General features: G+C 50.6%; 1 protein-coding gene across 1 annotated transcript; it reads left to right on the top strand.

Moving 5' to 3' along the window:
* Window positions 1–39,016: 39,016 nt before the first annotated feature.
* LOC139241114 (proteasome subunit beta type-1-B-like) lies at window positions 39,017–39,874 on the top strand. The gene is made up of 2 exons (XM_070869806.1): window positions 39,017–39,329; window positions 39,447–39,874. Exons 1-2 carry the CDS (start codon window positions 39,031–39,033, stop codon window positions 39,853–39,855), a joined length of 708 nt encoding a protein of 235 aa, XP_070725907.1. The 5' UTR covers window positions 39,017–39,030; the 3' UTR covers window positions 39,856–39,874.
* Window positions 39,875–72,089: the final 32,215 nt, after the last annotated feature.

The following is a 72,089-nucleotide window of genomic DNA, read 5'->3' as shown; positions in this document are numbered from 1 at the left end:
CAGGAGGAGGCCCATTCAGCCCCTCGAGCCTGTTATACAGGAACAGGAGGAGGCCATTCAGCCCCTCGAGCCGGTTACACAGGAACAGGTGGAGGTCTATACAGCCCCTCGAACCTGTTACACAGGAACAGGACGATGCCCATTCAGAACCTGGAGCCTGTTACACCGGAACAGGAGGAGGCCCATTCGGCTCCTCGATCCAGTTAGACAGGAACAGGAGGCCAATTTGGCCCCTCGACCCTGTTACACTGGAACAGGAGGCCCGTTCAGCCCCTCGATCCAGTTACACAGGAACAGGAGGCCCATTCGGCCCCTCGAGCCTGTTACACAGGAACAGGAGGCCCATTCAGCCCCTCGAGCCTGTTAGACAGGAACAGGAGGCCCAATCAGCCCCTCGAGCCTGTAACACAGTTACAGGAGGTCCATTCAGCCCCGAGAGCCTGTTATACAGGAACAGGAGGAGGCCCATTCAGCCCCTCGAGCATGTGACACAGGAACAGGACGATGCCCATTTAGGACCTGGAGCCTGTTGCACAGGAACAGACGGTGGCCCATTCAGCCCCATGGGCCTATTACACAGGAACAGGAGAAGGCCCATTCAGCCCCTCAAGCCTGTTATATAGGAACAGGAGGAGGCCCATTCAGCACCTCGAGCCTGTTACACAGGAACAGGAGGAGGCCCATTCAGCCCCTTGAGCCTGTTACACAGGAACAGGAGGCTCATTCAGCAGCTCGAGCCTGTTACATAGGAACAGGAGGAGGCCCATTCAGCCCCTCAACCCTGTTACACAGGAAGAGGAGGCTCATTCAGCCGCTCGAGCCTGTTACACAGCAACAGGGGGAGGCCCATTCAGCCCCTCGAATCTGTTACACAGGAACCTGAGGAGACCCATTCAGCCCCTCGAGCCTGTTACACAGGAACAGCTGGAGGCCCATTCAGCCCCTCGAGCCTGTTACACAGGAACAGGAGGAGACCCATTCAACCCCTCGGGCCAGTTACACAGGAACAGGAGTAGGCCCATTCAGCCCCTCGAGCCTGTTACACAGGAACAGAAGGAGGCCAATTCAGCCCCTCGAGCCTGTTACACAGGAACAGGAGGAGGCCCATTCAGCCCCTCGAGCCTGTAACACAGTTACAGGAGGTCCATTCAGCCCCGAGAGCCTGTTACACAGCCAACAGGAGGAGGCCCATTCAGCCCCTCGAGCCTGTTACACAGGAACAGGAGGCCCATTCAGCCCCTCGAGCCTGTTATACAGTACTAGGAGGAATCCCATTCAGCCCCTCGAGCCTGTTACACAGGAACAGGAGGAGGCCCATTCGGCCCCTCGAGCCTGTTACACAGGAACGAGGCCCATTCAGCCCCTCGAGCCTGTTACACAGCAACAGGAGGCCCATTCAGCTCCTCGAGCCTGTTATACAGGAACAGGAGGTCCATTCAGCCCCTCGAGCCTGTTATACAGGAACAGGAGACGGCCCATTCAGCCCCTCGAGCCTGTTACACAGGAATAGGAGGAAGCCCATTCAGCCCCGAGAGCCTGTTACACAGGAACAGGAGGAGGCCCATTCAGCCCCTCGAGCCTGTTACACAGGAACAGGAGGCCAATTCGGCCCCTCGAGCCTGTTACACTGGAACAGGAGGCCCGTTCAGCCCCTCGATCCAGTTACACAGTTACAGGAGGTCCATTCAGCCCCGAGAGCCTGTTACACAGGAACAGGAGGAGGCCCATTCAACACCTCGAGCATGTGACACAGGAACAGGACGATGCCCATTTAGCACCTGGAGCCTGTTGCACAGGAACAGACGGAGGCCCATTCAGCCCCATGGGCCTATTACACAGGAACAGGAGAAGGCCCATTCAGCCGCTCGAGCCTATAACACAGTTACAGGAGGTCCATTCAGCCCCGAGAGGCTGTCACACAGGAACAGGAGGAGGCCCATTCAGCCCCTCGAGCCTGTTACACAGGAACAGGAGGCCCATTCAGCCCCTCGAGCCTGTTATACAGGAATAGGAGGAAGCCCATTCAGCCCCTCGAGCCTGTTACACAGGAACAGGAGGAGGTCCATTCAGCCCCTCGAGCCTGTTATACAGGAACAGGTGGAGGCCCATTCGGCACCTCGAGCCTGTTACACAGGAACGAGGCCCATTCAGCCCCTCGAGACTGTTATACAGGAACAGGAGACGGTCCATTCAGCCCCTCGAGCCTGTTACACAGGAATAGGAGGAAGCCCATTCAGCCCCTTGAGCCTGTTACACAGGAACAGGAGGAGGCCCATTCAGCCCCTCGAGCCTGTTATACAGGAACAGGAGGAGGTCCATTCAGCCCCTCGAGCCTTTTAAACAGGAACAGGAGGAGGCCCATTCGGCTCCGCGAGCCTGTTACACAGGAACAGGAGATGGCTCATTCAGCCCCTCGAGCCTGTTACAAGGGACAGGAGGAGGCCCATTTTGCCCCTCGAGCCTGTTACACAGGAACAAGACGAAACCCATTCAGCACTTCGGGCCGATTGCACAGGAACAGGAGGAGGCCCATTCAGCCCCTCAAGCCTGGTACACATGAACAGGAGGAAGCCCATTCAGCCCGTCAAGCCTGTTACACAGGAACAGGAGGTGGCCCATTCAGCCACTCGAGCCTGTTACTCATGAACAGGAGGAGGCCCATTCAGCCATTCGAGCCTGTTACTCACGAACAGGAGGAGGCCCATTCAGCCCCTCGAGCCTGTTATACAGGAACAGGAGGAGGCCATTCAGCCCCTCGAGCCTGTTACACAGGAACAGGTGGAGGTCTATACAGCCCCTAGAACCTGTTACACAGGAACAGGACGAGGCCCATTCAGAACCTGGAGCCTGTTACACAGGAACAGGAGGAGGCCCATTCAGCCCCTCGAGCCTGTTACACAGGAACAGGAGGCCAATTCGGCCCCTCGAGCCTGTTACACTGGAACAGGAGGCCCGTTCAGCCCCTCGATCCAGTTACACAGTTACAGGAGGTCCATTCAGCCCCGAGAGCCTGTTACACAGGAACAGGAGGAGGCCCATTCAGCCCCTCGAGCATGTGACACAGGAACAGGACGATGCCCATTTAGCACCTGGAGCCTGTTGCACAGGAACAGACGGAGGCCCATTCAGCCCCATGGGCCTATTACACAGGAACAGGAGAAGGCCCATTCAGCCCCTCAAGCCTGTTATATAGGAACAGGAGGAGGCCCATTTTGCCCCTCGAGCCAATTACACAGGAACAAGGCGAAGTCCATTCAGCCCATCGAGCGTGTTACACAGGAACAGGATGCCCATTCAGCACCTCGAGCCTGTTACACAGGAACAGGAGGAGGCCCATTCAGCCCCTCGAGCCTGTTACACAGGAAGAGGAGGAGTACCATTCAGCCCCACGAGCCTATTACACAGGAACAGGTGAAGGTCCATTCAGCTCCTCTAGGCTGTTACAGAGGAACAGAAGGAGGCCCCGTCAGCCGCTCGAGCCAGTTACACAGGAACAGATGGAGGCCAATTCAGCCCCTTGAGCCTGTTACACAGGAACAGATGGAGGTCCATTCAGCCCCGAGAGCCTGTTACACAGGAACAGGAGGAGGCCCATTCAGCCCCTCGAGCCTGTTACACAGGAACAGGAGGCCCATTCAGCCCCTCGAGACTGTTATACAGGAATAGGAGGAAGCCCATTCAGCCCCTCGAGCCTGTTACACAGGAACAGGAGGAGGTCCATTCAGCCCCTCGAGCCTGTTACACAGGAACAAGACGAAACCCATTCAGCCCTTCGGGCCGATTGCACAGGAACAGGAGGAGACCCATTCAGCCCCTCAAGCCTGTTACACATGAACAGGAGGAAGCCCATTCAGCCCCTCAAGCCTGTTACACAGGAACAGGAGGTGGCTCATTCAGCCACTCGAGCCTGTTACTCACGAACAGGAGGAGGCCCATTCAGCCCCTCGAGCCTGTTACTCACGAACAGGAGGAGGCCCATTCAGCCCCTCGAGCCTGTTACACAGAAACAGGTGGAGGTCTATACAGCCCCTCGAACCTGTTACACAGGAACAGGACGATGCCCATTCAGAACCTGGAGCCTGTTACACAGGAACAGGAGGAGGCCCATTCGGCCCCTCGATCCAGTTAGACAGGAACAGGAGGCCAATTTGGCCCCTCGAGCCTGTTACACTGGAAGAGGAGGCCCGTTCAGCCCCTCGATCCAGTTACACAGGAACAGGAGGCCCATTCGGCCCCTCGAGCCTGTTACACAGGAACAGGAGGCCCATTCAGCCTCTCGAGCCTGTTAGACAGGAACAGGAGGCCCAATCAGCCCCTCGAGCCTGTAACACAGTTACAGGAGGTCCATTCAGCCCCGAGAGCCTGTTACACAGGAACAGGAGGAGGCCCATTCAGCCCCTCGAGCATGTGACACAGGAACAGGACGATGCCCATTTAGCACCTGGAGCCTGTTGCACAGGAACAGTCGGAGGCCCATTCAGCCCCATGGGCCTATTACACAGGAACAGGAGAAGGTCCATTCAGCCCCTCAAGCCTGTTATATAGGAACAGGAGGAGGCCCATTCAGCACCTCGAGCCTGTTACACAGGAACAGGAGGAGGCCCATTCAGCCCCTTGAGCCTGTTACACAGGAACAGGAGGCTCATTCAGCAGCTCGAGCCTGTTACATAGGAACAGGAGGAGGCCCATTCAGCCCCTCAACCCTGTTACACAGGAAGAGGAGGCTCATTCAGCCGCTCGAGCCTGTTACACAGCAACAGGTGGAGGCCCATTCAGCCCCTCGAATCTGTTACACAGGAACCTGAGGAGACCCATTCAGCCCCTCGAGCCTGTTACACAGGAACAGCTGGAGGCCCATTCAGCCCCTCGAGCCTGTTACACAGGAACAGGAGGAGACCCATTCAGCCCCTCGGGCCAGTTACACAGGAACAGGAGTAGGCCCATTCAGCCCCTCGAGCCTATTACACAGGAAAGAAGGAGGCCAATTCAGCCCCTCGAGCCTGTTACACAGGAACAGGAGGAGGCCCATTCAGCCCCTCGAGCCTGTAACACAGTTACAGGAGGTCCATTCAGCCCCTCGAGCCTGTTACACAGGAACAGGAGGAGGTCCATTCAGCCCCTCGAGCCTGTTACACAGGAATAGTAGGAGGCCCATTCGGCCCCTCGAGCCTGTTACACAGGAACGAGGCCCATTCAGCCCCTCGGGCCTGTTACACAGCAACAGGAGGCCCATTCAGCTCCTCGAGCCTGTTATACAGGAACAGGATGTCCATTCAGCCCCTCGAGCCTGTTATACAGGAACAGGAGACGGCCCATTCAGCCCCTCGAGCCTGTTACACAGGAATAGGAGGAAGCCCATTCAGCCCCGAGAGCCTGTTACACAGGAACAGGAGGAGGCCCATTCAGCCCCTCGAGCCTGTTACACAGGAACAGGAGGCCAATTCGGCCCGTCGGGTTAGTTACACTGGAACAGGAGGCCCGTTCAGCCCCTCGATCCAGTTACACAGTTACAGGAGGTCCATTCAGCCCCGAGAGCCTGTTACACAGGAACAGGAGGAGGCCCATTCAGCCCCTCGAGCATGTGACACAGGAACAGGACGATGCCCATTTAGCACCTGGAGCCTGTTGCACAGGAACAGACGGAGGCCCATTCAGCCCCTCGAGCCTGTTACACAGGAACAGCTGGAGGCCCATTCAGCCCCTCGAGCCTGTTACACAGGAACAGGAGGAGTACCATTCAGCCCCACGAGCCTGTTACACAGGAACAGGTGGAGGTCCATTCAGCTCCTCTAGGCTGTTACAGAGGAACAGAAGGAGGCCCCGTCAGCCGCTCGAGCCAGTTACACAGGAACAGATGGAGGCCAATTCAGCCCCTTGAGCCTGTTACACAGGAACAGATGGAGGTCCATTCAGCCCCGAGAGCCTGTTACACAGGAACAGGAGTAGGCCCATTCAGCCCCTCGAGCCTGTTACACAGGAACAGGAGGCCCATTCAGCCCCTCAAGCCTGTTACACAGGAACAGGAGGTGGCTCATTCAGCCACTCGAGCCTGTTACTCACGAACAGGAGGAGGCCCATTCAGCCCCTCGAGCCTGTTACTCACGAACAGGAGGAGGCCCATTCAGCCCCTCGAGCCTGTTATACAGGAACAGGAGGAGGCCATTCAGCCCCTCGAGCCTGTTACACAGGAACAGGTGGAGGTCTATACAGCCCCTCGAACCTGTTACACAGGAACAGGACGATGCCCATTCAGAACCTGGAGCCTGTTACACAGGAGGAGGCCCATTCGGACCCTCGATCCAGTTAGACAGGAACAGGAGGCCAATTTGGCCGCTCGAGCCTGTTACACTGGAAGAGGAGGCCCGTTCAGCCCCTCGATCCAGTTACACAGGAACAGGAGGCCAATTCGGCCCCTCGAGCCTGTTACACAGGAACAGGAGGCCCATTCAGCCCCTCGAGCCTGTTAGACAGGAACAGGAGGAGGCCCATTCAGCCCCTCGAGCATGTGACACAGGAACAGGACGATGCCCATTTAGCACCTGGAGCCTGTTGCACAGGAACAGACGGAGGCCCATTCAGCCCCATGGGCCTATTACACAGGAACAGGAGATGGCCCATTCAGCCCCTCAAGCCTGTTATATAGGAACAGGAGGAGGCCCATTCAGCACCTCGAGCCTGTTACACAGGAACAGGAGGAGGCCCATTCAGCCCCTTGAACCTGTTACACAGGAACAGGAGGCTCATTCAGCAGCTCGAGCCTGTTACATAGGAACAGGAGGAGGCCCATTCAGCCCCTCAACCCTGTTACACAGGAAGAGGAGGAGACCCATTCAGCCCCTCGAGCCTGTTACACAGGAACAGCTGGAGGCCCATTCAGCCCCTCGAGCCTGTTACACAGGAACAGGAGGAGACCCATTCAGCCCCTCGGGCCAGTTACACAGGAACAGGAGTAGGCCCAATCAGCCCCTCGAGCCTATTACACAGGAACAGAAGGAGGCCAATTCAGCCCCTCGAGCCTGTTACACAGGAACAGGAGGAGGCCCATTCAGCCCCTCGAGCCTGTAACACAGTTACAGGAGGTCCATTCAGCCCCGAGAGCCTGTTACACAGGAACAGGAGGAGGCCCATACAGCCCCTCGAGCCTGTTACACAGGAACAGGAGGCCCATTCAGCCCCTCGAGCCTGTTATACAGTAATAGAAGGAATCCCATTCAGCCCCTCGAGCCTGTTACACAGGAACAGCTGGAGGCCCATTCAGCCCCTCGAGCCTGTTACACAGGAACAGGAGGAGACCCATTCAGCCTCTCGGGCCAGTTACACAGGGACAGGAGTAGGCCCATTCAGCCCCTCGAGCCTATTACACAGGAACAGAAGGAGGCCAATTCAGCCCCTCGAGCCTGTTACACAGGAACAGGAGGAGACCCATTCAGCCCCTCGAGCCTGTTACACAGGAACAGGAGGAGGCCCATTCAGCCCCTCGAGCCTGTAACACAGTTACAGGAGGTCCATTCAGCCCCGAGAGCTTGTTACACAGGAACAGGAGGAGGCCTATTCAACCCCTCGAGCCTGTCACACAGGAACAGGAGGCCCATTCAGCCCCTCGAGCCTGTTATACAGTAATAGGAGAAATCCCATTCAGCCCCTCGAGCCTGTTACACAGGAACAGGAGGAGGTCCATTCAGCCCCTCGAGCCTGTTACACAGGAATAGTAGGAGGCCCATTCGGCCCCTCGAGCCTGTTACACAGGAACGAGGCCCATTCAGCCCCTCGAGCCTGTTACACAGCAACAGGAGGCCCATTCAGCTCCTCGAGCCTGTTATACAGGAACAGGATGTCCATTCAGCCCCTCGAGCCTGTTATACAGGAACAGGAGACGGCCCATTCAGCCCCTCGAGCCTGTTACACAGGAACAGGAGGAAGCCCATTCAGCCCCGAGAGCCTGTTACACAGGAACAGGAGGAGGCCCATTCAGCCCCTCGAGCCTGTTACACAGTTACAGGAGGTCCATTCAGCCCCGAGGGCCTGTTACACAGGAACAGGAGGAGGCCCATTCAGTCCCTCGAGCATGTGACACAGGAACAGGACGATGCCCATTTAGCACCTGGAGCCTGTTGCACAGGAACAGACGGAGGCCCATTCAGCCCCATGGGCCTATTACACAGGAACAGGAGAAGGCCAATTCAGCCCCTCAAGCCTGTTATATAGGAACAGGAGGAGGCCCATTTTGCCCCTCGAGCCAGTTACACAGGAACAAGGCGAAGTCCATTCAGCCCATCGAGCGTGTTACACAGGAACAGGATGCCCATTCAGCACCTCGAGCCTGTTACACAGGAACAGGAGGCTCATTCAGCAGCTCGAGCCTGTTACATAGGAACAGGAGGCCCAGTCGGCCCCTCGAGCCTGTTACACAGCAACAGGTGGAGGCCCATTCAGCTCCTCGAATCTGTTACACAGGAACCTGAGGAGACCCATTCAGCCCCTCGAGCCTGTTACACAGGAACAGCTGGAGGCCCATTCAGCCCCTCGAGCCTGTTACACAGGAACAGGAGGAGTACCATTCAGCCCCACGAGCCTGTTACACAGGAACAGGTGGAGGTCCATTCAGCCCCTCTAGGCTGTTACAGAGGAACAGAAGGAGGCCCCGTCAGCCGCTCGAGCCAGTTACACAGGAACAGATGGAGGCCAATTCAGCCCCTTGAGCCTGTTACACAGGAACAGATGGAGGTCCATTCAGCCCCGAGAGCCTGTTACACAGGAACAGGAGTAGGCCCATTCAGCCCCTCGAGCCTGTTACACAGGAACAGGAGGCCCATTCAGCCCCTCGAGACTGTTATACAGGAATAGGAGGAATCCCATTCAGCCCCTCGAGCCTGTTACACAGGAACAGGAGGAGGTCCATTCAGCCCCTCGAGCCTGTTACACAGGAACAAGACGAAACCCATTCAGCCCTTCGGGCCGATTGCACAGGAACAGGAGGAGGCCCATTCAGCCCCTCAAGCCTGTTACACATGAACAGGAGGAAGCCCATTCAGCCCCTCAAGCCTGTTACACAGGAACAGGAGGTGGCTCATTCAGCCACTCGAGCCTGTTACTCACGAACAGGAGGAGGCCCATTCAGCCCCTCGAGCCTGTTACTCACGAACAGGAGGAGGCCCATTCAGCCCCTCGAGCCTGTTATACAGGAACAGGAGGAGGCCATTCAGCCCCTCGAGCCTGTTACACAGGAACAGGTGGAGGTCTATACAGCCCCTCGAACCTGTTACACAGGAACAGGACGATGCCCATTCAGAACCTGGAGCCTGTTACACAGGAGGAGGCCCATTCGGACCCTCGATCCAGTTAGACATGAACAGGAGGCCAATTTGGCCGCTCGAGCCTGTTACACTGGAAGAGGAGGCCCGTTCAGCCCCTCGATCCAGTTACACAGGAACAGGAGGCCAATTTGGCCCCTCGAGCCTGTTACACTGGAACAGGAGGCCCGTTCAGCCCCTCGATCCAGTTACACAGGAACAGGAGGCCCATTCGGCCCCTCGAGCCTGTTACACAGGAACAGGAGGCCCATTCAGCCCCTCGAGCCTGTTAGACAGGAACAGGAGGAGGCCCATTCAGCCCCTCGAGCATGTGACACAGGAACAGGACGATGCCCATTTAGCACCTGGAGCCTGTTGCACAGGAACAGACGGAGGCCCATTCAGCCCCATGGGCCTATTACACAGGAACAGGAGATGGCCCATTCAGCCCCTCAAGCCTGTTATATAGGAACAGGAGGAGGCCCATTCAGCACCTCGAGCCTGTTACACAGGAACAGGAGGAGGCCCATTCAGCCCCTTGAGCCTGTTACACAGGAACAGGAGGCTCATTCAGCAGCTCGAGCCTGTTACATAGGAACAGGAGGAGGCCCATTCAGCCCCTCAACCCTGTTACACAGGAAGAGGAGGAGGCCCATTCAGCCCCTCGAGCCTGTTACACAGGAACAGCTGGAGGCCCATTCAGCCCCTCGAGCCTGTTACACAGGAACAGGAGGAGACCCATTCAGCCCCTCGGGCCAGTTACACAGGAACAGGAGTAGGCCCAATCAGCCCCTCGAGCCTATTACACAGGAACAGAAGGAGGCCAATTCAGCCCCTCGAGCCTGTTACACAGGAACAGGAGGAGGCCCATTCAGCCCCTCGAGCCTGTAACACAGTTACAGGAGGTCCATTCAGCCCCGAGAGCCTGTTACACAGGAACAGGAGGAGGCCCATACAGCCCCTCGAGCCTGTTACACAGGAACAGGAGGCCCATTCAGCCCCTCGAGCCTGTTATACAGTAATAGGAGGAATCCCATTCAGCCCCTCGAGCCTGTTACACAGGAACAGCTGGAGGCCCATTCAGCCCCTCGAGCCTGTTACACAGGAACAGGAGGAGACCCATTCAGCCTCTCGGGCCAGTTACACAGGAACAGGAGTAGGCCCATTCAGCCCCTCGAGCCTATTACACAGGAACAGAAGGAGGCCAATTCAGCCCCTCGAGCCTGTTACACAGGAAAAGGAGGAGACCCATTCAGCCCCTCGAGCCTGTTACACAGGAACAGGAGGAGGCCCATTCAGCCCCTCGAGCCTGTAACACAGTTACAGGAGGTCCATTCAGCCCCGAGAGCTTGTTACACAGGAACAGGAGGAGGCCTATTCAGCCCCTCGAGCCTGTTACACAGGAACAGGAGGCCCATTCAGCCCCTCGAGCCTGTTATACAATAATAGGAGGAATCCCATTCAGCCCCTCGAGCCTGTTACACAGGAACAGGAGGAGGTCCATTCAGCCCCTCGAGCCTGTTACACAGGAACAGTAGGAGGCCCATTCGGCCCCTCGAGCCTGTTACACAGGAACGAGGCCCATTCAGCCCCTCGAGCCTGTTACACAGCAACAGGAGGCCCATTCAGCTCCTCGAGCCTGTTATACAGGAACAGGATGTCCATTCAGCCCCTCGAGCCTGTTATACAGGAACAGGAGACGGCCCATTCAGCCCCTCGAGCCTGTTACACAGGAACAGGAGGAAGCCCATTCAGCCCCGAGAGCCTGTTACACAGGAACAGGAGGAGGCCCATTCAGCCCCTCGAGCCTGTTACACAGGAACAGGAGGCCAATTCGGCCCCTCGAGCCTGTTACACTGGAACAGGAGGCCCGTTCAGCCCCTCGATCCAGTTACACAGTTACAGGAGGTCCATTCAGCCCCGAGGGCCTGTTACACAGGAACAGGAGGAGGCCCATTCAGTCCCTCGAGCATGTGACACAGGAACAGGACGATGCCCATTTAGCACCTGGAGCCTGTTGCACAGGAACAGACGGAGGCCCATTCAGCCCCATGGGCCTATTACACAGGAACAGGAGAAGGCCAATTCAGCCCCTCAAGCCTGTTATATAGGAACAGGAGGAGGCCCATTTTGCCCCTCGAGCCAGTTACACAGGAACAAGGCGAAGTCCATTCAGCCCATCGAGCGTGTTACACAGGAACAGGATGCCCATTCAGCACCTCGAGCCTGTTACACAGGAACAGGAGGAGGCCCATTCAGCCCCTTGAGCTTGTTACACAGGAACAGGAGGCTCATTCAGCAGCTCGAGCCTGTTACATAGGAACAGGAGGCCCAGTCGGCCCCTCGAGCCTGTTACACAGCAACAGGTGGAGGCCCATTCAGCTCCTCGAATCTGTTACACAGGAACCTGAGGAGACCCATTCAGCCCCTCAAGCCTGTTACACAGGAACAGCTGGAGGCCCATTCAGCCTCTCGAGCCTGTCACACAGGAACAGGAGGAGTACCATTCAGCCCCTCGGGCCAGTTACACAGGAACAGGAGTAGGCCCATTCAGCCCCTCGAGACTGTTACACAGGAACAGGAGGAGGTCCATTCAGCCCCTCGAGCCTGTTACACAGCAACAGGAGGCCCATTCAGCCCCTCGAGCCTGATATACAGGAACAGGAGATGGCCCATTCAGCCCCCCGAACAAGTTACACAGGAACAGGAGGTGGCCCATTCAGCCCCTCGAGCCTGTTAAAAGATAGAAAGAAGAAAAGTAAAGGTGGAGTGCAGAGAAACACAAGGCAAAAAGAGCCACATTACAGCAAAATTCTAAAGGGGAAAAGGATGTTAAAAAGACAAGCCTGAATGCGAGGACTATTTGGAATAAGGTGGACGAATTAACTGCACAGATAGCAATTAATGAATATGATATAATTGGCATCACGGACACATGGCTCCAGGGTGACCAAGGCTGGGAATTCAACATCCAGGGGTATTCATCATTTAGGAAGGATAGACAGAAAGGAAAAGTAGGTGGGTTGGCGTTACTGGTTAAAGAGGAAATTAACGCAATACTAAGGAAGGATATTAGCTTGGATGATGTGGAATCTGAATGGGTGGAGCTACGGAATACCAAAAGGCAGAAAACGCCAGTGGGAGTTGTGTGCAGACCACCAAACAGTAGTAGTGAGGTTGGGGACAGCATCAAACAAGTAATTAGGGATGCGTGCAATAAAGGTACAGCAGTTGTCATGGGCGACTTTAATCTACATAATGATTGGGTTAAACAAACTGCAGCAATTCGGTGAAGGAAGATTTCCTGGAGTGTACTAGGGATGGTTTTCTCGACCAATATGTCGAGGAACCATCCAGAGTGCTGGTCATTCGAGATTGGGTGACGTGTAATGAGAAAGGACTAATTGACAATCTTGTTGTGCGAGGCTCCTTGAGGAAGAGTGACCATAACATGGTAGAATTCTTTATTAAGGTGGAGAGTGACACAGTTAATTCAGAGACTAGGGTCCTGAATTAAAGGAAAGGTAACTTCGATGGTATGAGATGTTAATTGGCTAGAATAGACTGGCGAGTGACACTGAAAGGGTTGGCAATTGCAAACATTTAAAGATCAATTGGGTGAACTTCAACAATTGTACATCATTGTCTGGAGTAAAAATAAAACGGGGAAGGTGGCTGAACCGTGGCTAACAAGGGAAATTAAGGATAGTGTTAAATCCAAGGAAGAGGCATATAAATTGGCCAGAAAAAGCAGTAAACCTGAGTACTGGGAGAATTTTGTAATACAGTAAAGGAGTACAAAGGGTTTAATTAGGAGGGGGAAAATAGAGTATTAGAGGAAGCTTGCTGGGAATATAAAAACTGACTGCAAAAACTTCTATCGATATGTGAAGTGAAAAAGATTAGTGAAAACAAACCTAGGTCCCTTGCAATCAGATTCAGTTGAATTCTTAATGGGGAACAAATAAATGGTGGTTCAGTTCAACAATACTTTGGTTCTGTTTTCATGAAGGAAGACACAAATAACTTTCCGCAAATAATGGGGAAGGAGGAACTGAAGGAAATTCTTATTATGCGGGAAATTGTGTTCGGGAAATTGATGGGATTGAAGGCTGATAAATCCCTGGGGCCTGATCGTCTGCATCGCAGTGTACTTAAGGAAGTGGCCCTAGAAATAGTGGATGCATTGGTGATCATTTTCCAACAGTCTATCGACTCGGGATCAGTACCTGTGGACTGGAGGGTAGCTAATGTAACAGCAGTTTTAAAAAGGGAGGGAGAGAGAAAGCGGGTAATTATAGACCGGTTCGCCTGACATCAGTAGTGGGGAAAATGTTGCAATCAATTATTAAAGATGAAATAGCAGCACATTTGGAAAGCAGTGACAGGATCAGTCCAAGTCAGCATGGATTTATGAAAGGAAAATCCTGCTTGACAAATCTTCTAAAATTTTTTGAGGATGTAACTAGTAGATTGAACAAGGGAGAACCAGTGGATGTGGTGTATTTGGACTTTCAAAAGGCTTTTGACAAGGTCCCACACAAGAGATTGGTGTGCAAAATTAAAGCACATGGTATTGGGGGTAATGTACTGAAGTGGATAGAGAACTGGTTGGCAGACAGGAAGTAGAGAGTCAGGATAAATGGGTCCTTTTCAGAATGGCAGGCAGTGACTAGTGGGGTGCCGCAGGGCTCAGTGCTGAGACCCCAGCTATTTACAATATACAGTAATGATTTGGATGAGGGAATTGAGTGTAATATCTCCAGGTTTGCAGATTACACTAAGCTGGGTGGTGGTGTGAGCTGTGAGGAGGATGTTAAAAGGCTACAGGTTGATTTGGACAGGTTAGGTGAGTGGGCAAACGCGTCGCAGATGCAGTATAATGTGGATATATGTGAGGTTATCAACTTTGGTGGCAGAAACACGAAAGCAGAATATTATCTGAATAGTGGCAGATTAGGAAAAGGGGAGGTGCAACAAGACCTGGGTGTCATGTGCTTAAATTTTGCAAACCGATCTCTTGTGTGTAAACTTGTCAAATGCCTTATGAAAGTCCAAATACACCACATCCACTGGTTCTCCCTTGTCCACTCTACTAGTTACATCCTCAAAAAATTCGAGAAGATTTGTTAAGCTTGATTTCCCCTTCATAAATCCATGCTGACTTGGACCTATCCTGTCACTGCTTTCCAAATGCGCTGCTATTTAATTTTAATAATTGATTCCAACATTTTCCCCACGACTGATGTCAGGCTAGCCGGTCTATAATTACCCGTTTTCTCTCTCCCTTTTTTTTAAACAGTGGTGTTACATTAGCTACCCTCCAGTCCATAGGAACTGTTCCAGACTCGATCGACTGTTGGAAAATGATCATCATCCATTCTTTCTAGCGATATTAAGAAAGCTAAGTGAGAGCGAGAATGTTTCTAGGCTAGTACAATTAAGGAAAATCCTAAGATTATCTTTAAATATATTATGAGTAAGAGGGTGACAAAAATAAAGGGTAGGGCCTATTAGATACCATGAAGTTAATATTTGTGTGGAGGCAGAAGATTTTGGTAAGGTTTGTAACGGATACTTTCCATTTGTTTTCAGAAAGGAAAGGGCATTTTAAATAATGCTATCGAGGAGAAGTGTGATATTCTGGATGAAATACATATAGTGAGAGAGGAAGTATTGAGCAGCTTAGCAGCTTTGAAAGTAGAAAAGTCCCCAGGCCCTGATGAAATGCACACTAGGCTGTTGAGTGAAATAAATGACGAAATAGCAGAGGCCATGAGCATAATTTTCGAGTACTCTTTGTATTTGTTTATGGTGCCGGAGGATTGGAGGAATGCTAATGCCGTACTCTTGTTTAAGAAGGGAGAATGGGATAGGACCGAGTATTACAGGCCTGTCAGCTTAACATCAGTGGTGGGACCATTATTGCAAAAAATCCTGAAAGGCAGGATAAATATACATTTGGAAAGGAAAGGATTAATTCGGGATATTCGGATTTGTTAAGGGAAGATCGAGTTTTACTAAACTGATTGAATTTTTTGAGGAGGTAACCAATACGATTGATAAGGGTAGTGCATACAACATAGTGTATATGGACTTTAGCAAAGTTTTTGATGAGGTTCCACATGGTAGACGGATCATGAAGGTGATATCCCATTGGATCCAATTAAAGTGGCAAATTGGATCCAAAATTGACATGGAGGGAGGAAGCAAAGTGTAATGGTACATAAAAGTTTTTGTGACTGGAAGGATGTTTCTAGTCGGGTTACGCAGGGCTCAGTACTGTTTCCCTTGCTTGTTGAGGTATATTTGAATTTGAATATAGGGAGTATGATTAAGACGTTTGCAGACGACACTAAAATTGGCTGTCTGATTGATAATGAAGAGGAAAGTCATGGGTTGCAGGAGGATATCAATCTGTGGTTAGGTGGGCAGAGCAGTGGCATATGGAATTTAAATCAGAGATGTGTGAGGTGATGCACATTGGGAGGGTAAATAAGGAACATGTATAAACATTAAGCGGTAGGCCACTTAATAATGTAGATGAACAGAGGGACTTTGGAGAGCTTATCCACAGAACTCTTTTGGGAGAAACGAAAACAATAAATCGTGGCCCCCCGATCTGGGGGACGCACCAAACATTTACAAGACCCTTTTTTTTTGTTTTTTGTATTTTTTTTTGTTTGATTGGTTTTTTTAAAGTTTTTTTTTCCTACAAGTGCCCCCTACAAAAGGGGAGGGGGATACTAAAATCACCGGCAATTAAAACAAATTAAACATTAAAACATAAAATCAAATTAAAATTTGGTTGCCGGGGGTGATGATGCACTCCAGTCCCTCCGGTGCCCACCTCTCGCGGAAGGCCGCGAGCGTACCGGTGGACACCGCGTGCTCCATCTCCAGGGACACCCTGGCCCGGATGTAACCGTGGAAGAGAGGCAGGCAGTCAGGTTGAACGACCCCCTCGACCGCCCACTGCCTGGACCGGCTGATGGCACCCTTGGCCATGCCCAGGAGCAGTCCTACGAGGAGGCCCTCGGACCTACCTGCTCCCCTCCGCACAGGGTGCCCAAAGATCAGGAGTGTGGGACTGAAGTGCAGCCAGAATTTCAGGAGCAGCCCCTTTAAATAATAAAACAGGGGCTGCAAATTCGTGCATTCAATAAAAACATGGAACACGGACTCTTCCAGACCGCAGAAATTGCATGCGGCCTGGGAGCCCGTGAACCGGCTTAAAAATTTATTGCACGGCACTGCTCCGTGCACCACCCTCCAGGCCAAGTCCCCGATAAATACTGGGAGGACTCCCGCATAGAGTGCCCTCCATCGGGGACCCCCGCCTCCTCCGGACGGCAAGATGGTACGCCATGGCGTGTCCGGACGGCAGGCGAGGATGGCAAAGTTGAGAGTGTGCAGGGGCAGCCCGTACAGGAAACCCCTCCGCGTGGAACTGAAAGGCACGGAGGGGATTTCCCCGAGGTGGCTCAAGTTGTGAGGCGCCGGCTCCCGAGGGAGGTTCCGGGGTTTGGCGCCGATGAGGAATTCCGTCCGGACGGGGGTCAGTTCGGACGGGATCTCCCCACGTGCTTGAGCCTCCTCGATGCACCTAACGGAGTCGGGGCCCAGAGCTGTTTTTAGCGACTCGATGGCTTCGGCCGCGTGGCGGACGTTGGCAGAATTTAGGCGCCGAGCCAGCGTGTCTGGCGCCATCCAGCCCGCTCCTCCGCCATCGAGCAGGTCCCTGACCCTGGTCACCTCACCAGCCACAGCCCTCTCGTCCGACCGCCCCCTAAAACCTCGGCCGTGGAGGTACGGATTCCCGAGCAGCGGTTCCTGCAGGACAGCCGCCACTCCAGCCGGTGGAGAGCTGCACTTGGTGGAGACTTTGTTCCAGACCCTGATGAGTTCCCTGTAAAAGACAGGCAGCTCCCGGAGGGCGGTCCTGACGCCTCCCAAGCTCACAAACAGGAGCTGCGTGTCGTAGTTGAGGCCGTGCTGCTCGCGGAAGAAATACGTCGCCAGAGCACACCACCTAGGAGGGCGCTCGACGTAAAGGTATCTCTGCAGGGTCTGAAGACGGAAAGTCGCGAGCTGGGTGCTGACGCACACCAACGACTGACCGCCCTCCCCAAGCGGGAGACTCAAGACCGCCGCAGAGACCCAGTGCTTCCTGTTGTTCCAGAAGAAGTCCACCAGCTTCTTCTGTATCTTGGTGACAAACGCAGGGGGAGGGGTCAAAGTGACCAGCCGGTACCACAACATGGCGGCCACCAGCTGGTTTATGACTAGCGCTCGACCCCTGTAGGACAGCACTCGGAGCAGTCCTGTCCAGCGCCCTAGGCTAGCGGCGACCTTGGCCTCCAGCTCTTGCCAGTTCGCCGGCCAGGCTTCCTCGTCGGGGCTAAGGTAGACTCCCAGATAGAGGAGATGGGTCGTGCTCCAGGCAAAAGGCCTGAGCTCCTCCGGCAGGGAGTCCACCCGCCACTGACCCATCAGGAGTCCGGAACATTTCTCCCAGTTGATCCTGGCGGAGGATGCGGCCGAGTAAATCTCCTGGCACTCACGCATCCTCCGCAGGTCAGCGGGATCCTCTACCGCGAGGAGCACGTCATCGGCGTAAGCCGAGAGGACGACCTCCACGCCCGGCCCTTGCAGAGCCAGTCCCATCAACCTCGTCCGCAGGAGGCGCAGGAAAGGCTCCACGCAGACGGCGTATATCTGGCCGGACATGGGGCATCCCTGGCGCACCCCTCTCCCAAAGTGAAGGGGCGCCGTCAAGGACCCGTTAACCTTAATCAGACACTCCGCGGCGGCGTACAAAAGTCGGATCCGGGCGACGAAATGCGTCCCGAACCCGAAAGCGCGCAGAGTTCCGAGCAGATAGTCGTGATCCACCCTGTCGAACGCCTTCTCTTGGTCGAGAGATAGGAAGGCGACCGACAGACCAGCCTCCTGGGAATGATGGATGAGGTCCCGGACCAGATGGATGTTATCGTGGATTGTCCGGCCCGGGACCGTGTAGGACTGGTCGGAGTGGATCATGTGGTCCAGCACGGCGCCAAGGCGAGCAGACATCGCCCTGACGAAGATTTTGTAGTCCGTGCTGAGGAGGGAGACCGGGCGCCAGTTCTTAAGGAGGCGGAGATCGCCCTTCTTAGGCAGCAGGACGATGACTGCCCTGCGCCAAGAGAGGGGCATCTCTCCGGTCACCAGACTTTCCCCCAGGACCCGCGCGTAGTCGCCCCCCAGGACGTCCCAGAACGCCCTGTGGAACTCCACGGTCAGCCCGTCCAGCCCCGGGGATTTTCCCCTCGAGAGCCGGGCGAGGGCACCGGTCAGCTCCGCCAGGCTTAGCGGAGCTTCCAGATTTTCGGCGCCCATTGGGCCGACCCTCGGCAAGTCCTCCCACAAAACTCTACGCGCTTCCTCGCTGGACAGATCCGGAGAGAACAGAGCCCCGTAATATTCACGGGCCCCGTTGTTGACGCCCGCTGGATCCGAGACGAGAGAGCCGTCGTCGGCCAGCAGCGTCAAGAGCTGCTTACGGACACTCTGCCTTTTTTCCAGCGAGTAGAAGAAGGGGGAGTCGCGGTCCAGATCCCGCAGGAACCGGATCCGCGATCTCACGAACGCGCCTCGGGACCCGACGAGCTGCAGGTCCTTCAGCGCGGCCTTCTTCGCTTCGTACACCGTCCGCAGGGCCGGGTCCCCGACGACTTGACCGAGACGGGACTCCAGGTGGAGCACCTCTTTTTCTAGACGCCCAACCCTGGCCGCCCGCCTCTTGGTCGACGCCCTCGCGTACTCTTGACAGAAGAGACGGACGTGAGCCTTGCCCACGTCCCACCATAGCCTCAAGGAGGGGAAGCCTCCCTGCTTCCTTCTCCAGTCGGCCCAGAAACGACGGAACGAGTCCTGGAACCGCTCGTCCTCCAGCAGCCGGTTGTTAAAGTGCCAGTACGCGGACCCCGTCCTCGCGTGGAGCGAAGCGAGCTCCGCCCACAGCAGATGATGGTCCGAACACGGCACCGGTCGCATGGAGGCCGCCGGGACGCAGGAAACATACGCGCGATACGCGTAAAGGCGGTCGACTCTGGACCATCCTACTCCAGGCCTCACCCAAGTAAAGGCGCTGGAGTCGGGGTGGAGATTTCGCCAGACATCCACCAAGTCGAAGGACCCGACCAGGTCCCTCAACTTCTCCATCGCCGTCATGCACTGCGGGGCACCGGAGCAGTCCCTCGCCTCGAGGGTGCAGTTAAAATCACCCCCGAGGACAATGCAGTCGCCGACGTCGACGGAGCCAAGAAGAGCGGACACTTCTTCGAAGATGCGCATTTGCTGCAGTCCGGGCTGAGAGGCGTACACGTTCACGAGATGGAGCGGCACGTCCCCCAGGCGAACCGTTATGTGCAGCAAGCGGCCTGGCACGGGCTCCTCGACCCCCAAGATCTCCGGCTGAAAATGCGGGGCCAACAAGATGGCCACCCCACAAGAAGTGGTAGTGAGGTGGCTCATGCGGACCTCTCCTTGCCATTCCAGGAGCCACGTGGCTTCGTCTCCCGGAACGGTGTGGGTTTCTTGCAGGAAGCACACCGCATATTTCCCCTCCCGCAGGAGCGAAAAATTGTTAAATCTACGGCGTGCCTCTCTGCCGCCGTTGATGTTGAGGCTGGCTATGGTTATCTTCATGTCAAAAGCATCGTGTAACCTCGACCTAACCTATTGTGGGGGGGGGGAGTGGAGTTATTTGTTGACCTCCACTCCTTCAGCAGCCCAGCGAGGAACCCTTTGAGCCGGCGCAGTTCAAGGCCTTGCGCCTTTGATAAGGGCCCACCCGCGGCCATGGTTTTAACGGCGGCGCGGACGGACGCGACGAGCAGCCCCGGCTCGGACCATCTTTCCAGGGCCAGACGGGCTTGGTCGCGGCGACCCCGGCTCTGGACCAAAAAGTCCCGGAGTTCCTTTGCAGGAATGAGGGGGGACTCAGCGGCGGGCGCGAGGAGATCCACCGCCTCACCGGCGATGGACTCGAGATCTTCACCCGCGTCCTCCACTGAGTCCCCGTCCCCCTCCGGGAGGTCGCCGCCAGCAGCCGGCCCGTCGACCGCACGAGGTACGGCAAATGGCCCGGCCGCTCCATCTGGCCCTGGCTCTGCCCCGATCCCACCCCCAGGATCGTCGGCAGAGGAGTTCCCACTGGGCTCTTTTAAAATTGGTGCTGGGTCGGGAAGTGACAGCGGAAGGGGTTCCTCCTCCACCCCAGGAACCGGGGAACACGGAGAGGCCTGGTCAAAGTAATGTTCCAGGTCCACCAAGTACCCCAGCTCCAAAGTAGGGGGCGAGGGTTGTTGTTCTTCCCCCTCCCCGCCGCCACCCCCCGTCCCAGCGTGTACAGAATCGTTAAAATTGTTAATACTGTGTATTTCTGCCGAGTCGAGCAAGTCCCAGGGGAAGTTGGGTATTGGCTGGGCGGGCTCAGGTGCGGCCTTTTCGGCCCCGCCCGCCTCAGTCCCCGGGACTCTCGACCCGGCGGCAACGCATTCCTCCGCTGGCCCCACGCCCCCCACGACAGGCAGATCCTCCACGCCATCCCCGGGAGGCAGAGGCTGGGCAGCCTCGACTGCCCCTCCCTCCCCGGGGACAGATTCCTCCCGTCTATGGCACAGCTTGGGGGCGCTGGTGGGGGACGCGGGACACGTGGCGGGCACCGACTCCTGCGCGGAGGGATGTTGTTTCCCCTGCGCCTCATTGGAGCGGCACCTCCTTTTGTTCCTGGGGGTGCGCGGAGGCAGGGAACCCTCCATGTCTGCCGAGGCCTCCCGCTCCACCACCCCCCCTTTTCTTGTCCTGCCCGCGCCCGAGCCACTCTGTGATATTGGTCAAGGGCTCGGGCACGGGCTCAGGGCACCCCGCGCTCGCCGATGACTGGGTTGGGCTGTGTGCGGTGATCAGACTGTCAGACGCACTGAGGTTACCCACCTCAAGATGTTTCGCCTTCCTCCGCGCCTTCATTCCGATCGGACGTGAAACAAAGGGCCCCGACGATGCCCGCGAACCTGCGGCTCTCGGCACGCGGTTGCTGCTAGGGGGAGGGGTGGCGGCGGCGCCAGCCTTGGCCGCCCTCGGTGGTTTGGCGGCCTTGGAGGCGGGGTAGTCCTTGCGAACGTGCCCCACCTCCCTGCAGGCATGGCACCGCACGCCGTCCGACGTCCAGAAGACGCGGTAGGCAGTCCCCTCGTGCACCACATTAAAATTCCCCTCCGTCGTGTCCTCCCGCGCCAGCCGGACAAAGAGCTGACGGCGGAAGGAGAACACGTGGCGCAGGCTGTTCTCCCTGAGGCCGAGCGGTATGGGGTTGATCCCTGACCTTACCTCCCCCAGTTGTTGTAGGTGAGGGAGGAGGAGCTCAGCGGGAACAAAGGGCGGGACGTTCGATATGATGACCCTCTGCGCGGTGGCCTCGAGAGGGTCCACCGGCAGGAACGTCCCGCCCACCGTGAGCCCCTTTTCAAGGGCCAGGGACACCGCCCGCTCCGACCCCAGGAAGAACACGGCCTTCCCAGACATCTTGGAGGCTGCGACAATGGCCGAGGGGCCGACTACCCCAGCCATCGCCCGCACGCACTCCTCAATGCTCATTGTGGGGTGAGTGTAGCTCTTGACCCCGTGTTTTTTTGTTATTAGTCTGAACGGTGGCAGGGCAGCGGGTGGCGCAGGAGGCGCCGTGGATGTGGACACCGCCTGCGCATATATCCTAGCTGGCCCTGCCACCGGCGTGGATGGGTTCGCCATCACGGGGTCCCTTTAAGGGCTACACCCACCCCAAAGTCACAGGCCTTAATGGTCTTTAATTGGCCTCGTTGGTTTTTTGAGCAGAGGGATCTCTTAATGGGGCACTCCTCTCCCCTAGTTAACGAATGGTGAGGGGCCTTGCTCCCTCTGCTCAGTTGTCTTAATTGTTTTTACAATTAGGAGGAAAGGGCTCTCAGAGAGAGAGAGAAAGTGCGAGGGGGTGGGAAAGAGAGAAGCTGCGAGGGCAGGTCTCCCCTTGCAGCAATGGGTGGGTGTTTCTTGGGGTGCACTCCCCAGATGGCAAAAAACACAATCTTTGTAGAATGGTCTTCGGGTGGGAGGAGAAGATGGAGCCACACAGGCACACACTCCCAACGATGTTTAATAGGGTGATTAGTAAATCTTCAGCCAGGTAGCTGCAGCTATCCCAGGCTAGGCAATGGGGGAGGGGTGCTTCAGTGGTGTGTGGGGCCTAGCTGTAAGCAACACCCCCACACACTTCCACACACACACCCCCCGCGATGTTCCGGGCCTCGAAGAAAATCTTCTTTTCTCCCCCCACCGATAAAACAATGTCTTTCGGGGAATGCACCAACACCCACCTGTAGAATTTTGTAGAAACTCCCTCCTTCCACACAGGATGTTGCTCTTTTCCCCCTCTCTCCAACTCTTTGCAGAAGTAAGTAAAGTTGTTGAATTTTTCAGCTCTCCTACTCTCCCTCTGGATGTTGAATGTGTCGTAAGCCAGCCCTCTCCTCCTCTTCCTGGGCTGTTCTCAGGGCTCACTCCAGGCCTTCCAGACAGGAGCAAAAGCAGGGAGTTCCTTCTCTCTCAGCAGCAGAGCTCCAACTGAATAGGCCACGCCTCCAAAGCTCCACCATTGGTCCACAGAACTCTTTTTGTGAAAAAAATTAAAACATTAAATCGTTAAATCATATCCCCCCGATCTGGGGGGGCGCACCAAACATTTCCAAGGCCCTTTTCTTTGTGTTTTTGTTTGTGTTTTTGTTTTTTTTAAAGTTTATTTTTTGGGCAGTAAAATCATTTTGTTTTTCTCCAAGTGCCCCCTATAAAAGGGGAGGGGGACACTAAAAAACACCGGCAACTAAAACAAATTAAACCTTAAAACATAAAATCAAATTAAAATTTGGTTGCCGGGGGTAACGATGCACTCCAGTCCCTCCGGTGCCCACCTCTCGCGGAAGGCCGCGAGCGTACCATTGGACACCGCGTGCTCCATCTCCAAGGACACCATGCCGCAGATGTACGCGCGGAAGAGAGGCAGGCAGTCAGGTTGAACGACCCCCTCGACCGCCCGCTGCTGGACCGGCTGATGGCCACCTTGGCCGTGCCCAGGAGCAGTCCTACGAGGAGGCCCTCAGACCTACCCGCTCCCCTCCGCACAGGGTGCCCAAAGATCAGGAGTGTGGGACTGAAGTGCAGCCAGAATTTCAGGAGCAGCCCCTTTAAATAATAAAACAGGGGCTGCAACCTCGTGCACTCAATATAAACATGGAACACGGACTCTTCCAGACCGCAGAAATTGCAGGCGGCCTGGGAGCCCGTGAACCGGCTTAAAAAATTATTGCACGGGACTGCTCCGTGCACCACCCTCCAGGCCAAGTCCCCGATAAATACTGGGAGGACTCCCGCGTAGGGTGCCCTCCATCGGGGACCCCCGCCTCCTCCAGACGACAAGATGGTACGCCATGGCGTGTCCGGACGGCAGGCGAGGATGGCAAAGTTGAGGGTGTGCAGGAGCAGCCCGTACAGGAAACCCCTCCGCGCGGAACTGAAAGGCATGGAGGGGATTTCCCCGAGGCGGCTCAAGTTGTGAGGCGCCGGCCCCCGAGGGAGGTTCCGGGGTTTGGCGCCGATGAGGAATTCCGTCCGGACAGGGGTCAGTTCGGACGGGATCTCCCCACGTGCTTGAGCCTCCTCGATGCACCTAACGGAGTCGGGGCCCAGAGCAGTTTTTAGCAACTCGATGGCATCGGCCGCGCGGCGGACGTTGGCCGAATTTAGGCGCCGCGCCAGCATGTCTGGCGCCATCCAGCCCGCTCCTCCGCCATCGAGCAGGTCCCTGACCCTGGTCACTTCACCAGCCACAGCCCTCTCTTCCGACCGCCACATAAAACCTTGGCCGTGGAGGTACGGATTCCCGAGCAGCGGCTCCTGCAGGACAGCCGCCACTCCAGCCGGCGGAGAGCTGCACTTGGTGGAGACTTTGTTCCAGACCCTGGTGAGTTCCTTGTAAAAGACAGGCAGCTCCTGGAAGGCGGTCCTGACTCCCCCTAAGCTCACAAACAGGAGCTGCGTGTCGTAGTTGAGGCAGTGCTGCTGGCGGAAGAAATACGCACGCCACCTAGGAGGGGGCTCGACGTAAAGGTATCTCTGCAGGGTCTGAAGACGGAAAGTTGCGAGCTGGGTACTTACGCACACCAACGATTGACCGCCCTCCCCAAGCGGGTGACTCAAGACCGCGGCAGAGACCCAGTGCTTCCTGTTGTTCCAGAAGAAGTCCACCAGCTTCTTCTGTATCTTGGTGACAAACGCAGGGGGAGGGGTCAAAGTGACCAGCCGGTACCACAACATTGCGGCCACCAGCTGGTTTATGACTAGCACTCGACCCCTGTAGGACAGCACTCGGAGCAGTCCTGTCCAGCGCCCTAGGCGAGCGGCGACCTTGGCCTCCAGCTCCTGCCAGTTCGCCGGCCAGGCTCCCTCGTCGGGGCTAAGGTCGACTCCCAGATAGAGGAGATGGGTCGTGCTCCAGGCAAAAGGCCTGAGCTCCTCCGGCAGGGAGTCCACCCGCCACTGACCCACCAGGAGTCCGGAACATTTCTCCCAGTTGATTCTGGCGGAGGATGCGGCCGAGTAAATCTCCTGGCACTCACGCATCCTCCGCAGGTCAGCGGGATCCTCTACCGCGAGGAGCACGTCATCGGCGTAAGCCGAGAGGACGACCTCCACGCCCGGCCCTTGCAGAGACAGTCCCGTCAACCTCATCCGCAGGAGGCGCAGGAAAGGCTCCACGCAGACGGCATATAACTGGCCGGACGTGGGGCATCCCTGGCGCACCCCTCTCCCAAAGCGAAGGGGCGCCGTCAAGGACCCGTTAACCTTAATCAGACACTCCGCGGCGGCGTACAAAAGTCGGATCCGGGCGACGAAATGCGTCCCGAACCCGAAAGCGCGCAGAGTTCCGAGCAGATAGTCGTGATCCACCCTGTCGAACGCCTTCTCTTGGTCGAGGGATAGGAAGGCGACCGACAGACCAGCCTCCTGGGAACAATGGATGAGGTCCCGGACCAGATGGATGTTATCGTGGATTGTCCTGCCCGGGACCATGTAGGACTGGTCGGGGTGGATCATGTGGTCCAGCACGGCACCAAGGCGAGCAGACATCGCCCTGGCGAAGATTTTGTAGTCCGTGCTGAGGAGGGAGACCGGGCGCCAGTTCTTAAGGCGGCGGAGATCGCCCTTCTTAGGCAGCAGGACGATGACTGCCCTGCGCCAAGAGAGGGGCATCTCCCCGGTCGCCAGACTTTCCCCCAGGACCCGCGCGTAGTCGCCCCCCAGGATGTCCCAGAACGCCCTGTGGAACTCCACGGTCAGCCCGTCCAGCCCCGGGGATTTTCCCCTCGAGAGCCGGTCGAGGGCACCGGTCAGCTCCGCCAGGCTTAGCGGAGCTTCCAGATTTTCGGCGCCCTCCGGGCTGACCTTCGGCAGGTCCTCCCACAAAACTCTACGCGCTTCCTCGCTGGACGGATCCGGAGAGAACAGAGCCCCGTAATATTCACGGGCCCTGTTGTTGACGCCCTCCGGGTCCGAGACGAGAGAGCCGTCGTCGGCCAGCAGCGTCAAGAGCTGCTTACGGACACTCTGCCTTTTTTCCAGCGAGTAGAAGAAGGGGGAGCCGCGGTCCAGATCCCGCAGGAACCGGATCCGCGACCTCACGAACGCGCCTCGGGGCCCGACGAGCTGCAGGTCCTTCAGCGCGGCCTTCTTCGCTTCGTACACCGTCCGCAGGGCCGGGTCCTGGACGACTTGACCGAGACGGGCTTCCAGGTCGAGCACCTCTTTTTCTAGGCGCCCGACTCTGGCCGCCCGCCTCTTGGTCGACCCCCTCGCGTACTCTTGACAGAAGACGCGGACGTGAGCCTTGCCCACGTCCCACCATAGCCTCAAGGAGGGGAAGCCCCCCTGCTTCCTTCTCCAGTTGGCCCAGAATCGACGGAACGAGTCCTGGAACCGCACGTCCTCCAGCAGCCGGTTGTTAAAGTGCCAGTACGCGGACCCCGTCCTCGCGCGGAGCGAAGCGAGCTCCGCCCACACCAGGTGGTGGTCCGAACACAGCACCGGCCGCATGGAGGCCGCCGGGACGCAGGAAACGTACGCCCGAGACACGTAAAGGCGGTCGACTCTAGACCATCCAACTCCAGGCCTCACCCAAGTAAAGGCGCTGGAGTCGGGGTGGAGATTTCGCCAGACGTCCACCAAGTCGAAGGACCCGACCAGGTCCCTCAACTTCTCCATCGCCGTCATGCACTGCGGGGCACCGGAGCGGTCCCTCGCCTCGAGGGTGCAGTTAAAATCACCCCCGAGGACAATGCAGTCGCCGACGTCGACGGAGCCAAGAAGAGCGGACACTTCTTCGAAGAAGCGCGTTTGCTGCGGGCCGGGATGAGGGGCGTATACGTTCACGAGATGGAGCGGCACGTCCCCCAGGCGAACCGTTACGTGCAGCAAGCGGCCTGGCACGGGCTCCTCGACCCCCAAGATCTCCGGCTGAAAATGCGGGGCCAACAAGATGGCCACCCCACAAGAAGTGGTAGTGAGGTGGCTCATGCGGACCTCTCCTTGCCATTCCAGGAGCCACGTGGCTTCGTCTCCCGGAACGGTGTGGGTTTCTTGCAGGAAGCACACCGCATATTTCCCCTCCCGCAGGAGCGAAAAATTGTTAAATCTACGGCGTGCCTCTCTGCCGCCGTTGATGTTGAGGCTGGCTATGGTTATCTTCATGACAAAAGCATAGTGCAACCTCTACATAACCTATTGTGGGGGAGGGGGAGTGGAGTCGTTTGTTGACCTCCACTCCTTCAGCAGCCCAGCGAGGAACTTTTTGAGCCGGCGCAGTTCAAGGCCTTGTGCCTTTGATAAGGGCCCGCCCGCGGCCATGGTTTTAGCGGCGGCGCGGACGGACGCGACGAGCAGCCCCGGCTCGGACCATCTTTCCAGGGCCAGACGGGCTTGGTCGCGGCGACCCTGGCTCTGGACCAAAAAGTCCCGGAGTTCCTTTGCAGGAATGAGGGGGGACTCAGCGGCGGGCACGAGGAGATCCACCGCCTCACTGGCGATGGACTCGAGATCTTCTCCCTCGTCCCCCACCGAGTCCCCGTCCCCCTCCGGGAGGTCGCCGCCAGCAGCCGGCCCGTCGACCGCACAAGGTACGGCAAACAGCCCGGCCGCTCCAACCGGCCCTGGCTCTGCCCCGATCCCACCCCCAGGATCGTCGGCAGAGGAGTTCCCACTGGGCTCTTTTAAAATTGGTGCTGGGTCAGGAAGCGACAGCGGAAGGGGTTCCCCCTCCGCCCCAGGAACCGGGGAACACGGAGAGACCTGGCCAAAGTAATTCTCCAGGTCCTCCAAGTACCCCAGCTCCAAAGTAGGGGGCGAGGGTTGTTGTTCTTCCCCCTCCCCGCCGCCACCCCTCGGCCCAGCGGGTACAGATTCATTAAAATTGTTAATACGGTGTATTTCTGCCGAGTCGAGCAAGTCCCGGGGGAAGTTGGGTATTGGCTGGGCGGGCTCAGGTTCGGCCTTTTCGGCCCGCCCGCCTCAGTCCCCGGGACGCTCGACCCGGCGGCAACGCATTCCTCCGCTGGCCCCACGCCCCCCACGACAGGCAGATCCTCCACGCCATCCCCGGGAGGCAGAGGCTGGGCAGCCTCGACTGCCCCTCCCTCCCCGGGGACAGATTCCTCTCGCCTACGGCGCAGCTTGGGGGCGCTGGTGGGGGACGCGGGACACGCGGCGGGCACCGACTCCTCCGCGGAGGGATGTTGTTCCCCCTCCGCCTCATTGGAGCGCCGCCTCCTTTTGTGCCTGGGGGTGCGCGGAGGCAGGGAGACCTCCATGTCTGCCGAGGCCTCCCCCTCCACCCCCCCCTTTTTCGTACCTTGCCCTCGCCCGGGCCCCTCCGCGGTATTGGTCAAGGGCTCGGGCACGGGCTCAGGGCACCCCGCGCTCGCCGGTGACGGGGTTGGGCTGAGCGCGGTGGTCAAATTATCCGGCGCACTGAGGGGACCCGCCTCTTGATGTTTCTCCTTGTTCCGCGCCTTCTTTCCGATCGGACGCTCGCCCTCCCCCCCGCCGGAGACCGTGAAAACAAAGGCCCCCGACGATGCCCGCGCACCGACAGCTCCCGGCACGCGGACGCTACTAGGGGGAGGGGTGGCGGCGGCGCCAGCCTTGGCCGCCCTCGGTGGTTTGGCGGCCTTGGAGGCGGGGCAGTTCTTGCGAACATGCCCCACCTCCCTGCAGGCATGGCACCGCACGCCGTCCGATGTCCAGAAGACGTGGTAGGCAGTCCCCTCGTGCACCACATTAAAGTTCCCCTCCGTCGTCTCCTCCCGCGCCAGCCGGACAAAGAGCTGGCGGTGGAAGGAGAACACGTGGCGCTGGCTGTTCTCCCTGAGGCCGAGCGGTATGGGGTTGATCCCCGACCTTACCTCCCCCAGTTGGTGTAGGTGAGGGAGGAGGAGCTCAGCGGGAACAAAGGGCGGGACGTTCGATATGATGACCCTCTGCGCGGTGGCCTCGAGAGGGTCCACCGGCAGGAACGTCCCGCCCACCGTGAGCCCCTTTTCGAGGGCCAGGGACACCGCCCGCTCCGACCCCAGGAAGAACACGGCCTTCCCAGACATCTTGGAGGCTGCGACAATGGCCGAGGGGCCGACTACCCCAGCCATCGCCCGCACGCACTCCTCAATGCTCATTGTGGGGTGAGTGTAGCTCTTGACCCCGTGTTTTTTTGTTATTAGTCTGAACAGTGGCAGGGCAGCAGGAGGCGCAGGAGGCGCCGTGGATGTGGACACCGCCTGCGCATATGTCTTTGCTGGCCCTGCCACCGGCGTGGATGGGGTCGCCATCACGGGGTCCCTTTAACGGCTACACCCACCCCAAAGTCACAGGCCTTAATGGTCTCAAATGGCCTCGCTGGTTTTTTGAGCAGAGGGAGCTCTTAATGGGGCACTCCTCTCCCCTAGTTAACGAATAGGGAGGGGCCTTGCTCCCTCTGCTCAGTTGTCTTAATTGTTTTACAATTAGGAGGAAAGGGCTCTCAGAGAGAGAGGGGAGACACAGAGAGAGAGCGAAAGAGAGTGTTGGGGGTGGGAAAGAGCGAAGCTGCGAGGGCAGGTCGCCCCTCACAGCGATGGGTGGGTGTTTCCTGGGGTGCACTCCCCAGATGGCAAAAAAAACACAGTCTTTGTAGAATGGTCTTCGGGTTGGGGGATAAGATGTCTTCATCTTGGGTAGCTGGAGCCACCCAGGCACACACTCCCAACGATGTTTAATAGGGTGATTATTACTTCTTCAGCCAGGTAGCTCCAGCTATCCCAGGCTAGGCAATGGGGGAGGGGTGCTTCAGTGGTTTGTTTTCGGCCTAGCTGCAAGCAAGACCCCCACACACACTTCCACACACACACACCCGCCGCGATGTTCTGGCCCTCGAAAGGTCTTCTTTCCTCCCCCCACCGATACAACAAAGTCTTTCGGGGAATGCACCAAAACACAGCCACCTGTCGAAGATTGTGGAAATGGTTCTCCCTCCTTCCACACTGGATGGTGTTTCCTCAGGATGTTCTTTTCCCCCTCTCTCCAACTCTCTGTAGTAGTAATAAATGATAACTTTTTCTGCTCTCCTCTTCTCCCTCTGGACGTTGAATGTGTAGTAAGCCAGCTCTCTCCTCCTCTTCCTGGGCTGCTTTCAGGGTTCACTCCAGGCCTTCCAGACAGGAGCAAAAGCAGGGAGTTCCTTCTCTCACTGCAGCTCAGATCCAACTGAATAGGCCACGCCTCCAAAACTCTACCATTGGTCCACAGATCGCTGAATGTTGCAGGCCAGGTGGTTAAGAAGCCATACAGAATACTTGCCTTTATTGGTCGAGGCATAGAATACAAGAGCAGGGAGGTTTTTGATTAAATTACATAATACTTTGGTTAGGTCACAGCTGTAGTACTGTGGGCAGTTCTGATCGCCTTATTATAGGAAGGACGTAATTGCACTAGAGAGCGTGCAGAGAAGATTTACTAGGATGCTGCCTGGAATGGAGAATCTTAGTTATGTAAGGGGTGGTTTTCAGGGGGACAGCTTTCCCTTCTGACCTTATATGAGCGGTTCCGAATCGCTCCCACACCCTTGGTTCTAGACACTGCAATTATGAAGGGACTGTGACAGACTTGGACAGACAATCGGTTTCAAGGTAGGAAGCAGGTATGGCTTTATTGTGTTTAAAAAGAAGTAAAAGGCACACCTTTAATAACACACACAGACCAATACACACTGAGGGGTACAACACATTGAATAAGTTGTCAAATTACAGCCTGTGGGGAAAAGAATACAGCTTAAACTCTAAATGGGGTAAAGAGGAGAATGCAGGTACATTTGCACAAGTTATCCCAGCCTCCGCCCTCTAAATTCCCCCAACTAACTAAGTTATAGCTCTGGGGGTTCAGGGGCTATGCTCACCAATCCCTTTGGACAGTTGCCGATGAATCGCGATTTCGGGGTTTGCTGCACTTGGCCTTCTAGGCGAGCTGCATCCCGGACGGAGGAGAGGACTTCGGACTGCGTAGTCTTCGGTTGGGGTGCGTCCGTTGATGCGTTAAGTTGTGCTTTGGATCTATGGGGTAAGTACCCACTTTCTTTGGTTAGGAATAGTTTTAGTTGGTCCCTTTTGGTAATTTCTCCCCCGTTGGGTTGTTCAGAAGTAGATTGTAGAGTGGTTGTCAATTTGGTTGCTGACAGCCTTCCATTTCGTGGGCCTCGTGCTCGGTTAGTTCTTGATGAGTTCTGGTAGTTTCCTTCACTATTCCATTTCCTCACTCTAGAGGAAGCAGGCTGCTTGTGCCTGTGTCTGTGTTCCCATCTGTATCCTTGTATCGAGTCTGTGCGAGTTCCAGTCTGTGTTCTGTTCGAGTCTGTGCGAGTTCCAGTCTGTGTTCTGTTCGAGTCTGTGCGAGTTCCAGTCTGTGTTCTGTTCGAGTCTGTGCGAGTTCCAGTCTGTGTTTGTTCGAGTCTGTGCGAGTTCCAGTCTGTGTTCTGTTCGTTTTTCCTTGTAAAATTGGGGGTTGGATATATCCCCAAAGAAAGGCTCCGTTATCTCCCATCAAATCTCTTGGGCTCTGGTTAAACTGTTCTGTCCATTGATTTTTAAATGTCTCATTTGTCAGCAGCAACTCGATTAGGGTGTGAGGATGTGCTATCACTGGTTTTGCATTGTTTTAGGATTGTCCAGTTTCCTGACCAAGGTTGGGTAATTCGATTATCTCTTAGCGGGTGAATAGTTCCCCCAAGACAGTCTGGGATCCTTAATACACGAATTAGTTTGAGGTTGGCCCCACCTCCTGTATTTGGTAACTCTTTTTCGCAACCAAAATTTTGTAGAATCTTAAAATTGATGTGCTCCTTCCCATAGATGTTTAGGGGATCGCAAGCTTCTGTAATTTAGGTCCATTTTGAATTCCCTTTCCTCTGAGTCCAAACACTGGGGGGGGGGGGTCTCCATGAATGCATCCCCTTTTATCCCCTGCAGGCTTCGTCTGCCCCTTTAAACTCATTTTAAAAGCCCAGAAAGGGATTATCTCCTCTGCAGGGGAATGGTACCTGGAATCTTCGAGATATTGGTAAATTCTACAGTTATGAGGACTGATTGGATAGGCTGGGTTTGTTCTCATTGGAACAGAGAAGCTTGGGAGGAGACCACATTGAGATGTTCAAAATAATGCGGGGCCTGCACATAATGGGTAGTAAGGGTCGATAGCCATTGGTGGAGTGGTATATTTCGAGAGGCCATAGTTTTAACGTGGTTGGTGGAATGTTTGAGGGGTTTTGAAGGGAGCTTCTTTAAGCAGGCGGTTGTGGGGATCTGGAACTCATTGCCTGGAAGAACGGTAGATGCAGAAACCCTCACCACTCTTAAGAGATGGTTGGATGGGCGCTTATGAGTACTGTTGGGGGGGGATGATTATCAGGGGAGGGCAGCAGCAGCAAAGTTCATGGCACCGTGGCTGGCTCTGCTGCTCAGGAGGGCAAGACAAAGAGTGGGAGCGCGATAGTGATCGGGGATTCAATGGTGAGGGGAATAGATAGGTGTTTCTGCGGCCGCGACCGAGACTCCAGGATGGTATGTTGCCTCCCTGGTGCAAGGGTCAAGGATGTCTCGGAGCGGGTGCAGGACATTCTGAAATGGGAGGGAGAACAGCCAGTTGTCGTGGTTCTCATTGGTAACAACGATATAGGTAAAAAAAGTGATGAGGTCCTACGAAACGAATTTAAGGAGCTTGGAGCTAAATTAAAAAGTAGAACCTCAAAAGTAGTAATCTCGGGATTGCTACCAGTGCCACGTGATAGTCAGAGTAGTAATCGCAGGATAGCGCAGATGAATACGTGGCTTGAGCAGTGGTGCAGCAGGGAGGGATTCAAATTCCTGGGGCATTGGGACCGGTTCTGGGGGAGGTGTGACCAGTACAAACCGGAAGGTCTGCACCTCGGCAGGACGGGAACCAATGTCCTAGTGCTGTTGGGGAGGATTTAAACTAATATGGCAGGGGGATTGGAACCAATGCAGGGAGACAGAGGGAAACAAAACGGAGGCAAAAGCAAAAGACAGAAAGGAGATGAGGAAAAGTGGAGGGCAGAGAAAACCAAGGCAAAGAACAAAAAGGGCCACTGTACAGCAAAATTCTAAAAGGAAAAAGGGTGTTAAAAAAACAAGCCTGAAGGCTTTGTGTCTTAATGCAAGGAGTATCCGCAATAAGGTGGATGAATTAACTGTGCAAATAGATGTTAACAAATATGATGTGATTGGGATTACGGAGACGTGGCTCCAGGATGATCAGGGCTGGAAACTCAACATCCAAGGGTATTCAACATTCAGGAAGGATAGAATAAAAGGAAAAGGAGGTGGGGTAGCATTGCTGGTTAAAGAGGAGATGAATGCAATAGCTGGAAAGACATTAGCTTGGATGATGTGGAATCTATATGGGTAGAGCTGCAGAACACCAAAGGGCAAAAAACGTTAGTAGGAGTTGTGTACAGACCGCCAAACAGTAATAGGGATGTTGGGGAGGGCATCAAACAGGAAATTAGGGGTGCATGCAATAAAGGTGTAGCAGTTATAATGAGTGACTTTAATATGCACATAGATTGGGCTAGCCAAACTGGAAGCAATACGGTGGAGGAGGATCTCCTGGAATGCATAAGGGATGGTTTTCTAGACCAATATGTCGAGGAACCAACTAGGGGGGAGGCCATCTTAGACTGGGTGTTGTGTAATGAGAGAGGATTAATTAGCAATCTCATTGTGCGAGGCCCCTTGGGAAAGAGTGACCATAATATGGTGGAATTCTGCATTAGGATGGAGAATGAAACAGTTAATTCAGAGACCATGGTCCAGAACTTAAAGAAGGGTAACTTTGAAGGTATGAGGCGTGAATTGGCTAAGATAGATTGGCGAATGATACTTAGGGGGTTGACTGTGGATGGGCAATGGCAGACATTTAGAGACCGCATGGATGAATTACAACAATTGTACATTCCTGTCTGGCGTAAAAATAAAAAAGGGAAGGTGGCTCAACCGTGGCTATCTTGGTAAATCAGGGATAGTTTTAAAGCCAAGGAAGTGGCATACAAATTGGCCAGAAATAGCAGCGAACCCGGGGACTGGGAGAAATTTAGAACTCAGCAGAGGAGGACAAAGGGTTTGATTAGGGTAGGGAAAATGGAGTACGAGAAGAAGCTTGCAGGGAACATTAAGGCGGATTGAAAAAGTTTCTATAGGTGTGTAAAGAGAAAAAGGTTAGTAAAGACAAACGTAGGTCCCCTGCAGTCAGAATCAGGGGAAGTCATAACGGGGAACAAAGAAATGGCAGACTAATTGAACAAGTACTTTGGTTCGGTATTCACTAAGGAGGACACAAACAACCTTCCGGATACAAAAGGGGTCAGAGGGTCGAGTAAGGAGGGGGAACTGAGGGAAATCTTTATTCGTCGGGAAATTGTGTTGGGGAAATTGATGGGATTGAAGGCCGATAAATCCCCAGCGTCTGATGGACTGCATCCCAGAGTACTTAAGGAGGTGGCCTTGGAAATAGCGGATGCATTGACAGTCATTTTCCAACATTCCATTGAATCTGGATCAGTTCCTATCGAGTGGAGGGTAGCCAATGTAACCCCACTTTTTAAAAAAGGAGGGAGAGAGAAAACAGGGTATTATAGATCGGTCAGCCTGCCCTCAGCAGTGGGTAAATTGATGGAATCAATTATTAAGGATGTCATAGCAGCGCATTTGGAAAATGGTGACATGATAGGTCCAAGTCAGCATGGATTTGTGAAAGGGAAATCATGCATGACAAACCTTCTGGAATTTTTTGAGGATGTTTCCAGTAAAGTGGACAAAGGAGAACCAGTTGATGTGGTATATTTGGACTTTCAGAAGGCTTTCGACAAGGTCCCACACAAGAGATTAAAGTGCAAAGTTAAAGCACATGGGATTGGGGGTAGTGTGCTGACATGGATTGAGAACTGGTTGTCAGACAGGAAGCAAAGAGTAGGAGTAAACGGGTACTTTTCAGAATGGCAGGCAGTGACTAGTGGGGTGCCGCAAGGTTCTGTGCTGGGACCCCAGCTGTTTACATTGTACATTAATTATTTAGACGAGGAGATTAAATGCAGTATCTCCAAATTTGCGGATGACACTAAGTTGGGTGGCAGTGTGAGCTGCGAGGAGGATGCTATTAGGCTGCAGAGTGACATGGATAGGTTAGGTGAGTGGGCAAATGCATGGCAGATGAAGTATAATGTGGATAAATGTGAGGTTATCCACTTTGGTGGTAAAAACAGAGAGACAGACTATTATCTGAATGGTGACAGATTAGGAAAAGGGAAGGTGCAACGAGACCTGGGTGTCATGGTACATCAGTCATTGAAGGTTGGCATGCAGGTACAGCAGGCGGTTAAGAAAGCAAATGGCATGTTGGCCTTCATAGCGAGGGGATTTGAGTACAGGAGCAGGGAGGTGTTGCCACAGTTGTACAGGGCCTTGGTGAGGCCACACCTGGAGTATTGTGTACAGTTTTGGTCTCCTAACTTGAGGAAGGACATTCTTGCTATTGAGGGAGTGCAGCGAAGATTCACCAGACTGATTCCCGGGATGGTGGGACTGACCTATCAAGAAAGACTGGATCAACTTGGCTTGTATTCACTGGAGTTCAGAAGAATGAGAGGGGACCTCATGGAAACGTTTAAAATTCTGATGGGTTTAGACAGGTTAGATGCAGGAAGAATATTCCCAATGTTGGGGAAGTCCAGAACCAGGGGTCACAGTCTGAGGATAAGGGGTAAGCCATTTAGGACCGAGATGGAGGAGAAACTTCTTCTCCCAGAGAGTGGTGAACCTGTGGAATTCTCTACCACAGAAAGTAGTTGAGGCCAATTCACTAAATATATTCAAAAGGGAGTTAGATGAAGTCCTTACTATTCGGGGGATCAAGGGTTATGGCGAGAAAGCAGAAAGGGGGTACTGAAGTTGCATGTTCAGCCATGAACTCATTGAATGGCGGTGCAGGCTAGAAGGGCTGAATGGCCAGTTCCTGCACCTATTTTCTATGTTTCTATGTTTCTATGTTATAATGCTGAAATCGGAAGGGATAGGGACCTAGAGCTGGTTAATCGGATTAGACTGGGTAACCTCGTGTGGCCGGCACAGATATAAATGTAAGTACTGCAGGGAATCGAATGCAGCCAGGGTGATCTCCTGGATTCATTTCAATCACCTGGATTTGTCAGAGAGGAATTTTCCCAGATTTGTTTCTCCCGACATTGGCCTGGGTTTTTATCTGGTTTTTGCCTCTCCCAGGAGATCACATGGCTCCGGTTGGGGTGGAGTGTAGAATGTTTCAGTATAAGGGGTGTCGCAATTGTGTGAGGCGGATTGACTGGGCTGGGCGTTCTTTGCCTTTCTGCCATTGTTCATTGTTCATAGTTTTATATGTGTTCTTCAGGCCTGCTGACTCAGGAATGTGCAGCTCTTTGTTGGCTGGCACTGACACGATAGACTGAAATGGCCTCCGTCTGCGTTGTAAATTTCTATGTTTCTATCACTTTCCTGCATTGCATCCTTCTCTATTTTTAGCATTCTAGATTTATCTCCACCAGGACCCTCCTCCCTCCCCCCTTATTTAGTTTAAATCCCTAGTTATTTGATTGGCTAGAACTCTCGTCTCAGCATTGTTCAGATGTAGTCCATCTCCAGGGAATAGCTCTCTCTTGCCGCAGTATTGGTGCCAGTGCCCCATGAATGGAAACCCACTTCTTCCACAACGCTCTCTGAGCCATGCAGTTAACTCCCTGATTCTATTGATCCTTTGCCAATTTTGCTCGTCGCTTGGGTAATAATGCGATATTATTAACTTTGGGGTCCTGAATTTCAATTTCGTACCTTGGTGCTCAAACTCTCTCAGCAGAACATCTTTCTGAGACCTATGTCATTGGTACCTACATGTACCAAGACAACTGGATCCTACGCCTCCCACTCTAAGTTGTTCTCCAATCCGGTGGCGATGTCCTTTACCCGGGTACTGGCTAGGCAACACAGCCTTTGGGACCCATGTTCTAGGCTACAGATAAACCGATCTATCCCCTACTACAAACACCTTCCTCTTTACTCCCCCCACTTGAATAGCTTTCTGTTCCACGGTGCCTTGGTCAGTCTGCTCGTCCACCCCACAGTTTGAACTCGTGTCCACAAGGGTTTCGTGAACCTCGAATCTATTGGACAGGTTCAGCGAATGAAGCTTCTGCAATACTAACTCCTGGAACCCCTTCCCTGCTTCACTCGCAGTCATAACCTCCCGTCCCTGACCACGTTTTAATTCTAAAGTATTTAATCTAGAGGGTGTGGCTGCCTCCTGGAGTAAAACATGAGAGAAGATGCGGTTAATGACCCAGCCTCCAGAGCTGTCTGGGGCAAAAAATTCCATATTCCATAAGGAAGGATATACTTCCTTTGGAGCCGATTCAGAGAAGGTTTACTAGGTTGATTCCAGAAATGAGGGGGTTGACTTGTGAAGATAGGTTGAGTTCAGAAGAATGAGAGGTGATCTTATCGACATATATATCGAAACATATAAGATAATGAGATGGCTCGACAAGGTGAATGCAGAAAGGATATTTCCACTCATAGGGGAAATTAAAACGAGGGGACGTATTCTCAGAATAAGGGGCCGCCCATTTAAAACTGAGATGAGGAGGAATTTATTCTCTCAGAGGGGCTGTAAACCTCTGGAATGCTCTGTCTCAAAAAGCTGTAGATGCTGCTCTTTTTATTTTAATATATTTTAAGGCAGAGATAGACAGATTTTTGAGCGATAAATGACTAAATGGTTATGAGCAGCGGGCAGAAAAATGGAACGAAATCCATGATCAGATCATGCATGATCTTGTTCAATGGCGGAGCAGGTTCGATGGGCCGAATGGCTTAATCGTGCTCCTATTTCTTATGTTCTTATGGTCGACCGGAGATCGGATACCTCCAGGAGCAGTCCATCTCTCACAGTTACATTTGCCCACGCAGTTACATCACAGACCCGGAATGCAGCAATTTAGGCATAAAATTGTTTCACGACTCACCAAACAGCAGTAACAATTCGGCTGTATCCATGCTCGAGTGTGAACTACTTTGAGACATGAGAGATGTACGGAACGCCAACTGAGTCACTGTCCCCGAGTCGCGGAAGATCTTACCCTGCATGCTTTGAAACAATGAGAGCAGAAACAGGCTGGGAGAAAGAGAGGTGGTCCGCACAATTAAAGCAACAGCACTGAGTTTTGTGCAAGTTGGAATGGCCACCATGGAAACCATTGAATATTAGTCAACAAACACTGGATGAAGGGACTAAATTGGACCGTCTGCTTAGAGCAACATGGTCAGGAATTCCACCGCTGGGACGTAACCATTTAACACATCTGTTTCAAAATGAAACAATGAAAGGTCATGCGCAGGACAGCAAAATACAGCTGCAAATTAACTCAACTCAAAGCTCAGAACAGCGCCTCCTACAATAGCGATACATTTTTTATACATTTCTCAAATCCACATTCTATTGCGTATTTTGAAGGAGATGCTCTAAGCTCCAGATCCGTTGTCCGTTGCACATTGTAGTCGATTAGAGATAATTCTGGAATATCTCAACTGATAGCGATTATCTTATATTGAGTTCTGGTTATATTACACAGTAAGAGATGTGCACATTACATGAAAGAGAAATCTGGCTGATGTGGGAAAAAGGCCATTAATTCTCTACCACCCCATTACAGCCCGGCGGTTCAACAATTCACCCCATACAATATACTATTATTTTCTTCTCTGACGGACATTAATTATCCAGTTTAATTATTTGCGACAACCCATTTGTTCCCTGATCATTTCCCTGCTGCCAACTCATCACTTACCCCAATTTAAGACGCAGGTTCCAAACATGTTACAGTGGGTAGGACTAGACTCGATGCTAAGCCTTTCAAATTTCCCAGAGAGGAGGGAGCACCTGGAACACGTTGCCAGCTGTTGTAACAGTTGCTCACTCTCTAGTCAGTGAGACAGCAGCCGGCGAGGAGCAGGCGCGGTCTGGGCCCGGGTTTGGGTTTCACTGTGACCGGGGAATGTTGCACTCAGGCGGCTATCGGGGCAGCATGGACGAGTACCAGCACTTGCGGCCGCTGCAGCACTGCTTCTCGCCGTACACCTTCAATGGAGGAACTGTGCTGGCCATTGCTGGGGAAGGTTTTTCCACTGTTGCTTCAGATACATGTTTGAGCGAGGGTTACTCCATTCACAACCGGGACTTACCCAATTGCTGCAAACTGACAGGCCAAACAGTGATTGGATGCACTGGTTTTCATGGAGACTGCTTTACATTCACACAAATTATTGATGCAAGATTAAAGATGTACAAACACTCAAAGCAGGAATGGGGAATGAGGTTGCATGTTCAGCCATGAACTCATTGAATGGCGGTGTAGGCTTGAAGGGCCGAATGGCCTGCTCCTGCACCTATTTTCTATGTTTCTATGTTTCTAAATAACAAGACCATGACAAGTGGGGCAACAGCAGAATTACTGTCTACAATTCTGTACTCGTGCCGCTTTTTCCCTTGCTATGTTGACAACATCATTGGTGGCCTCGATGAGGAAGGGAAGGGTACCGTGGACAGCTTTTACCCTGCAGGATCCTATCAGAGAGATGCTTACAAAGCTGGCGGCTCAGCCAGCGCTGTGCTGCAGCCACTCCCAGACAACCAGATTGGATTCAAGAACATGGAGAATGTGGAACGTGTCCCTCTTACACTGGAAAAGGCCACACAACTGGTAAAAGATGTTTTCATCTCTGCAGCCGAGAGAGATGTTTATACCGGTGACTCTCTGAAGATTTGCACCATTACAAAGGATGGAATCAGAGAGGAATCAGTGCCTCTTCGGAAAGATTAACACCAAAAACCCTTGGTGTTTAGAATCACCTTATTACTGATTTGGAGCAATTCTTTATCTTTTGCATCAATAATGCTTCATAAAGTCCCACAGCCAGCAACTTCTTTTGTATGTTTTGTTGTAATATACTGAGAAATAACATTTCAAGAGGAAACTGGAGCAGTTCCTAACTGTGGAAGAGATAGCGTTTTGTAGCTGACATATTGCTGAAATAGCCAAACACACGGCAGTTGTAATTAATGCAGAGGTGTGTGAAGTTGTACATTTTGGTAAGAAGTATGAGGAGAGAAAATGAGAACTAAATAGATCAGGTGTAAAGGTTGTGCAGGAACAGAGAAACATGCGGTGTCTAAGTACTTAGATATATGAATTTGGCTGGTCGATTTTCGAAAGTTGTTTAAACAACCCCCAGAGATCATTGGGTTGTCTTATGAGGAAAGGTTGAGTAGTTTGGGCCTCTACTCATTAGAATTCAGAAGAATGAGAGGTGATCTTATTGCAACATATAAGGTTATGAGTGGACTTGACAAGGTGGAGGCAGGGAGGATGTTTCAACTGATAGGAGAGTCTAGAACTAGAGGGCAACATTTTAGAATAAGGGGCCTCCCATTTAAAACTGCGATGAGGAGAAATTTCTTCTCATTGGGTTACGGATCTGTGGAACTCACTGCCTCAGAGAGTTATGGAAGCTGGGATATTGAATACATTTAAGACAGAAATAGACAGTTTCTTAAACGATAATGGAATAAGGTTTTATTGGGAGCGGGCAGGGAGGTGGACCTGAGTCCATGATCGGATCAGCCATGATCGTATTGAATGGCGGAGCAGGCTCGAGGGGCCATATGGCCGACTCCTGCTCCTATTTCTTATGTTCTTATAATGGATCCATGGAATTATTAATAGAAGAGAGATTAAAAACGCTATAAATATTGCTAAAGTTTTACAAAATACTGTTCTGGTCTCAGCTGAATAATTGTGTTCAATTCTGGGCACAACAATTTAAGAAGGGTGAATTGGCCCTGGAGAAGGTGCAGCTGTTATTTACCTGAATGCGACCAGGGATAAGGTACTTCAATTATGTGGCGAGATTATAGAACCAGGGAATGTTCTTCATTGAGCAAAGCAGGTTACGGGGATGCTTAATAGAGCAATTCAAAATTATGATGAACTTATGATACAGCAAGGAGGGAGAAACTACTTTGTCTGGCGATTAGGAAAAGGGGAGATGCAGCGAGACCTGGGTGTCATGATACATCAGTCATTGAAAGTTGGCATGCAGGTTCAACAGGCGGTGAAGAAGGCAAATGGTATGTTGGCCTTCATAGCTAGGGGATTTGAGTATAGGAGCAGGGACGTCTTATGGCAGTTCTACAGGGCCTTAGTGAGGCCTCACCTTGAATATTGTGTTCAGTTTTGATCTCCTAATCTGAGGAAGGACGTTCTTGCTATTGAGGGAGTGCAGCGAAGGTTCACCAGACTGATTCCAGTGGTAGGACTGACATATGAGGAGAGATTGGATCGACTGGGCCTGTATTCACTGGAGTTTAGAAGGATGAGAGGGGATCTCATAGAAATATAAAATTCTGATGGGAGTGAACAGGTTAGATGCAGGAAGAATGTTCCCGATGTGGGGAAGTCCAGAACCAGGGGACATAGTCTAAGGATAAGGGGTAAGCCATTTAGGAATGAGATGAGGAGAAACTTCTTCACTCAGAGTTGTTAACCTGTGAAATTCCCTACCGCAGAGAGTTGTAGATGCCAGTTCATTGGATATATTCAAGAAGGAGTTAGATATGGCCCTTACGGCTAAAGTGATCAAGGGATATGGAGAGAAAGCAGGAAAGGGGCACTGAGGTGAATGATCAGCCATGATCTTATTGAATGGTGGTGCAGGCTCAAAGAGCTGAATGCTCTACTCCTGCACGTATTTTCTATGTTTCTATGTCTCTATGTTTGATTCCCTTAATATCCAAATAAATATCGTGTTATGTCTTGAATATACCCTACCACTGAGCCTTCACATTGTTCTGGGGTAGGGGATTCCAAAGATGCACTATTCTCTGACTGGAGACATTTCTTTTCATCTCAGTCCCAAATAGCCTATCGTTTATTCTGAGACTGTGACCTATGGTTGTAGACTGCCCAGTCAGGGCAAACATCCAACCTGCATCTACCCTGCCAAGCCTTGTAATATTTCATATGTTTCATTGAGTTCACCTTCATTATTCTAAACACTAGAGACGCTAGGGCTAGTCTACTTAATCTCTCTTCATTTTTCAATACTCCCTCTCACACAATTCTTCTTATAAACCGTTGTTGCACTCCTTCTGTGGCACATATAGCTTCCTATTGTAAGGAGAACAAAAATATACACAGGACTCTGGGCTTAGTCACATCACGGCCCAACATAATACGCTTAATCTGTAATCATCTTGTAATAAAGGCTAACAGACCATTTTCTTTCCTAATTGCTTGCTGTGCCTAGATGCTAAGTTTCAATGATTCATGTACAAGAACACCCAGGCCCGCTGAACACCAACATTTCCCAGTATCTCACCAAATAAAGTATATACTGCATTTCTATGTTTTCTTCCAAAGTGAATAACTTAATATTTCTGCACCTTAGATGACATTTGCCATGTATTTGCCCACGCGATTAGCCTGTCTATATCTCATTGAACCCTGTTTGCATCTTTCTTACAACTTACAGATGGTCCCGTCATCCGAATAATTGATATGGATCGTTATTAACTGACGCCCTGCCACTCATTCTTGCGGAACACCACTAGGGTTATCGGTTAAAAAATCTGCAAAGGCTCCAGGGGCCGTATGACCTATTCCTGCTCCTATTTCTTATGTTCTTAGATGTTCTTACACTGCATCCACAGTACGCCGGTGGTGGAATTGAATCTTTAATGTGGTGGATGAGGTGCCAATCAAGCGGGCTGCTTTGGCCTAGACAGTGTGGAGCTTCTTCACTGTTGTTGTGGCTGCACTAATCGAGGTTAGTGGTAAGTATCCCATGAACTCCTGATTTGTTCCTTGAAGATGGTAGAAAGGCTTTTATAAGTGAATAGATGAGAAACCCTTCGCCGAATATCCAGCCTCCGACATTATCTTGTTGGCACAGTTGTTACGTGGTTTTGCCAGTTAAGTTGGTGGTCTATTGTGACACATGAGATGCATTGTCTTTTTTCTCTCTCCCTGACATCCCCAGCTGTGCAGCAATACCGAAGGCGCACATTGTTCCAGCTCGGCTTTAGTACACGGGGTTTTTTCTCCGCTCCAACCACAATAAATTGTACTTATTCAGCACCTTTAATGTAGTACAACCTCCCAAAGCGCTTCACATGAGTGAATATCAAACAAAATATGTTACCGAGACAAGAAAGGCGATATTTGGGCAGATGATCAAAAGCTTGGTCAAAGAGCTTGGTTTATGGAGTCTTTTTAAGTAGGAAAGCGAGCTGGAGAAGTGGGGAGAGTCAGCTACCTTTTCACCTAAATGTATACCACGGTGCCGCCAAATCTGGAAGGTCTGCCCGGTTGGGCATGATTCTGTGAGTATGACAATGCCAGGGTGTTTTTTGACTAGTCTGTGGGACACCTCTCCCAATTTTTGCACAAATCCCCAAATGTTAGTGAGGTGTGCTGCTGTCTTGTCAGAAGCCGATACCGGGTGACCCATCCGGTTTTATTCTTAATATTGTTTCTCGTAATGGTTTGTTGCAACTGATTGTCTTGCTCGGCCATTTCAGAGGCCAGTTAAGAGTCACCACATTTCTGCGGTTCTCAAGTCTACACCGGCCAAACCAGATAATGACGGTGGACATCCTTCACTAAAATACATTACATAACGAGATAAGATCTTACGAAAATCCGGATGTTATGTGGTCACCATTAATGATGCGAGCATTTTATTCCAGATTTAACTTAATTAAAATTCCACAACCGCAGTGTTAATTTTTGAACTTAAGTTTTTAAAGTGCCTTTGGATTACTAGGCCAGTAACATAACCACAATGCTTCCGCTCCTGATGCTCAAGTCTCCTTTGTAATCGGCTGCAACATAAAACCTGCAACGAATCCAGAGCAAACGGCTTCTGACTCTAACTGCATCCTGGGATTGTTATGAGAAATAGAGGAACTACGACCAATACAGTAGGCGGCGCTCTTCTGTGGTTTGGATAGAATCACTTTGTTGTATTATTTTGCAGTCCTGTGCATAGCATTTGAGTGGTTCTTTTATGCACTGAAAGTATGAAGTCTTGAAAAGGTTACTCCCCAGCACTCGAACTTGATGAGATCTAAGCATTTAAGAAAAATGATTGAGGTCTTGTTCTGCATTAATAGTCCATTCTAAAATTCAAAGCTTGCTCCCGTGATGCTCTTCTGCACAGCCCATTTAACCAGGGTTAGTTCCCTTGCTTGATGGTAATGGTAGAGTGTGGTTGTAGATTGTGGTGTTGAACTAGGCACAAAGTCTGCTTTCCACCTTTTATACTGTGATAGCTTTCCAAGATTAAAAAGATTACCATGTTGAACTTGCAATGTTCCAATCTATATTTCATTGCATCTTGTATAAAACTGAGTGAATTTGCTTTAATTGTGGGGACCAATTCACTTGCTCCCAGCCTCTGTTTCGGCCGTCATTCACTCAACGCTTCCTGGTATGAACTTCTGCGAGCAAGAAACTCAGTCGCGGTTCCTTACAGCTCTCATGTCGCAAAATAGCTCACAATAGACTATGGATACCGCCGCCTTGTTACTACTGGTTGGTGAGTCACGAACAATTTTATACCTAAGTTACTGGATTCTGTGTCTGTGATGTAACTGAGTGGGAAACGTGAACGGGAGATTGCGACGAAGCCCGGCTGTGTCCAATCTCCAGGAGCTCAGTGGAGGAAGCCAACTCATGGTTTGATTTGGGGCACTTTACATGGCAAAGCATTAAGATTGGATACTTGATTGTGCTGAATTTTCAGTTGGTAACGTGGAGAGAGCGCAGCTGGTACTACATTACGGGACAGATGAGCAATGTATCGTGAAGAGTGAAGCTGAGAGAGGATCCGCTGCTGACCTGTACCTCGTGGCCCAGTTACAAAAGTATTGAATGGGGGATGTCCACCGGGGACTCTGTCAGTGTCCATGTTTGCACCTTCTGTAATCATATTGTTCGCAGGCACACAGCATCTGAGCTTAGACATGGAAAGTTTCCACTCAAACAAGGGCACCGCCCTTATAATCGTGTTCCAGGGTGAGTCGCCTCTTTCATAAAATAAAGGGGAGAGCTTAAGAGTAATTTTAATACATTTTTCGCTTTATATCTGATAATCCACAATCTGGGCTGATGAGGTTTGTGGTTGGACGAAGATGTCAGTTGAACGAAATGTTGTTCTGTCGATTCTGAAACGCATGGTAATTTTCTGTACAGTGCAGCAAAGGGAAGTTGTTTTCATCCGGCACAGATATTTGGCACTGTATGGCCTCCTTCTGTGCCATAAGCTGCTATGATTGTACGTTTCAGGAGTGTTAGAGAGAGAAATATGAGAAGAAAAATATTAGCAGTCAGTGGATGTTACAGAGAATATATTTGTAGGTGTGCGGTTGGTTCTGAGACAGTAACTATTCTGTTAGCAGCTAATTGACCCTTTCTTTGAACTAAAGCTCCTTCGAGTTGAAATCGCTGCCTTCCACTATGAAACCTAACTGCTATTTCTGTTCTCTCCAGTACTGATCATTTTCTGTTTGTTTAATTACTTTCCATTCTATTTTCCATCTTGTACCATAATTTCAGTCGCTTTCTGAAACTTGTGAGCGACTGTGTACTGTTTGTGCAAATGACATTTTCTGGTGAATAATTCAGGCAGCGTTCAGACCTCGGAGTTTATTAAAACCCACTTCATTCTTCTTCAGTCTGCTGGAGCTGAGCATCTCACTGAGATAAAGATCTACACAGTGGACGGAGACTAACGTCCTTCAACCAAAACAGGGCTTCAGATGACTTTTGTTCTCAGAAATAACCGCTTTAAATCCACGTTTTCTCATGTCCCACAGTGAATGCCTCTATCCATTCCATACTGGAGCTCTGCCGCTTGCATTACATGGCGTGACCGCATGTGGAGACCTGGAATGATGCACAAAGTTTGCACACATCCTGCACCCAGATGCTTTCTTTTGATTTTCAGTGACTTAACTCAGTCACAAAATGGACCGCTTATGTATTTTGAACATGTTTAAAGTTGTTTTTGGCATTAGGCCCAAGGGTACCTTTTCAAACTTGCCATGGATTATTGGGATTAATTACAAATGGACGTCTCGCTCGACGTTATATCGTTAACATTGTAGAATCTTACTGAACTGATGGAAGCCATTCAGCCTGTATTTTCTGTGTCGATCAATATAGTCCCATACTCGAGCGTTTTACACATCTCTGTGCAATGTATTTATCTTCAAGAACACGACGTGTAATTATTATTGTTGATAATTATAATTAACTATTATCGCTACTTGTACTATCAAAATTCCTTCAAATTGCGAATACAATTTGCTCTCTCTTTATCATGTTCTGCTGTAAAGAGAACAATCCCAGCTTCTCGAATTGAGGTCCCTCATCCCTAGTATCATCGTGGAAACCTGCTGTGTGACCCCCAACAGACTTGACATAGATCCTAAAGTGCGGTGCTTAGCAAAACTTCCACTGGAACCTAATCAAAGCTTAGCAAATGTTTAGCATAACTTCCTTGTTCTTGTATGTAATGGATCTTTTATCAACTCCAATTTATGCATACACGTTCTTAACTGCTTTATCAACTCCCCATGACACCTTCAACGTGAGTATGTAGTCCCGGTTCCATCTGTACTTTTACCCCCTTAATTTAGCCCCACTTAGATTATAATGTCTCTCCATGTACCATAGGATTGCATAGGATATCTTACACAGAAACAGGCCATCAGGCCCAACGATTCCATGTCAGTGCATACACAACACTCGCGCCTCCTCTCTTCTTTCCTCATCTGAATCTATCATCATAACCCTCTATTCCCTTCTCCCTCATATGCTTGTCTAGCTTCCCATTAAATACATCGATACTGTTCGCTTCAATTATTCCCTGTTGGAGAGAGTTCCACATTCTCGCAACTTTTTAGGTTGTTTCTCCCAAAGTGATTCACAGCACAGCTAGCCTCCGTAAATGTCATCGGCTAATTGTCTGCCCATTTCATCATACTGATTATATCCTTCTCAACTCTGCTACTATCCTACTCCACTTCTACAACATTATCAAATCTTGTACCAAACGCAAAAAAGGAAATGTTAGCACCTGTACCCAAGTCCAGCTCGATAATGTATAGCAAGAAAACCAATGATCTTAACAGCGAGCCCTGGGGATATGCCTGGATACATCCACACAGACAGTAATGCATTAGTTCATCACTACACCATGCCACATATCCGTTATCAAAGTAAGAACTCAATTCACTACTGTACGTTAAATATTATGTGCTTCTACTTTGAGAGCGAATCTCTTTTGTGATACTTTATTGAAGTTCCAGGCAAAAACATCTACAGCACTACCTGCATCAACTCACATTCTTACCTCGTCAAATTCTCTGTTACCCGAACAAGACCAAACCGTCTGTCCCTTTTTAAACATGTTTCTCGAAATTTGAAATGATGTTGTCATTGACAGTGGGTTCCTATAGTTTCCAACTACTGCACTTTGGCTGATTAGCTTGTAGTTACCAGCTTTATCAGTCCCCACTTTTATGAACGGGCATGTGAGATTTGTTATCGTTAAGCACTCTGGTACCTCTTCCCCTTTCCAAGGATGATCATTATTGTGGTCAGAGCTTCTGCTATCTCCATCATAGCTTTCATCAGCAAAGTAGCTTCCATATATAGGTCTATATATGCAACATTCTCATTCAGTACCTAAGTCATGCCATCGTCTTCACCATAATAGTTCCCTTTTTACCCTAATCGGCACCACTATTCATTTAACTATCCTTGTAGTTTGTATATGTTTTTATAAGATTGTTGTATTTCTTATCATGTTACCTGCTAAAATGTTTTCATAAAATCTTATTTCCTTATATTAATAGTTTTTCAATTTCCACCTGCAATATCCAGGTTCTACATGGTGTTGTGCAATATTCAGCACTCGGTATTTGTCACGAGCCTCCTATTTCTGTTTAGCTTAACCTCTATTCTCTTTCTCATCCAGGCGCATTAATTTTTGAAGCCCCATCTTTTCTCCGAATCGAATCATGTTTGGTTTGTACCAAGGAGAACAACCCCAGATTCTCCAATCTCTCCAGATGACGGAACTCCACCATCCATGGAACCAATATTGTAAATCTTTCCTTTAACAGCTTTGCCACCAGGAGAATAAGCGAAACTTCTCCAGTCTCAACACTTAACCCAAGTCCATCAACTCTGGTAGCACTCTTATCTGTGATATGCTTCTTAATGTGCGGTGCTCAGAATCGGAGATAATGTGAGGCCGAATCAGTAATTTACAAATGTTTAGAAAACTTATTTCCTTTTGAACTTTATACGTCTGTTTTTAAAGCCAAAGTTCTTAAATGCTTTTAACACTTTGATGGATCTAGAATTAAAACAATCTAGCATCTACAACGTAACCATGAAACTATCGCATTCTCAGACAGAAATCAGCTGGTTCACTGATGCATTTTAGGAAGGGAAGTCTTTCGTCCATAACTAGCGTGGACTCTGATCCCCGACACAAAGAAATGTGCTTGACTCTTAACTACTCTCAGTTGTACTAAACTATTACAGAAAACAATAAGAATATCAGACAGATGATGTGGCTTCGTACTTAGTGTGTAGAGGACACAGAGAGGCCACAAAGAGATTTAGATAGGTTAAGAGAATGGGCTAATGGGCTAAGGTTTGGCAGATGGAATACAATGTCGGAAAATGTGAGGTCATCCACCTTGGGAAAAAAAACAGTAAAAGGGAATATTATTTGAATGGGGAGAAATTACAACATGTTGCGGTGCAGAGGGACCTGGGGCTCCTTTTGCATAAATCCCAAAAGGTTAGTTTGCAGGTGCAGCAGGTAATCAGGAAGGCGAATGGAATGTTGGCCTTCATTGCGAGAGGGATGGAGTACAAAAGCAGGGAGGTCCTGCTGCAACTGTATAGGGTATTGGTGAGGCTGCACCTGGAGAACTGCGTGCAGTTTTGGTCACCTTACTCAAGGAAGGATATATTAGCTTTGGAGGGGGTACAGTGACGATTCACTTGGCTGATTCCGGAGATGAGGGGGTTACCTTATGATGATAGATTAAGTAGACTGGGTCATTACTCGTTGGAGTTCAGAAGGATGAGGGGTGATCTTATAGAAACATTTAAAATAATGAAAGGGATAGACAAGATAGAGGCAGAGAGATTGTTTCCACTGGTCGGGGAGACTAGAACGAGAGGGCACAGCCTCAAAATACGGGGGAGCCAATTTAAAACTGAGTTGAGAAGGAATTCCTTCTCCCAGAGAGTTGTGAATCTGTGGAATTTCTGCCCAAGGAAGCAGTTGAGGCTAGCTCATTGAATGTATTCAAATCGCAGATAGATAGATTTTTAACCAATAAGGGAATTGTTCCCTTGGCCCCTTTTTCTGGGATCACCGGAACCTCACCTTCCCTGTGAGTCACTATGGCTCCCCATAGACAGTGGTTCCTGAGATCCACTCGGATCTGGTGGCCAATGATAAAATCAGCTCCCAGGAACCCTTTTCCCTTCTGCTCCCATTTCATCAGGACACACTTCCATTTGGTTTTGAGTGTCCCTAACTGAATGGTGAGCGAGATGGAAAACAAACCAGTTTGTTCATTGCCTGTGAACCCCACTAGACTGTCAGGGACCCCGTTCGATAGAGGTGAGGTAGTTGGGTTATCTGCATATACAAGAGTGCTGGAAGCACCAGTATCTAGAAGGTAGGTCCCTTTCACTTTCTCCACCTCCATCGTAACGCACGGTCTCTTCCAGGCATCGTACTCTAGGGAACACAGGTACAGAGGCTGCACTGGCCTTAGTCATGCATCTGGGTGGGTTGGAGCAGAGGGTTTTACTGTACCTGCTGCTGCATCGGTTGCAATAGCTACTGCTCCCTGTCCATTTATGAGCGTCTGTCGGGTGGCTACGAGTGTCTCATATGTGTTGGGTGTTTCTGCCCCGGCCTTATGGGCTGGGGCTGGAGGGGCCTTTCCCTTCGTCTCTTTCCAGGGGTTCCTACAGTCCTTCCTCCAGTGTCCACTTTTCCCACACCCAAAACACTCGCCCCATTTGTGGGGAGGGTTCCCATCTTCCTGATGCAACTCTCTCTTGCCTTGGCTGGGTTTAATCTCATGTACCCTCCCTTTAGAGGAGGGCTCCTCTGTCCCTCTACCGTTCCGGTAAGCCAGGGTCAACTGCCTGACCACTGTCTCCTCGGTGGTTCTGGGATCTCTTGGATCGAACCAGACCTGGGCTTTTGCCTTTACTCCAGGTAAGCTGTTTGCCACCAGGCTGCGGAGCCAGTGAGCCAGCTCGTTAGGGGTCAGGTGGGCCCGGTCAAGAACCCCACTACAGGCCCTTTCGTAGACCGGCCACAACCTGTCGGCGAAAGCCTGTGGAGTCTCCCCATCGAGCTGCACTGTTTTCTTCACTCGGGAGAAAGGACGCCCATCGTTTATACCCATGGCCTCTAGAACCTCCTCCTTAACCGCAGCATATGGGTTTCGCCCCTTTCTGCTGTCTGCAGAGAGGGAATGGCACAGCTTGGTGTCGAGCGAGAAGAGCAACAGCTTAGCCTGCTCCGAATCGTCGCACCCGTTAATATCCCCTGTGTGTTCCACTTCCAGGAAGTGTACCGAGGGATCCCCCTGTTGGGTGAGCTTACTTAGGTGGCCTATCATAGCCCTCAGTTTTTGGGTGTCGTGGGGGACTACGAAGTTGCTTTCTAGGGGTTCTGCTGCCCCATTAGCGCCAGGCGCGACAAACTTCTGCTGCCGGACCGGGTGCATTGGCCCTGGTTCCGGCCCTTCTTGTATTGGCTCGCCCACTGCCCCCTGCTGGCAAGCCGAGTTAAAACTCGGGGCTGCCGGTGTTGGTAGTTCGCAATCCTTGCCTGCCCCGCACTCTGGCTGACACCTCTGCTGCCCCGGGCTGTTCCCGGGAGCTGCAGGCAGTGACTGAGGGGTTTCCCCTTGCCCAACCAGGTGTTCCTGGGCTAAACCCGGGTTTAACAGGCACACCATACCTTTAGCCCGGGATAGAGCAAGGTTCAAGCTTTGGATCTGCTGCTGGCAGGGGCCGTGGTCTCCTGCCTCAAATTCCCTGGCACTGGCTACCTTATAGGCTACCTGAATGTCTCTCACCCTCTCCCCGTAATCTTTAACTTGCTTGGTGAGGCGGGAATTCTCTTCCCGCAACGCCCGTTCGCTATTCTTGGCTTCAATAATCTGACACTGTAAAAGGTCCAGTTGGGTTTTGTGCCTTTCTTTAGTGAGCTCTCTACTTTCCTTTAATTGTCCCACCTCTGTCCACAGCCTTTCCCCGACTGTGGCCCTTGCGCTGGTTCTCTCTTCTGCCTGCCTCAATACTTCCTTTAATTTCTCATTCTCCTCATCTAGAAGCCGGATCTGTCGCTGAAGGCAAATTAGCCAAATGGCCTTCTCTATCGACGTTTTATGGTCCTTGCTCTCGGTCCATTGAGCTGCAGCATCTTCTGGACGCTCAGCATACAATAGATCGAGTACCCACTCCTTAGCCACATTTACCCTCTTAACCACACACGAGGAAATCCCCTCTTCCATTTTGCTTCTTTTCCTGAAACCAGTCTCTCTCTTATTACGTCCCTTGTACCAGTGTCCCATCTGGGTCGCCATTATGTAAGGGGTGGTTTGCAGGGGCTCAGCTTTCCTTTCTGACCTTATATGAGCGGTTCCGAATCACTTCCACACCCTTGGTTCTAGACACTGGAATTATGAAGGGACTGTGACAGACTTGGACAGACAATCGGTTTCAAGGTAGGAAGCTTTATTGTGTTTAAAAAGAAGTAAAAGGCACGCCTTTAATAACACACACAGAATGGTAAAACCAATACACACTGAGGGGTACAACACATTGAATAAATTGTCAACATACAGCCTGTGGGGAAAAGAATACAGCTTAAACTCTAAATGGGGTAAAGAGGAAAATGCAGGTACATTTACACAAGTTATCCCAGGCTCCCCCCTCCCAATTCCCCTAACTAACTAAGTTATAGCTCTGAGGGTTCAGGGGCTATGCTCACCAATCCCTTTAGACAGTTGCCGGTGAATCACGGTTTCGAGGTTCGCTGCACTTGGCCTTCTTGGTGAGCCGTACCCCGGACGGAGGAGAGGAATTCGGACTGCGTCGTCTTCGGTTGGGGTGAGTCCACTGACGCGGTAAGTTGAGTTTTGGATGTAAGGGGCAAGTACCCACTTTCTTTGGTTTGGAATAATATTTGTTAGTCTGTTTTGGTAATTTCTCACCTGTTGGTCATTCAGAAGTAGATTGTAGAGTAGAAATAAATGTCGATTCTTCGGTTTTGCTGAGTTTGAGAAGCTATGGCCACTTAAAGCCAGTAAACCCAAATTAGAACGTATCGAGACACAATTACGGAATTACACCACAGAAATCATTGCGGTGCTAGGCAGTGCAATGTTGGCTGTCACACACAACGGGTTAGTGAATTGGCTGCCGCTCTGGATTGTCCCGCGTATTGGTCCCGCACTGTTTGGGGAGGAGCTGGTTAGCCGAGATGGAAATGGAGGGATGTTCATGCAATGTCATCTGTGGAGCGAAGTTCGTGCTCACAAGTCCTGCAACAATTCAATTCACTATTCTAACCTGGCGTCGGGACTTTCAAAGGCACCAAAGTAGTAATACACATCACCCCGGATGCCAGGACAGTGCATCACAAATCCAGAGTGGTGCCATATGTGATGCGGGAAAAGATCGAGAGCGAATTGGACCGGCTGTTGAGAGAGGGCATCATCTCGCCTGTTGAATTCAGCGACTGGGCGAGCCCCTTCATTCCCGTCCTAAAAGCGGATGGCTCTGTCAGGATCTGAGGCGGCTACAAGGCCACCATCAATCGGGTGTCCCTACAAGATCAATACCCGCTCCCGAGATTGGAGGACCTTTTCGCCACGCTGGCAGGCGGCAAGCTGTTCACCAAGTTGGACCTCACTTCAGCCTATATGAGCCAGAAACTGGCCGACGAATCCAAACTACTGACCACCATCACCACGCACAAGGGACTGTTCGTTTATAACAGGTGCCCGTGTGGTATTCCATCAACAGCCGCGATTTTTCAACGAAACATGGAAAGCCTACTTAAATCCATTCATGGAATGATCATATTCCAGGACGACATCCTCATCACGGGTCGAAACACCGAGGAACACCTCCACAACCTGGAAGAGGTGCTACGCCAACTGGACCGGGTAGGCCTGCGACTCAATAAGTATAAATATGTGTTCTTAGCTCCTGAGGTTGAGTTTCTGGGCAAGAGGGTTTCTGCAGATGGGATTCGGCCCACCGAATCCAAAACAGAGGCGATTCGACAAGCACCCAGGCCCTGCAACACATCGGAATTGCGTTCATTCCTGGGACTGTTGAACTATTACGGGAACTTTCTGCCGAACTTGAGCACGATGTTGGAGCCACTACACGTGCTCCTGCGTAAGGGTTGCGATTGGTTTTGGGGGGACTGTCAGGAACGGGCTTTTGATCGGGCGCGACATCTACTGTATTCAAACAAGTTGTTGACCCTGTACGACCCTGAAAAAAATTGGTTCTGACTTGTGATGCATCGTCCTATGGGGTTGGGGGCATGTTGCAGCAGGGTAATGCTGAGGGTCAACTACAACCTGTGGCTTATGCCTCGAGGTCGCTATCTCAAGCAGAACAGGGATATGGGATGGTCGAGAAGGAAGCGCATGCATGTGTCTATGGTGTAAAAAAAATGCATCAGTACCTGTTTGGTAGGAAGTTTGATTTAGAAACGGACCACAAGCCATTAACGTCCCTGTTGTCAGACAGCAAGACGATCAATACCAACGCATCAGCTCGCATACAGCGATGGGCTCTCACGCTGGCTGCTTATGTCTACTCCATCCGGCACTGGCCGGCAACTGAAAATTGTGCTGACGTGTTCAGCAGGCTTCCACTGACCATCACTGAGGGTGCAGCGGAGCAAAGCGCCGAGATGGTCATGGCTGTCAATGCCTTTGACAGCGCAGGCTCCCCCATCACAGCCTGCCAGATCAAAATCTGGACAAACAGAGATCCCCTCCTATCCCTGATTAAGAAATGTGTCCTGACTGGGGATTGGGCGCCTGCACACGGAGCATGCCCTAAGGAGGTCAGACTGTTCCACAGATGGATGGATGAGCTCTCCATCCAAGCCGACTGCCTTCTATGGGGCAGCCGGGTAGTTATGCCCCAGAAGGGCAGGAAGGCATTCATCAGGGAAGTCCACAGCGAGCACCCATGCATTGTGCTGATGAAGGCCATTGCCCGGTCACACGTTTGGCGGCCTGGAATTGATTCAGACCTGGAACACTGTGTTTGCAGGTGCACAATGTGTACCCAGCTGGGTAATGCCCCCAGGGAGGCCCTGCTCAGCTCGTAGCCCTGGCCCACCAGGCCGTGGTCATGCATTCATGTTGACTACATGGGTCCATTCATCGGAAAGATGTTTCTTATTGTGGTAGATGCGTACTCGAAATGGATTGAGTGCATCATTCTGAATTCATGCACGTCATCCACCACCGTTGAAAGCCTGCGTGAAATCTGTGCAACCCATGGCTTGCTGGACATCCTGGTTAGTGATAATGGCCCATGCTTCACAAGCTACGAATTCCGGGAGTTTATGTCGGGCAATGGCACCAAGCACGTCAGGACTGCGTCGTTCAAGCCTGCCTCCAATGGCCAGGCGGAACGTGCGGTCCAAATTGTTAAGCAAGTTATGCTCAGGATTCAAGGACCATCCCTACAATGCCGCCTATCGCACATCCTGCTGGCCTATAGACCCTGACCGCTCTCGCTCACGGGAGTCTACTAATGAAATGGATACTCAAAACCCGGTTGTCCCTCATTCATGCAGTCCTAACCGACATAGTTGAGGGCAAGCACAAGTCACAAAACGAGTACCATGACCGTAATTTTAGGGGGAGATGTATAGAAATAAATGATCCTGTATTCGATCTCAATCACGCCATGGGGCCCAAATGGCTTGAGGGTACTGTAATTGACAAAGAGGGGAATACGGTCCTCGTGCTAAAACTCAACAATGGTCACATACGCCGCAAGCATCTGGACCAAGTAAAAAAAAAGGTTCAGCATGGACACTGAGGAACCTGAAGAAGTCCATGAGATGGAGCTCACACCACCGCCAGTGAATGAGCAACAAGAGCAATCAGAAGAATGCACCGTCCCTGCGGTCAGTCCGGACAGGCCGGAATTACCACAGGTGACAAACACTCACGTCAGTGTCCAACAACCAGAGCCCCAACTGCGGCGCTCCACGAGGGAGTGTAGACCACCTGAAAGACTAAATCTATGATCCCAATAAGACTTTGGGGGGGAGGTGATGTCATGTATGTAACCACAATGTAACACCACTGTATTACTGTATACACACAACCTAGATGCACACCTTGCCCACAAGGGGTGAACTTGTGGGAGATACTCCTTACCTGATCTCCCAGGTATATAAAGGGAGGTCCCAGGCAGGCTCATCACTTGTGGAGTACTGTAAATAAAGAGTTGTGGTCACAGAGTGACCTTCTCCCTAGAATGTGCCTCATGTGGTTTCATGCTTTAGAGTAAGGACTTTACAGGTATCGTCAGTCTTAATGCAGTTTAAATAGAGAATAGTGCTGCACAACTTACCAGTTCTGGGCACCGGCCCACAGGAAAGGTATATTGGCCTCGGAGGGGTGCAGCAGGGATTTATCAGAATGATACCGAGGCTAAAAGGTTAAATTATGAGGACAGGTTGTATCGAATAGGTAATGAGTTAAACACAAATACAAAATCAAAATACTGTGGATGTTATAAGTCTGAAATAAAAACAGCAAATGCTGGAAATACTCAGCAAGCAGCTCCGTAGTTCTGATGAAAGGCCATTGAGCTGAAATGTTAACTCTGTTTCTCTACAGTTGCTGCCCGATTTGCCGAGTATTTCCAGCATTTTCTGTTTTCTATTATAGCAAAGGTGTTGTATTCCCTTGAATGCAGGAGAACAATGGGTGGTTTAAATGAGGTTTTTGATGGGATTTGATGGGATTTTTCCTCTGGTGTGGAGTCCAGGACAACGAGGCAGAGTCAAGTTAGAGCTCAGCCATTCAGGGGCGATGCCAGTGAACATTTCTCCACATAAAGGGTAGTGCAAGTCTGGAACTCTCTCCCCCAAAGCGTGGTTAAGTCTCGCTCAATTGAAAATGTCAAAACTGAGATTAATCGATGTTTATCAGTCATTAAAGGTTAAGGAACCAAGACAGGTCCATGGAGTTAAGACCCAGATCAGCCATGAATGGTGGAACTGGTTGATGGGTTTGATTGGCCAACTCCTGTTGCTATGTTCCGATGTAGTCGTCCCACCACTGGGGGCGCTGTAATGAACAGCTCCACATGTCCGCCTTTTCCCAGGAAGGAAGTGAAAAAATATCCTCGTCCATCTGCCTCAGTTTGAGGAAGGATGTGGAGATTGAGTTGTGATGAAATAACAGTCTGTTCCCTCTCCAAATGGGCGCAGACTAGACCATGAAAGAGACTGGAGGACTGCTAACGTGGTACATTTGTTTAAAAAGGGAGAAAGTGATAGACCGAGTAAATACAGGCCATTCAGCATAACCTGGAACAGGTACTGAGGGAAAGGATAAATCTTCCTTTAGAAAGATATGGATTAATCAAGAAGGCGACTCACCACCACCTTCTCAGGAGCAATTGGGGATGGGCAATAAATGCCGGCCTTGCCAGCGATGCCCACATCCTGGAACCAATAAAAATAAAATCGTTTTCTGGGTCGGTATTTTGAAGAATCAACTGGGGAAAATGTTATTTTAGATCTAGCATTGTGCAATGAGAAAGGGTTAATGAATAAACTTGTATTAACGGGACCCTTACGGAAGGGCGTAATAATGATAGAATTTTATATTAAGTTTGAAAGTGATTTAGCTAAATCCGAAATTAGGGTCTTGAATCTAATCAAAGCAAACTACATATGTATGAGGGGCGAGCTGACTAAGGAAGATTAGGAAACTGCATTAAATGGTATGATGGTAGATGAGCAATGGCTGGCATTTAATGTATTAATACATATTTTGCAACAAATGTACGTTAATTTAAAGAGAAAATATTGTCCAATCGTGGTTAACAAGAGAAGTTAAGGATAGTATTCGATCTTGGTTGGGGGCAGGCATTGGAATGTGTCTACTATACATGGTCCATGTCTCTGAGCCATACAGGAGGGTGGGTATTACTATGGCCATGAGCTTGGTGGCAGATTTGAGGGCCTGGTCTTCAAACACTCTTGTCCTCAGGCGGCCGAAGGCTGCACTGGCGCACTTGAGGCGGTGTTGAATCTTGTCATCAATGTCCGAGACGACTGAAGACCAGGCACTGCTGTATGAGCCTAGTTGCATATGGCAAATGGAGAAACACCACTAAGGATGTCTCCGCAAGATCCTACAAATCCCCTGGGAGGACAGACACACCAATATTAGCGTTCTCGACTAGGCCAACAGCACCAGCATTGAAGCACTGACCACACTCGATCAGCTCCGCTGGGCAGGCCACATTGTTCATATGCCAGAACGAGACTCCCAAAGCAAGCGCTCTAGTCGGAACTCCTTCACAGCGAATGAGCCAACGGTGGGCAGAGGAAACGTTACAGGTATACCCTCAAAGCCTCCCTGATAAAGTGCAACATCCCCACTGACATCCGGGGGTCCCTGGCCAAAGACCAGACCGCCCGAAGTGGAGGAAGTGCATCCGGGAGGGCGCTGAGCACCTCGAGTCTCATCGCTGAGAGCATGCAGCAACCAAGCACAGGCAGCGGAAGGAGCGTGCGGCAAACATGTCCCACCCTCCCCTTCCCTCAACAACTGTCTGTCCCACCTGTGACAAGGACTGTAGCTCTCGTATTGGAATGTTCAGTCACCAAAGGACTCATTTTTAGAGTGGAAGCAAGTCTGCCTCGATTCCAAGGGACTGCCTATGATGACGGATGATTATGAGATCAAAGGAAGAGGCTTATAATATTGCGCAAAGAAGCTTGAGGAATAGGATTATTTTCGAAGTCAGCAAAGGTGGACCAAGGAATTGATCAATGAATGGAAAATAGAATCCGAGAGTAAACTAGCGAGAGACATAAAAACAGACTGTAAAAGCTTTTGTAGGTAAGTAAAAATGGGAAGATTAGCAAAAGTAATTGTGGGTCCTTTACATGCTGAGGCAGGAGAAATTATAATGCGGAATAAGGAAATAACAGAGAATTTAAGCAAATACTTTGTGTCTATCTTCATGGAAGATGATGCAAAAAACCTCCCGGAAATAGTGGAGAACCACGAGTCTAGTGAGAATGAGGAACTGAAAGAAATTATCAGTAAAAAGATAGTGGTGGGGAAATTAATTGGACTGATAGCTGATAAATCCCTTGGACCTGATGGACTACATCCTAGGGCTTTGAAAGACATGGCTATTGAGATAGTGGATGCTTTGGTTGTCATCCGACAAAATTCCATAGATTCTAAAATGGTTCCTGCAGATTGGAAAGTAGCAAATGTAACCCGATATTTAAGAAAGGAGGGAGAGAGAGAGAAAACCGGGAACTACAGACCAGTTAGCCGAAACAACAGTAGTCGGAAAATAGAAACATAGAAGAAACTTAGAAATCTACAGTGTAGAAGGAGGCCATTTCGGCCCATCGTGTCCACGGCAGCCGACAAAGAGCCGCACGGCCCTGAGCCAGCAGCCCTGATGGTTACATTTAAACCTATGAACAATGGCGGAAAGGTAAAGAGCACCCGGCCCAACCAGTCCGCCCCACACAACTGCAACATCGCTCACACCAAAACATTCTACACTCCACCCTAACTGGAGCCATGTGATGCTAGAATATATTATTAATGATGTAGTAACAAGGCTCTGAGGAAATAATAATAAGATTGGGCAGATTCAAAATGGAGTTATAAAAGGGAAATTATGTCTGACCAATCTGTTAAGAGTTTTTTGAGGTTGTAACTTGCAGAATAGATAAGTAGGAAGCAAGGAATCTATTGTAATAGGATATTCATAAGGCATTCGATAAGATGCCTCAAAGAGGATATAAACCAAAATTAGGACTCATGGGATTGGGGTTAATATATTAGCATGGATTGAGTATTAGCTAACGGACAGAAGACAGCGGGTCGAATAAAAGGGTCATTTTTGGGTTGGCAGACTGTAACTAGTGGGTACCACAAGGATCAGTGCTTGGGCCACAGGTATTCGCAATCCATATCAATGATTTGCATGAGGGGGGTCAAATGTACTGTATAAAAGTTTGCTGATGACACAAAGCTAGGTGGGAATGTAAGCTGTGAGGAGGATGCAAAGAGGCTTCAAGGGAATCTAGGCAGGCTAGGTGAGTGGGCAAGAACATGGTAAATGGAACGTAATGAGTAAAAATGTGAAGTTATCCACTTCGTAGTAAAAATAGAAAAGCAGAGTGTTTTTAATTGGTGAGAGATTGGGAAAAGTTGGTGTTCAGAGGGACCTGGGAGTCCTTGTACACCAATCACTGAATGTTAACATGCAGGTAGCAAGCAATTAAGAAAGCAAATGGTATGTTGGCCTTGATTGCAGGAGGATTTGAGTAGAAGACTAAAGACGTCTTACTGCAATTATATAGGTTCCTGGTGAGACCGCACCATGTACAGTTTTGGTCTCCTTACCGAAGCAAGGATATACTTGATACAGCCGGTTCACCAGACTGGGGCAGACAGATCATCCTATGAAGACAGGTTGAGTAGTCTAGGCCGACATTCTCTAGACTTTAGAAGAATGATAGGTGATCTCATTGAAACGTATAACATTCTTACAGTGCTTGACAGGGTAGGTGTAGGGCGATGTTTCCCCTGGCTGGGGAGTCGAGAACCACGAGACACAGTCTCAGAATAAGGAGTCAGTCATTTCGGACTGCGATGAGGAGAAATTCCTTCACTCAGAGGGTGTTGAATCTTTGGAATTTTCAACCCCAGAAGGATGTGAAGGCCCAGTCGTTGAGTATATTAGGTTTTTGAATATTAAGGGAATAAAGGGATATGGGGCGAGTGCAGGAAAGTGGATTTGAGGTAGTACATAAGCCATGATCTTATTGAATGGCGGAGCAGGCTCGAGGGGCCGAATGGCCGACTCCTGCTTCTGTTGCTTATATTCTTATGTTCTCAATTACTTAATTGGATATCATGCACTTTTGGACGTTCTAAGGTCATGAAAAACGCAGTGTAAATGGAAATCTATTTTTCCTTCTTTTGTTCATTCATTCAATCCTTCCATCATTCTTGCTTTCATTCTTTCAATCTTTCTTTAATTCTATCAGTCAGACTCAATGCCCCAAGGCTGGAAGAGATACCCCAGGCGCAATCCCCATTCCTGATCCCTATCTGCTGGAGCTTGCTGCTCAGACACTGTGGTTGGGAAGTGGATCGAGACATTGGCCATTGACATGTGTGACAAACAGCAGGACATCCCGGAGAAAATATCAGACACTGGTCACTGTCGCAGGCATGTCTCACAATTTAAGTAACACCATAGTGTCGCTGGCAATACTAAACAGGTCAATATTTCAAATTAAATATAGACAAATTGATTAGGCGATGAGAATTTGCAAGTGAATCGGGACAGTACAGCATGGAATGAAATACTGCATAGCAACACAATACAATTCATAACTGTTTCATTGCCAATGTACTCCAGGTACAACCTGCATAAACAGACCTCAATTAATCAAAGCGCAATAATACTCTGGAAATGATGGTGCTCAATGCAATTACAGAATTCGGATTAGATGTTTTAATGGTGTTGTAAGGAATGACATCTCGTGAGTCAGCAGGTAAACCTCTCCGGGAACATAGTGAAAGTGAAGTCTCCTGGTTTAACGATATGTCGCCGTTCACAGCAATGTTCCGATTACCGCCACTGCCAGGAGGGAACGAGAAATCCAACTGCCTGTGAAAAATAAATACATTAAATATTAGTTGAAATTAACGAATGGAAATAAATAAAACACAAACAACCCAAATTGCAACATATCAAGAACAAGTGCATTTATATAGAACCTTTAACCACGTCCCAAGGTGCTTCACAAGAGCGCAAATCAAAACGCATTCGACATAAGGAGGTATTGGGGCAAATGACCAAAAGCTGGGACAAAGAGGTCGGTTTTCTGGAGTGTCTTACGCAAGTCCATGCCGCCAATGATGGAGCGATGAAAATCTGGGATGTGCAAGAGCCAGAATTAGAGGAGTGCAGAGACCTCGGAGGGTTGTAGGAATGGAGGAGATTACAGAGGCCGGGAGGGGGAGAGACCAAGGTGGGTATTGAAAACAAGGATGAGAATTGTTTTTTAAATCGAGGCATCGCCGGACCGCGAGTCAAGGTATATCAGCGAGCAGAGCCAGTGATGGGTGAACGGGACTTGGTGCGAGTTCGGACACGGGGCAGCCAAATTTTAGATCTGCTCAAGTGTAAGGAGAGCATTTGAATAATCTGGTCTGGAGTTAACAAAGGCATGAGGATTTAAGCAGCAGTTGCGGCTGGGGTGAAGACGGACGATGTTATGAAAGGAGCCAGTCTTGCTCATCGAGCGATTGAAGCTCAGCCTCAGATCAAGGAGGACAGTGAGGTTACCAACATTCTGGCTCAGCCTCAGTCCGTCCTGGGGCGGGGGATGGAGTCGGTGGCTACTGAACGGTGGTTGTGGTGGGGACGCTGAGGTGCAGGTACATCACATATATAATTACATCGAGCTTAAAGCATAAAATCAGGCCATTCAGCACAACTGGTCCATGATGGCGTTTATATTCCATTCCCTTCTCCTTCGTGCTTATTTAGCTTCCCCTTAAATGCATCTGTGTTATTCACCTCAACCCCTCCCTGTGGGAGCGAGTTACACATTCTCACCCCTCTCTGAGTAAAGACGTTTCTCCTGACGTCCCCATTGGATTTATTACTGACTATTTTATATTCACGGCCCTTATTTCTGCACTCGCCCACAAATGCAAACATCTTCTCTACGTCTAGCCTTTCAAATCACTTCATAATGTCACCGACCTCTAACAGCTCACACCTCAGCCTTCACTTTTCGAGAGGAACAATCTCCAGCCTTTCCTGAGAAGTATCTCCTCTCAGCTCTGGTATCGACCTTGTCATTTTTCCACATTCTCCAATGCCTCCGTCTTCTAATTTGGACAGCAGAACCGTGCACAGCAGACCAAGTGTGACCTAGTCAAGGTTCTGTACACGTTTAACATAACGTCTCCACTTTTCAGTTCAGTTGCTGTGGAAATGATCCCCAGTGCTTGGTTTGTTTTTGGTATGGCCTTAGGAACCTGCGTCACTATTTTTAGTGATTTGTGTATCTGTACCCCGGCACCCCTCTGCTGCCCGACCCCCTTGGCTATTGGTCAGAGCCCTGGTCCCTCTCCCAGGTGCTCTTTGGATCAGCACACGATTGGACCACGTGTGGAAGTAAGTCACAGATGAGAAAGATTCCGGCCCCATTCGCCGTGGCCTCCCCTTACCCATGTGGGTTGGGGGACCCTGGACCCTCGCCGACCTTACAACCATTCCATGTCGCAAAAGCTGGCCGGCGTTTTCAGTCCTTCTGCAAAGCTGACCTCGATTGGATCCAATAACCTCTCACATCCGTATTTCTCTGGAAAACGCACGAGGGGGTGGAATCTCGAAAAATGTTTTCCCTCTCCCTCTCCCCTCCACCTCTCCTCCTCCTACCACTCCCCCTCCTCGTACCCCTTCCCCTCCACATCCTCCTACGCCGCCCCCTCCCCGACCCCTCCTACCCCTCCCCCTCCTACTCCCCCTCCTCGTACCCCTTCCCCTCCCCATCCTCCTACGTCGCCCCCTCACCTACCCCTCCTATGCCACCCCTCCTCCTACCCCTCCCCTTCCTCCTACCTCTCCCCCTATCCCTCCTCCTACCCCTCCCCCTCCTCCTACCCCCCCACCCCTCCTCCTACCCATCCCCCTCATCCTCATCCAACCCCTCATCCTCCTTCAACCCCTCCCCCTCCTCCAACCCGTCCCCCTCCTCCAACCCCACATCCTCCTCCAACCCCTCATCCTCCTCCTAACCCTCCCCCTCCTGCTACCCCTCCTCCAACCCCTCATCCTCCTCCAACCCCTTATCCTCCTCCAACCCCTCATCCTCCTCCTATCCTTCCCCCCTCCAACCCCACCCCCTGTTCCAACACTTTCCACTCTTCCTCCCCCTCCTCCTCCTCCTACCTGCCCCCTCCTCCTCCCCCTCCCACTCCTCCTACCATCCACTTCCACCTACTCCTCCCTCTCCTGCTCCTCCTCTCACAGAACCCTTGGGGGCAATAGCTGCGCCATCTTTTGGGTGATGCGTCAGGTCAGCATGTATTGGAACAGGCGCTCCAGCCAGTACTGGAGGGCTGCTCCCAAACGGCCAAGGCAGCAGAAGCGTCTGCTCGATAACGTTCATGTTGGCAGCTTGGCTGCCATTGCATGAGTGCTGGCCACGAGTGCCGTGTTTGCGGAGGTGAGCCATCGGCCGGGTGTAGAGCCCTAGTATTTGGGTTTAATGTGTTGGGTGGACGATTACTGACACAACGGACTGACGCACAATGAATGCATCATGACTGCTGCCAGGATAGCGGCCATTCGCCAGCACAATGTGCTGGGTGCAGTCGCCCTCACCTGCCCATTCAGTGAGTGTTCCCTTTGTGATTATGGAACATCTCACCCTTGAGATGTGATAAGTTACACCATGGGGAAGTCCAATATCATGGCAAAGACACGCTGCTTTCTGTTCAGAGGGAAGGCAATGATGTCCCCTCTCCCAGTGAATAGAGCCTCTGTGACCTTCCGGATGCAGTGATGGACTGCAAGACGTTTGCTATGTCTCTTGTTGCAGACTGGAATGATCTGCTGGTGAAAACATCAGCTCCATAGTCACCTGGAGGGCAGAGCTGTCATCATCCTGCCCTGAGCATGCTGGTCTGCCTCCACGAGGTGACAGAGTTCTGTAACCAAGCTTGCTGAAGCAGAGCCAACAAACACACAGCTCCTGGCTTAGGTGCAGCTGGGAGAAACACAGAATGCACTGCAACAACAAGCCAAGACTTCTTCAACAAAATTATTCCTTGCCACATATCAGCCCAGACGTGAATGTCGCCCAGCTCTTGCTGTATGCAGACATAGATGGCTTCCTTATCTGAGGTGTTGCGAATGGAACTGAACACTGAGCAACCATCAGCGAACATCCCCATTTCCGATGAAGGGAAGGTCATTGACGAAGCAGCTGAAAATGGTTGGGCCTTGGACACTGCCCTGAGGAACTCCTGCAGCGATGTCCTGGGGCTGAGGTGATTGGCTTCCGACCACCACAACTATGTTCCTTTCTGCTGGGTATGACCCCAGCCAATGGAGAGTTTCCCCCGATTCCCATTGACTTCAGTTATACTAGGGGTCCTTAATGGCACGCTTGGTAAAATGCCTTGATTTCAAGGGCAATCACTCTCGCCTCACCTCTGGAATTCAGCTCTTTGATCCATGTTTGGACCAAGGCTGTAATGAGTTCTGGAGCCAAGTGGTCCTGGCAGAACCCAAACTGGGCATCAGTGAGTGGGCTATTGGTGAGTAAGTGCTGCTTGATGGCACTGTTGATAACACCTTCCATCACTTTGCTGATGATTGAGAGTTGACTGATGGGGCGGTAATTGGCCGGATTGGATATGTCCTGCTTTCTGTGGACAGGACATACCCGGGCAGTTTTCCACATTGTCGGATAGACGCTAGTGCTGCAACGGTACTCGAACAGCTTGGGTAGTTCTGGAGCACAAGCCTTTTACACGAAAGCTGGGATACTGTTCGGGGCCCATAGCATTTGCTGTGTCCATTGCACTCAGCCTTTTCTTGACATCACATGGATTGAATTGAATCGGCTGGAGATGGGCTTCTGTGGTGGTGGGGACGTCAGGAGACTGAAAATGGTTGCAAACGCTTCAGCCTTGCATTTTGCACTGGCTTGCTGGACTCCAGCACCGCCGAGGATGGGGATATCCATGGAGTCGGCTCGTCCCGTTAGTTATTGCTTGTCCACCACCATTCACGACTGGATGTGGCAGGATAGCAGAGTTTTGATCTGATGTGTTGGTTGTGGAATCGCTTAGCTCTGTCGATAGCGTGCTATTTCTGCTGTTTGGCATGTACATAGCTCTGTGTTGCAGCTTCCCCAGTTGGGCAAACTCGTTGTTATGTACACCTGGTGCTGCCCCTTGCATGCTCTTCTACACTCCTCATTGAACAAAGTTTGGATGCCTGGCTCGATGGTAATGGTATACTGAGGGCTTTGTCGGGCCATGAGGTTACAGATTGTGGTGGAATACAGTTCTGCTGCTGCTGATGGTCCACAGCGTCTCATGAACGCCCACTTTTGAGTTGCTAGATCTGTTCTGAATCTATCCCATTTAGTGCCAAACAATGATGCATCTGCGATAGTTAGATTGGTGAGGACGAGGCCAATTTGGTTTCTCCCTCGTGTTGGTTCTCCCACCACTTACTGCAGACCCAGTCTGGCAGCTATGTCCTTCAGGACTCGGCCAGCTCAGTCAGTAGCGGTGATACCGAGCCAGTCTTGGTCATGGAAATTGAAGTCCCTCACCCAGAGTACATTTGGAGGCCTTGCTACCCTCAGTGCTTCTTTCAAGTAGTGTTCAATATAGATGCATTAGCTGAGGGAGGGCGGTAGGTGGTAATCAGCAGTAGGTTTCCTTGCCCATGCTTGACCTGAAGCCATGAGACTTCATGGGATCTGAAGTCAAAGTTGAGGATAGACTGAGCCCCTTTCCATCCCTCCCTCCCAACTGTATACCACTGTACTGCCACCCCTTGTGGCTCTGTCCTGACAGTGGGACAGGATGTTCCAGATTTTTATTTAATGAATTTACATTCCACAACTGCCGTGGTGGGATTTGAATTAATGTCCCCAGATTATTAGTCCAAGCCGAATGGATCACTAGTCCAAGAAAATAACCACTCTGTTACCGTTCCCTAAAACTCATCCTCAACCTCATGACATATCTCCGCTGTCACTGGCAGGCTGAGTCTGATCGAGAAGAGACATAGACAGAGAGTGAGACAGAGAAACCGTGAGAGAGACTTTGAGTGAGATACAAAGATACAAATGTGAAGAGAACGGTGAGAGAGTGTTTGAGAGAAAGATTACATATATTTATGATGGATCAAAGAAGGATCACTTTGCTTGACTGAGGAAGGACGGAACAGCATGGGCCACAGATGTTAGCAATAGTGGGGTGGGATTGGATGAGGAATGTTACTGAGGGTAGGATTGGATATGGAATGTTACTGAGGGTCACATTGGATGAGGAATGTTACTGAGGGTCACATTGAATGAGGAATGTTACTGAGGGTCACATTGAATGAGGAATGTTACTGAGGCTCACATTGAATGAGGAATGTTACTGAGGGTCACATTGGATGAGGGATGTTACTGAGGGTCACATTGGATGAGGAATATTACTGAAGGTCACATTGGATGAGGAATGTTACTGAGGTTGGGATTGGATGGGGAATGTTACTGAGGGTCACATTAGATGGGGAATGTTACTGAGGGTGGGATTGGATGAGGAATGTTACTGAGAGTCACATTGGATGAGGAATGTTACTGGGGGCGGGATTGGATGAGGAATGTTACTGAGGGTCACATTGGATGAGGAATGTTACTGAGAGTCACATTGGATGAGGAATGTTACTGAGGGTCACAATGGATGAGGAATGTTACTGAGGGTGGGATTGGATGAGGAAGTTACTGAGGGCCACATTGGATGGGGAATGTTACTGAGGGTCACATTGGATGGGGAATGTTACTGAGGGTCACATTGGATGAGGAATGTTACTGAGGGTCACATTGGATGAGGAATGTTACTGAAGGTCACATTGGAGGAGGAATGTTACTGAGGGTCACATTGGGTGAGGAATGTTACTGAGGGTCACATTGGATGAGGAATGTTACTGAGGGTCACATTGGATGAGCAATTTTACTGAGGGTCACATTGGATGAGGAATGTTACTGAGGGTGGGATTGGATGAGGAAGTTACTGAGGTTCACATTGAATGGGGAATGTTACTGAGGGTCACATTGGAAGAGGAATGTTACTGTGGGTCACATTGGATGAGGAATGTTACTGAGAGTCACATTGGATGGGGAATGTTACTGAGGGTCACATTGGATGAGGAATGTTACTGAGGGTCACATTGGATGAGGAATGTTACTGAGGGTGACATTGGATGAGTAATGTTACTGAGGGTCACATTGGATGAGGGATGTTACTGAGGGTCACATTGGATGAGGAATATTACTGAAGGTCACATTGGATGAGGAATGTTGCTGAGGGTGGGATTGGATGGGGAATGTTACTGAGGGTCACATTAGATGGGGAATGTTACTGAGGGTGACATTGGATGAGGGATGCTACTGAGGATCACATTGGATGAGGAATGTTACTGAGGGTCACATTGGATGAGGAATGTTACTGAAGGTCACATTGGATGGGGAATGTTACTGAGGGTCACACTGGATGAGGGATGTTACTGAGAGTCACATTGGATGAGGAATGTTACTGAGGGTCACATTGGATGAGGAATGTTACTGAGGGTCACATTGGATGGGGAATGTTACTGAGGGTCACATTGGATGAGGGATGTTACTGAGAGTCACATTGGATGAGGAATGTTACTGAGTGTCACATTGGATGAGGAATGTTACTGAAGGTCACATTGGATGAGGAATGTTACTGAGGGTCACATTGGATGAGGTATGTTACTGAGGGTCACATTGGATGAGGAATGTTACTGAGGGTCACATTGAATGAGGAATGTTACTGAGGGTCACATTGGATGAGGGATGTTACTGAGGGTCACATTGGATGAGGAATATTACTGAAGGTCACATTGGATGAGGAATGTTACTGAGGTTGGGATTGGATGGGGAATGTTACTGAGGGTCACATTAGATGGGGAATGTTACTGAGGGTGGGATTGGATGAGGAATGTTACTGAGAGTCACATTGGATGAGGAATGTTACTGGGGGCGGGATTGGATGAGGAATGTTACTGAGGGTCACATTGGATGAGGAATGTTACTGAGAGTCACATTGGATGAGGAATGTTACTGAGGGTCACAATGGATGAGGAATGTTACTGAGGGTGGGATTGGATGAGGAAGTTACTGAGGGCCACATTGGATGGGGAATGTTACTGAGGGTCACATTGGATGGGGAATGTTACTGAGGGTCACATTGGATGAGGAATGTTACTGAGGGTCACATTGGATGAGGAATGTTACTGAAGGTCACATTGGAGGAGGAATGTTACTGAGGGTCACATTGGGTGAGGAATGTTACTGAGGGTCACATTGGATGAGGAATGTTACTGAGGGTCACATTGGATGAGCAATTTTACTGAGGGTCACATTGGATGAGGAATGTTACTGAGGGTGGGATTGGATGAGGAAGTTACTGAGGTTCACATTGAATGGGGAATGTTACTGAGGGTCACATTGGAAGAGGAATGTTACTGTGGGTCACATTGGATGAGGAATGTTACTGAGAGTCACATTGGATGGGGAATGTTACTGAGGGTCACATTGGATGAGGAATGTTACTGAGGGTCACATTGGATGAGGAATGTTACTGAGGGTGACATTGGATGAGTAATGTTACTGAGGGTCACATTGGATGAGGGATGTTACTGAGGGTCACATTGGATGAGGAATATTACTGAAGGTCACATTGGATGAGGAATGTTGCTGAGGGTGGGATTGGATGGGGAATGTTACTGAGGGTCACATTAGATGGGGAATGTTACTGAGGGTGACATTGGATGAGGGATGCTACTGAGGATCACATTGGATGAGGAATGTTACTGAGGGTCACATTGGATGAGGAATGTTACTGAAGGTCACATTGGATGGGGAATGTTACTGAGGGTCACACTGGATGAGGGATGTTACTGAGAGTCACATTGGATGAGGAATGTTACTGAGGGTCACATTGGATGAGGAATGTTACTGAGGGTCACATTGGATGGGGAATGTTACTGAGGGTCACATTGGATGAGGGATGTTACTGAGAGTCACATTGGATGAGGAATGTTACTGAGTGTCACATTGGATGAGGAATGTTACTGAAGGTCACATTGGATGAGGAATGTTACTGAGGGTCACATTGGATGAGGTATGTTACTGAGGGTCACATTGGATGAGGAATGTTACTGAGGGTCACATTGGATGAGGAATGTTACTGATGGTCACATTGGATGAGGGATGTTGCTGAGGGTCACATTGGATGAGGAATGTTACTGAGGGTGGGATTGGATGAGGAATGTTACTGAGGGCCACATTGGATGAGGAATGTTACTGAGGGTCACATTGGATGAGGAATGTACTGAGGGTTACATTGGATGAGGAATTTTATTGAGGTTCCTGATCCTCTGAGCCTTGATCTTTTCTCTCGCCTGTCCTTACGCCATTCTTTATTATCAGGGCCCACCACCTCATTTACCATTTTTGAAATGTCAAATACCATGGAAAGTTTAATTCCTAACCTTGGTCACCTTGCGACCACGACTCTGCCATGGCTATTAGTTCAAAACCATTTATTTCTATTTGTGCCTCTCGTTCTTCTATTTTGTTATGAATGCATCGTGCATTCAGATAAAGAGCCTTTAAATTTGTTTTACCATTGTCCCTGCTTTGACCTGAATCTTTGCAGCATTGCTGCCATTAACTCTGTCACACTCCGCTTATTGTTCCACCCTCTGCTTTTTCTCCGAGAAGGACGAAATCGTGGATGTATGGGCCATAGAAACAGCAGTGGTGTTATAAGACTGCAGAATTGCAAATGTTACACACGTGTTCAAAAAAGGTTGTAGAGATAAACCCAGCAACTAGAGTCTGGTCAGTTCAACATCGGTATTGAGGAAAGTATTAGAAACAATAATCAGGGACAAAATTAACAATCACTTGGAAAAGTGGATTATTTAAGGAAAGGCAGCACGGATTTGTTAAAGGAAAATCGTGTTTAACCAACTTGATTGATTTATTTGATGAGGTAACAGAGAGGGTTGATGAGGGTAATGTGGTTGACGTGGTTTATATGGATTCCCAAAAGGCGTTCGACAAGGTGCCACATACCAGGCTTGCAACAAAGTTGAAGCCCATGGAATAAAAAGGACAATGGTGGAGACTGGATAAGAAATTGGTTAAGTGACAGGAAACAGTGAGTAATGACGAACGGCTGTTTTTTCAGGCTGGATACAGTGGTGTTCCCCAGTGGTCAGTATTCGGACCTCTGCTTTTCTTGATATATATCAATGAGTTGGATGTGGGTACACAGGGCACAATTTCAAAATTTGCTTACGACACAAAACTTGGAAGCATAGTGGATAGTGATGAGGATAGTGATAGACATCAAGAGGACATAGACCCAACGGCTGGTGGAATGGGCGGACATGTGACCGATGAAATTTAACGCAGCAAACTGAGAAGTGATACATTTTTGTAAAAGAATGAGTTGAGAAACATAAACTAAATTGTGCAATAGGGTTATATGTGCACAAATGGTTGAGGGTGATGGGGCAGGTTGAAAAAGTGGTTAATAAAGCCTCTGGGACAATGGGCTTCATGAAGAGAGGTACAGAGTTCAAAAGAGTAGAATTTATGATGAACTTTTATAAAATTCTGGTTCGGTCTCAACTGGAGTATTGTCGCCAATTCTGGTGGCCATACCTTTTGGGAAGAATTTGAATGTCTTGGAGAGGGTGCGGAAAAGATTTATGAGAATGATTACAAGGATGAGGGACTTCAGTTACGTGGATAGATTGGACAAGCTGGGGTTGTTCCCCTGAGAGCAGAGAAGGTTGAGAGGAAATTTGACAGAGGTGTTCAAAATCATGAGGGTTCTGGACAGAGATGATTGAGAACAACTTCTACCAATGGCGGACTGCTCAATAAGCAGAGTGTACTGATTTGAGGTGATTGGCTAAAGAACCAAAGGCAACATAACAAACAAGTTGTTTTACACGAGAGACCATAAGGTAATCTTCATCTGGAGGCGGAAGATGTTGATAAGGTTCTTAAAGGATACATTGCATCTGTTTTCACAAAGCAAAGGGGCAATGCAGATACTGCTATCGAGGAGGAGTGTGATAGTCTGGCTGAATTAAATATATTGAGAGAGGAAATATTATGGGGTTTAGCAGCTTTGAAAGTAGATAAGTCCCCAGGCCCGGATTAAATGCATCCCAGGCTGTTGAGCGAAGTAAAAGAAGAAATAGCAGAGGCCTTGACCATCATTTTCCAGTCGTCTTTGGATCTGGGCATAGTGCCTGAGGATTGGAGGACTGCTAATGTAGTACCCTTGTTTAAGAAGGGAGAAAGGGATAGGCCGAGTAAGTGCAGGACTGTCAGCCTAACCTCAGTTGAGGGAAAAATCCTGAAAGACAGGATAAATCTACATTTGGAAAGGCAAGGATTCTCCATCATCATCATAGGCAGTCCCTTGGAATCGAAGAAGATTTGTTTCCAATCTTAGAATGAATCCTTAGGTGGCTGAACAGTCCAATATGAGAACACAGACCCTGTCACAGGTGGGACAGACAGTCATTGAGGGTAAGGGAGGGTGGGACTGGTTTGCCGCACGTTCTTTCTGCTGCCTGCGCTTGTTTTCGACATGCACTCGGTGACGAGACTCGAGGTGCTCAGCGCCCTCCCGGATGCACTTCCTCCACTGCGGGCGGTCTTTGGCCAGGGACTCCCAGGTGTCAGTGGGGACATTGCACTTTATCAAACACACTTTTCCTCAGGTGGCCGAAGGCTGCGCTGGCGCACTGGAGGCAGTGTTGAATCTCCTCATCAATTAGGGACTTAT

This window comes from Pristiophorus japonicus, chromosome Y, assembly GCF_044704955.1.
Source record: "Pristiophorus japonicus isolate sPriJap1 chromosome Y, sPriJap1.hap1, whole genome shotgun sequence".
NCBI classification, from domain to species: Eukaryota; Metazoa; Chordata; class Chondrichthyes; family Pristiophoridae; genus Pristiophorus; species Pristiophorus japonicus.
This window is presented reverse-complemented; position numbering and strand designations above follow the sequence as displayed.

What these genes read in the sequence shown, in the direction of transcription:
- LOC139241114 (XM_070869806.1), top strand. Translation starts at nt 39,031, where the DNA reads ATGTTGCACTCAGGCGGCTATCGGGGCAGCATGGACGAGTACCAGCAC. An exon ending in TTAAAGATGTACAAACACTC is followed by an intron (nt 39,330 to 39,446) that starts AAAGCAGGAATG and finishes TTCTATGTTTCT; the next exon opens with AAATAACAAGACCATGACAA.